Genomic DNA, 72,089 nt, shown 5'->3' with positions numbered 1-72,089 from the left:
ATTCTTTGGCAAGAGGTGTTGGAAAGTTTCAACTGGCTGCTCTAATTCACAATGCCTTACTACTGATGGCAGCATGTCAAGGTCTCCTTCCCTCCTGGGCCCAGGGTGTGAACAATGACTATTTCAAATTCAGTCCAGTAAGATATAAACATTAAATCCTTAGCTATGTTGTTTCTCAGCCATCAGTTTCACACCACTCTCTCTCCTTATTCACCACCAGCCTCCTCCCACTCCACCAACAGTGATGAAAAAATATCTCCCCAGAGACTACAAAATCACAGCCGAATGGCTGGCCTCTCTGCATCAAACAGAATGTCTGCAGCATCAAAGCAAGTGTCGCCCCATGCAAGCCGTTTCTGTTACAGCACTGGGAGTGGAAGAGAGTCTTCACACCAATAAGCCACACCAATTCATCAATCAAAATGAATGCATGCACTAATTAAACTAGCAAAAATTTAAAAAGGCATTTGTGTTGCAGACAGGAAGAATAGCATAGGGAGGGAGACAGGGAGTTAAAATTCAGAGGAAGTGAAAACTTGGCAGGCAGAGCACCGAATAGAGAAGGCAGTAAATATATGGCCAGAATTTATAGTATTTTCTTACCTCAAAAATAAACCAACCAACAAACAAGTGACTCGTACACACACACACACACACACACACACACAGAGTGCCCTCTGGATTGTGAACATTCACTGAGGAGGCCTAAGAGCAAAGACAAGCCTCTCTCTTCTTCATATCTACTTCTACCTTATTATTGAACATTTCCCCTACTCCTTTCAATGGCTTTTCAGGGCCAGTATGTACAGTTGTATGGTTAGTGCACTGCACAAAGGCTCCAAGCTGAGGAAAGAATGGAGGATAAAATTTAGTCCATGTTCCAATGGCCAAGTCACATGCCTTTGGCATGAAGTTGCTGTAATCAGGAAGCGGTGCTTTCTTCTTCATACAAAGCTGTCCTCTGCTTGTGCACCCAGAGGACAGTGTCACCATAAAAGCTAGCAGTGTCCTCATTCTTGCTTTTATTTACTTCTATGTCCTTCTGTTTCCTCCCTGTGAACTTTGAAGACTTCAACTGTTTCTGTATATGATAAATATTTTAACAAAAAGGAAAAATCTCAATTATCTTCTGAAGTGTTTCATCTATATGACACCAAGAATCCACATAAGTGAAATATCTTAATGCTTGGTATTGTGTAGACAAAACATTTGATCAATTTAGTTCATGTTTCTTTCAGATGCTTAAGTACCATAGAAACACTATCTTACCCACTCACAGGCTGGGTTATCATATATATATATACATATATGAGATATATATATCATATATATGAGATATATATATATATGAGATATCTCATATATATATATCTCATATATGTATATATATATCTCATATATATGATATATATCTCATATATATGATATATAGATATATAGATATATAGATCTCATGTATGAGATATCACATATATGAGATATATATATATTATATCATATATGAGATATATATATGAGATATATATCATATATGAGATATCATATATATGAGATATATATATCATATATGAAATATCATATATATGAGATATATATATCATATATATGAGATATATATCATATATGAGATATCATATATGAGATATATCTCATATATATGAGATATATATCATATATGAGATATCATATATATGAGATATATATATCATATATGAGATATCATATATATGAGATATATATATCATATATGAGATATCATACATATGAGATATATATATCATATATGAGATATCATATATATGAGATATATATCATATATGAGATATCATACATATGAGATATATATATCATATATGAGATATCATATATATGAGATATATATATCATATATGAGATATCATATATATGAGATATATATATCATATATGAGATATCATATATATGAGATATATATATCATATATATCTCATATATAATGCAAACTCATTTTTCTAGGCTCAAAGGATCAAATTCAATATATTAAGCACTGAGAAATAATGGACAAGGGGTCTGTTTTTCTATCACTAAATAAGTAGCATTTAGCCTATCTGCTAAATATTATGGGGAAAGCACTTTTTATCTTTAGTCCAGTAATTTGATGTTTCATTTGATGACAAGATATTTTTGTTGTCTTTTGTCTGTGTTGTATTTAGAGTAGAAAAACTTAATATTTGCCTCAATATTCCAATTTCATAGTCTTTCAGACACACTGTTTTCTTTTAAAGCCTGCCCTTGAATCAGCTTGAATGAGCTCCTTAAGGCTGTCAGGACAAACAATTTTCCCAAACTCAGTTATCTTTGTTTGAAGAAAATGATTATAATGCATCACAGATTTCATTCAGATCTACCTTCACTGCCAAAGCACTCTATACATCACCATGTGGTAGATGGCAAATGCCATTCTCTCCATTTCCCAAACAGAGAAGCAGTGGCTGGCCAAGTTAAATGGCAGGTCCATGGTCAGACAGTGAGTCAACAGCACAGCAGAGAATTTTCCAGATCTTTCCAAAACTGGCCCCAGACAACACACTTGGTGCACAAGGGGTGAAAACTAAAACTCCTTTTCCTTTCCCCAAGGCAGACCGTGAAACTGTAAAGATGAGCTGGCATTTTGTTTTATTTTTTGTAATAAACAGTTCTTTTCACAGCAGTTGGCCCTGGGGGAGTTTCAAATAGCACAGCTCGGCTGCAGCTGTGGGTGTGGCCCCACTCAATCCCAAGGCAACTTGAAGACCACAGCTGTGTCAGGCGAAGTGGATCTTAAAGCTGACATCTGGGCTGCACACTTTCAAGTTCACCCCCCAAACAAGTTGAGTCATTTTCACAAGCCAGAACTCATTTGAAGGCTCTTTTCTTCCTCCGCCTGTGGTTACTTGAGGCGCATCAAATATCACCAGAGACTGACACCCACATTTGGCTCAGGCCAATTTCTGAATCATCGTCCCTAAGCCCTCCCTTTGCTAGTCATGAGAAACACTCCGCATTGGAGATTATAAAAGTGGTCAGCAGTTTCGGGGATATTGGGCAGATTTTATTGGGGCGGTTGCTTTTGAGTTTTGGTTTTTTATTTATGATCTCTCGGGTTCTTTGTGTGTGTGTGTGGCTATCACGTTTGCTTGGACAAATGGGATATGTTCCCAAATCCAACAGATTCATACACAGTTCTAGAAAAAAACTTTAAGAGGTTATTTTGTTTTTGTACCCCTGCTTCCAGCTGGAACAAATAACTGACACAGTCATCCTCCCTCATTAGTGTCCAATCTCAGCGATAGAGGTGAGAACGTTGAACCCCTCCTGGCACTCCGAGTAGAGGGAAGGCAAGCATCACTTGTGTTTTTGTCTCGTTGAGGAAAGTATCTGGGCTTGTGAATGGCCTTTCTGACAATGACAAGCATATCAAAATGGGCGCCATCTGAGAGCTCAGGCCAGAGAGAACACCCGCCACCGGGCCTCCTGCCTCCGCTGCAGGCCACAGCGCTGCATTGTAGGGGGGCTGCCGAGGAACCTTGGGGGAGCCTTCGCCAGGCGGCTGCTGTGGACAGAAGCGCCGCTGTCGGGGGGCAGGCCGTGTCCCGGCCATCGGCGGAAGCTGCCCCAGGCAGTCTGCAGCTCAGGCCGTGCAGGCCTGGGGCAAGCCCCAGGAGGGGAGCAGCTGTGAGGCCAGGAGAGCCCGGATCCTCGTTCCCTTTGCAGCAAGAGTAGCCAGCCCCGTTGGCGATCTGAGTCTCCTTCAACCTTTCCAGCCGGTCCTCACACTGTTGGGGCTGCCCCCCTCGCTCTCAGCCCGCAGCTCCGGCCCCGCACAAGGCCCAGTCCCCAGGCAACGGCTGCGTTGGTGTCCCCTGCGCGCCGGCCACCGAGGGAATGGCGACAGAGACACGGGAAACAGCGACAGCTCACAGGGAGGAAAATCCAAAACAAAGGTTGCGGAGAGTGCCAGATTGAGGGCCAAAGAGGACGGAGAAGGACTCCACCCCACAGGCTCCTGAGCGCCCGGTTGGCCACAGACGTGCCCTGGAGGAGGCACAGGTCGTCCTTCGGGGGACCCTGCAGCTGGGTGCCTGTGGACCGCTGGAGAAGAGAGAGTAAACCACGAATTTCAATAAAAGACCGAATAGGTCCTATAGGTATAATTAACATGCAAAATACGTTCACAGTCTGCTCAGGGGGCCTCTTTCCGAGAGAAAGGAACCAAAACTTCCCTCAGAATCACCAACTTGTCTTTGGAATGCCAGGCTATCCCAGAAGAAAAGCTATGATCTTAGGCTCAAGGAAGAGTGACTGCACCCAGGCACTGTTCTTTTCCAGCTGACAATTCAGAGCAAGGTTCTGGGGCCACGGCACCTTTCTCCTCCCGTTGCTCCTTTTTCTGCTCCACCTCAGCCAATCCTGACTGCCTGGTGTTACCATACACTTATAAAGCCTGTCCCTGTCTGTAATCAGGGCCAGCAGTAACCCACTTGCTGATTATAACTGTTGATTGCCACAAAAAGGAAAAGCCTGAATGCAATCCTGTGAATGAAAGCTCTTAAGAACATTTTCTGACCAATTTCCCTTAGTCTGGAAGTGGAGGTTTGGGGAGGGCAGTAGAGGGGCCGCCACTCAGGTTTAAACTTCGAATTTTAACCTTCACTCAGTGTGCAATAGGAAACAAAGCAGGTGCTTGGTTGGTTCATTTTATTTCACTTTAGAAGTTGAGTTAGCCCCTAAATTAAACAATTTATTTCATATGAGCATGAGTAAGTCACTTGGTCTCCTGCTGGTCTTGTTTTTCACATTTGTAAACTTGAAGGGTAGATTAAGGTAACTTCCAATTTCAAAATTACAAATAAAGTTGTAGTGTCTATTCAGGAATTTACACAGGAGAATTCCTTATTTAAATGTATAATGCAGTGATGGGATGAAGGACATAAAATACTTCCAAAAGGAGAGAAGTAACATATCATTTTCTCCAGCTGAATCTCCATTTCCAAATTTTGCACTTCTACTGTTGATGATTTACTGCTACATGAGGGCACATCTAAAATAATGAATGCTCCTTAGTGAGAAAGCCATGTCATCTCTGAGACCCATGCAGAAATCAACCAGGGAAACCTATGTATGAGACGATTTGCTATTCAGAAACCATTATCCTGCATGCAGAAAAGGCTTCATCACCCGGACTTTAGGATCTGGGTTTTCAGTACCAAACCCTGATAAAGTACAGCTGATTTTCAGAGCATCTAATTCTTTTGTTCACACTTTGTCCTCTTCTCATTGTTCTTTAAGTTTTGGGGTTTGAGGACAACAGACAGACACAAATCCAACTCTGCAGCAAGAGTATTTCTCAGTATGCACATCAAATATTAACAGTCGTGAGAAAGCCCACATTTAAGGCTGTTTGACCTAACATTTTTCTAAGTAGAGAAGTTTCCAACAGTAAAATTTAAAGTCTGTGGCTAATGAGGAACACAGATTGTTTTTTAAAACTTCGTGTTTAGAGGGCAGCTCTTCAACCTCCCTGTTGGAACTATGACAATGGAGGTTTGATAAAATATGACTCAGTTTCAAACTATCAAATAGCATTATAAAAATGTTTGGACTAGATTTAGTTCTCCCAAAAGGTGGCAGATTGATAGAGCATGGAGAAAGCAAGTCAGCTTCCAGGAATGATTGCTTCGTGAGAAACAAGGCCCTTTCTCTCCAGAGGGACATGGACATTCCCAGACATCTTAACTTGAAGAGTTCTCAAAGCACAGATCCCAGCTTCCTTCCCTGATGAGCCCTCTGGTGAGAATGGGAATTTCTGTAGGAATTCTGCAGTGGAATGATACCTTCCTGAAACTAGAAGTTACCAAGTTATTACCTTCTGATCAGCCAGGAGGGCTATCACCATAGTTAAGCCTCCCAGAGCAATCTGTGAAATGTGTTCTCTGAGCCTCCAAATCCCCTAGGTCTGCCACCTCCCTGCTGTGGTTACCGTCCTCCTGCCCCCATCTTCTCATACCAACCACAGCCCCTATTAAATGGCCTGGGCCTCCTGGCCCCACTCTTTGGCTCTTCCCCCATTCTCATCCCCTTTCCTCACTACCCTTCAAGGTGCATTTGCTCTCAATTGTGTGACTGGCACTACAGAGGAGGAATGACTTTGTAGGTGTCATTCTATAAGAGTGATAAAGATGGACAAAGTTTTATTTCCATGCTCACAGATAGGAAGAATCAATATTGTGAAAATGGCCATACTGCCTAAAGTAATTTATAGATTCAATGCTATCCCCATCAAGCTACCATTGACTTTCTTCACAGAATTGGAAAAACTACTTAAAATTTCATATGGAACCAAAAAAAGAGCCTGCATAGCCAAGACAATCCTAAGCAAAAAGAACAAAGCTGGAGGCATCATGCTACCTGACTTCAAACTATACTACAAGGCTGCAGTAACCAAAACAGCATGGTATTTGTACCAAAACAGATATATAGGCCAATGGAACAGAACAGAGCCCTCAGAAATAACACCACACGTCTACAACCATCTGATCTTTGACAAACCTGACAAAAACAAGCAATGGGGAAAGGATTCCCTATTTAATAAATGGTATTGGGAAAACTGGCTAGCCATATACAGAAAACTGAAACTGGACCCCTTCCTTACACCTTATACAAAAATTAACTCAAGATGGATTAAAGACTTAAATATAAGACCTAAAACCATAAAAAGCCTAGAAGAAAACCTAGGCAATACCATTCAGGACATAGGCATGAGGAAAGACTTCATGACTAAAACACCAAAAGCAATGGGAACAAAAGCCAAAGTTGACAAATGGGATCTAATTAAACTAAAGAGCATAGCAAAAGAAACTATCATCAGAGTAAACAGGCAACCTACAGAATAGGAGAAAATTTTTGCAATCTATTCATCTGACAAAGGGCTAATATCCAGAATCTACAAACAACTTAAATTTACAAGAGAAAAACAAACAACCCCATCAAAAAGTGGGCAAAGGATATGAACAGACACTTATCAAAAGAAGACATTTTTGTGGCCAACAAACATATGATAAAAAGCTTATCATCACTGATCATTAGAGAAATACAAATAAAACCACAATGAGATACCATCTCACACCAGTTAGAATGGCAATCATTAAAAAGTCAGGAAACAACAGGTGGTGGAGAGCATGTGGAGAAATAGGAACACTTTTACACGGTTGGTGGGAGTGTAAATTAGTTTGACCATTGTGGAAGATAGTGTGGCAATTCCTCAAGGATCTAGAACCAGAAATACCATTTGACCCAGCCATCCCATTACTGGGTATATACACAAAGGATTATAAATCATTCTACTATAAAGACACATGCACACGTATGTTTATTGTGGCACTGTTCACAATAGCAAAGACTTGGAACCAACCCAAATGCCCATCAGTGATAGAATGGATTAAGAAAATGTGGCACATATACATCACGGAATACTATGCAGCCATAAAAAAGGATGTGTTCATGTCCTTTGCAGGGACATGGATGAAGCTAGAAACCATCATTCTCAGCAAACTAACACAAGCACAGAAAACCAAACACCACATGTTCTCACTCATAAGTGGGAGGTGAATAATGAGAACACATGGACACAGGGAGGGGTACATCACACACCAGGGCCTGTCAGTGGGTGAGGGGCTAAGGGAGGGATAGCATTAGGAGAAATACCTAATGTAGATGACAGGTTGATAGGTGCAGCAAATGACCATGGCACATGTATACCCATATAACAAACCTGCACATTCCGCACATGTACCCCAGAACTTAAAGTATAATAAAATAAATACAATTTTTAAAAAGATGGGCAAGTTTTTTGACTGTAAATGTTGTCTGTTGACCCTAGATAATTTAGGTATCACTTCTTCAACATACCAGAAGTTGTTTTGATTCAAGAATTCTAAGGACATCAAAAAGAATAAGGATTATTTGAGACAAGTAATCCTATACTATAGCATAAAAATACACAGCTTGCTAAATAGATCATTTACACTTACATGTAAATGCCTGTAAAGCTCCAAACATACTCAGCTAGATTTTCCCAATGGTGTATTAACTCCCTCCAAATAAGTTTGGAACCCTTAACAAAGACTGGTCAAAGAGAATGTGTCTTGTTTACCTTCTTCCATTAATAAGGGACCATTGCCTTCTGTGTGTCATTGCTGATCCACTAATTACAAAATGTTCTGTGTCTGCATGTTCAGAGCTCATACTTTACAGAGCCATCTCCGTAAGAGAATTCCTTTCCTTCTCCCTTTCGCCCTCCCTATCTTCCTCTCTCCATCCTGCACTGATGGGAGGGATTTTACCTGCCATCTTGGCTCTTTACTAAAGTAATGTATGAACTGAACATCTTGCCCACCCCTCAAAAGTCACTGAGTTATTTCTTGAGTTGACTATCAAATGTTCCTTCTCTTTCCCACTCTGGTGGGTGCTGCTGTGGTTTCACCTGCCCAGCATCTGTCTCACTGGGGTAGTGTTGGTTAATCACATCTTGCTGGTTTCAGAAAAGCTCCACGAGCATCTTCACAGAACATACCCAAAGTTAGAGCTAAATTATCAGCCAGGCCACCTGACTGCCCCCTTAATCACCTTTCTTTTTATAAGGAAGTAAAACCCATTTGCCTCACCCTCTCACTGGCCATCAAGTGTCCCACACCCATATAAAAATCAAATCACCAGCCTGGGCAACATGGCAAGACCCCCATCTCTACAAAAAATAGAAAAAAAAATAGCCAAGTGTGATGGTGCATGCCTGTAGCTGCAGCTACTCAGGAGGCTAAGGTGGGAGGATCACTTGAGCCTGGGAGGTTGAGGCTGCAGTGAGCCATGATCACGCCTCTGCACTCAAGCCTGGGTGACAGAGTAAGGCCTTCTCTTAAACAAAAAAAAAATCCAATCAGCCTACCTATATAGATTACAAGCATTCTTAGCAAGGTACTCTGCTAGGCACTAAGTAACCAGATACAGAGTCCAGCCAGGTTGCCAAGAACACTGCAGGATTTCTGAAAACAGCAAAGGGAGCTACAAAGAGCTCCCAGAGGCCAAGCCACAGAAAATCCTGGAAAGCAGTGCATGACACTGGAGGTCCACATGGCCAAACTGCTTCAGCAGAACAACGCATTTTTATGGAGTTCATTTAAACCATTACGTTGTGTACACTCTCTTTTGTTTTAAATGATACATCACTGCTGACAGTTGGCATGTACTGTTTTCATAGCTTAGCCTTTATAAATATTATGAGCACATATCACAGCAGTATTGTTATAACGAGTTACAATGATGTGTTCTTTGAGAGAGTGCCAGTGACTGGTTTATATCCTTGGTGATGTTGTCGCCATCATAATAAATGTGGTATAAATCTTTTTCAAGGTTCAGCAGTTCCTTTAAGCCAAAAATGCTACATATGGGTTGTGGAGTTTCCCATGTTACCCCCATTCCAACCTTTGAAACCCGTTTCCTAGGTGTCTTGATATATAGTCCCCAACTTTGAGGATTTTAACATGGTCAGTGATCTAACTGCTCTCCTTTAATGGAGTGCAGCCCTTATTATAATCTGGAAATCATTTTAATCTAAATATCACCAACAGCCAAACATAATAAAATATGTATAAGTCAAGTAACATTACAGAGACCCCAGCAGCTCCACAGTAGAGCCAGCCACAGCCACTGTGCAACCGTAAGCCTCAGGAGAGGGAGGGAGGGAGAGCAGGCATCTCAATTTGCTTTCACAGGGATGCATCATTGCTGGGGAGGTACAGGAGAAAGCAGTCACCCTCTACGAAGGAGAGGCTTTGTTCACTTCAGAGGAGGGCCTTCTTTGAATATCAGGAGTCAAAAGCAGAGGATGGGTCGTGAAATAATAACCAGCAAGCTGAACACGGAGGGTTGAGAGAGTTAATCTCTTCCTGATGTGAACTTACTTTCTTGGTTTGGGCAGGTTGGTATGGTCTTTGTTCCTTCATTCTACCATAAGGGACCAGGATGAGGGCTGAGAAATACAGACCTTTCATAACGGTGCTGAGTCCATGTTCGCTGTTCTGGGGACAGGTAGCAATAACTCCCACACACTCACTCTCATCGGACTCTGAGTCACTTCCTGTAGAATGGTACCATCTTTGGTGCTCAAGCCCCTGATTGTGTCTACGAAAATGAGTCCCAGATGTACTGCTCCCTTTAAGGTAGGGTGTGTCAGAATGATTAGTTGGAAGATGTAGATATACTGAAAACTAAACAGCTGAATCCTGGGTCATTAAATCTTCATTTAACCCTGCTAATCGTATACACGAGCCAAGAGCTGCCTTCAGATAATCATGCCCACCAGAAATTGGCTGTGGAAGCAGAATTGATCTATAGTCAGCTGTCCCAAGCTCGAGGTGGTAATTCTTTTGCCAAACATTAATCTGTTCTGTATCATCAATGAAACCACACTTGAGTCAGAACAAACCCAGGAGAGCGTGTTAGGAGATGCATAACACGGCTATGGAGAAAACTCCCTGGTAAGTTACGTCCTTCATTAAAGCTCTAAATCATTTCCATTCCGGACCAGACTAGGGTTACTTCATTACCTTTTCCTGTGAATTATTAATACCAGAAACACTAAGCCTTGAGGCAAGGGTTGGAGAAAACTTCGTGCACTGAGGAAATGAACCCCACCTATTTTTAAGTGCTTCTCCTCTTCTTTCAGTTGTTCCCTGGAATTTCCTCTGTTTCCCCCAGCTTAAGTGTTTGGGCATTTTTAAATAGTGTTTGGGTCATTAGTGGATCTAGTAGTTTTGCTTGAGTTTGTTTATTCTTTTAGGAATATCTTTTTTAAGAAAAAACTAGTTCCTGTCAGTTTTTCACAGTGTCTGTGCCAAGTGCCAACTGACCCATGAGGATGTGAGTTCTGAGAAAATTTCTCTACTGGCTTTTTCCTTCAGTATGAAAACAAACTGGTATGTGAAAAATGATTTCCATCAGCAAACCCTTCCTGTTGCAACCATAATCTGTTGTAAGATGCGTCACGAGACACAGACACGTGGATTCAGGGGACAAGGACACCTGCTCTCATCCTACATGAGCGCTGGATGCTCTTCCAGGCTTCATCTCAGACCATTCCTTCGCAACCCTTGGTGCCTCCTTACTTTCCCTGCAGCCTTCTCTTTCCCTTTTGATTCTGACTCCTCTGGGAGCACATTTGGTCTCATGACTTCTAAACTGCCCACCTGTTCTCCTACCTTCTTTCTAGCCCTGTATTCCTAACAGGCCACAGACACTCTCACCTTACTGGCCCAAGAGAAAGGCATTTTGTTCATAATTACTTTTATATTCTACAACCCCCAAGGACCTATCTCCAGCACTGGCTGGACCTACTGGAGATGCTAAGTACATCTTTGCGGGTTGATTGAAACCAGAAAGATTAAGTCAAAAGAAAATCTCCAGGTATGTACATTTCTAATGCCCTAAATACATAGACTTAGGAAGATCTAGGAAATTGAAGACTGGAAGATAACTGTGGAGACACTCTTTGGACCTAATTCCTGAAGTCTACATAGTTCAGAAGAAAACTTTGATGATGAAGTTACTGATCGGGGGTCTTCTAAGCTTGAGAAAGATGGGTTTTGCTGAGGGAGAAAAAATGTTCATGAGGCTTCTGGAACTTCCACCATGTCTCAGAAAATAACCTCTTGAGGAATTGAGGATAAATAAAATCAGAACCATGTGGGATATATTTCCCTTTATATACATATTGAGGCTATAAAGAATAAGGGGAAAGTATTCAGCTAAAGTTATTTAGGGTTTGGGTTTACTCACAACATCTGAAAAATAGTTCAAGATGTTAGTTGAACCCAAAGTGCAGCAATGTTCACCTTCTCCTATTGAAAATAGAGTCTGTGTAGCAGCTGAGGGAAGACATATTTAATGTCAAGTTAATGAAAGGAGAAAAAAGTATGTTGGAGCTGAAAGGAGAAGGGAGTGTTCAAATATGCACAGAGAAAAATATGTTTAAAGCTAGAGGAACCTTGGCTAGAGAAAAGCAGCAAAGGAACCTGAAGTTGGCCCTGGTTTCTGAGACATGTACCTCCCTGGGGCATCGAGTTCCCTAAGCAAACCCCACTTTTTCTTAAGACTGTCTGGTCACCAGGTTTTTCCCTCAAAAATTTAAGCCTATTGCATCTTGGTTATAACAAGGGGTTCTTATAGGCTCCAAAGATAGGTTTGAAATGTGACTGACTTTTAGCTGGATGTTTTAAAAGAACTGACGGGTTTTATGTCCAGGTAATTGAACCCCTGGATGCCCAAACACTCTTGATAAGTTAGGATGACACCCAGATGCCCCGCAAGAGTGAGAGCCTGAAGACCAGCTGCCTAAGGCAACAGAACAAACTCTTAATCTACAGGTCTACTGTTGTTCCTGCTGGAACCCAACGGATGATAGCACTGTCCCTCCATGTGCTAGGCACACGCACACACACACACACACACACACACACAAACACACAACAGTTTTCTGCAGAACCATAGGCCGTACCTTTGCCATCATTTCTGCAGTACCTACTCTGTCTGGGTTGATGGGGACCATGGGTGGCCTTGAACTCTCTTTTGAGCTGAAAATAGTCCCTTTTCTTTCTTCATTAGACCTCAAGAGGCAAGAGACAGCAATAAACTTGACTTGTTTATTAGCCCTTTAATACTTATGGAATCTGGGATGCTCTTTAAAGAGGAAAAACCCTGCTTCTTGATCCACTTGTAGAAAACTAGAAAGCAAGTCTCAAATCAGACTAAAACAATCAGTAAGACTTTGAGATGGAAGAACAAGATCACGTTACCATATCCCATAGGATGTCCTTGGATCAGGGGATACAAACTTGGCAAAGTCTCTGAACGTCTTTTTGTTTCAATTTTCACCTATGAAATGTAGGATAACAATATCTCCTCTGCTGAGTTCATAAAGAGATCGTTATGTGACTAAATGAGATTAAATTAATATAAGTGCTTTGAAAGACATAAAACGTCCTAAAACATAAGTCTCCAGCCCTCTCTCTATACTTCGCTTCTGAGCTCCAAGTGGTCTCCCTGGCATTTCCACCTGAATATTTTACTGATGTCTCACACTTAGCATGTCCAACATGGACTTCTTGATCGTCTCCTACCAATTTCCACCTATTCCAATTTCCCCCATTTTTGTGAATGGCTTTACCCAACCAGATGTTTAAGCCAGGAACCTGGGAGCTTTCCTTGAGACCTCTCTCTCTCTTGCACTCATACTGCCAATTAATCACCATCTCCTGTTGATTCAACTCCACTTTTTCTGGAATCTTGGCACTTCTCTAGATCAGGCTGTATCATCCCCTCATCTGAACCACCGCAAGAGCCAGCTATGAATCTCCATGCTTCCCCTCTTGCCTCAGTAGCTATCCACCCCCACGCACCCCCAACCTTCCTCTGCACAGCCCTTAAAAAGTTCACTCTCCTCACTGCAGCAAGAACAGTCTTTTCAACTTGGTCTTGTCACTTCCCTGCTCAACATGCCCCAGAAGGTCTCCTTCAAGAATATAGGCATTCAGGCCTGGCGCAATGGCTCGCACCTGTAATCCCAGCACTTCAGGAGGCCGAGGTGGGTGGATGGCTTGAGCTTTGAGTTCAAGACCAGCCTAGGCAATGTGGCAAAACCTTGTCTCTACCAAAAAAAAAAAAAAAAAAAAAAAACAAAAATTAGCTGGGTGTGGTGGTATGTGCCTGTAGTCCTAGCTACTTGGAGGCTGAGGTGGGAGGATCCCCTGGACCTGGAAGGCCGAGGCTACATTGAGCCATGATCACGCCACTGCACTCCAGCCTGGGTGACAGAGTGAGACCGTGTCTCAAAACAAAAACAAAAAAAACACAACAACAACAACACAGAACATTCAGAGAAGGCTCCACTATGTTAGAACTTTGAACATGTGACTTACCCACTGGTCTTGTGGGACACACATACAGAGCTAATGTATCCCCAGACCCTCCCCTTTCCACATTAGCTCTGACAGAAGACTGCCAATTGGGTCTTTCTCAGCCAGTAGTCTTCACTGGACACCCTAAGAAGTGGGGGCCCCATTAAGAGGATGCATGTGTGCATGTGACTGCTTCTTTGTGCAATCTTAGTGTCTGCCATCTGTTAACCAGCTGTAATTTCAAGAGGGGGACAGGGGAGGGAATCAAGTATAATGCAATGAGTAATAAGGTGAGTTTTTTTTCATTTGTATTTCTTATTGATACTAAGTACTTTTAATGATCCAAAAACATCTCTCTCAATTTTGAGTATTTTCTTAATGCCCTAAAAAATTGAAATACAAGCAACTCTGTAACATCTAAATGCATATTCTTGGCTCAGTGGATTATCTAAGACAAATTTTTAATTCAAAACTGACTTCTTCTACCACCCACTACTAGTGATTTGTGCTCAGAGGAAAGACAAACTAATTTTACACATTTTTCAAGATATATTTAGAAAAGATAAATTCACTACCAGAATATTCTATAAAGTTTTACAAAGCTTAATATAAATACTTTCTGAATTATCTGCTGTTTTTAGATTATTAGGTCAGAATTTTAATACTTTTGGCCAAAAACCATTTTAAAACCTTCAGAGTAAAAATATAATGTAATTTTGAGAATGTCATACATTATAAAATAGAACAGAGCTAAAATATTTTTAAGCATTCAAGTTTTTTTCAATTATCTGTACTTCCATTCTAATCCAGAGACCCAAGTAATCAAGAATTATGTAACTATATTTAAATTTTGAATGGCACCTTTTCTCAATCATCTCCAAAAACTTTATAGATATGACCATGTATCAAGTATAATTCTTGAGCTCTCAGATGCAAAGAATTTTGGTGATTTGGGCAAAATTGCATAAGCATAGTGTAGGGATAACTGTTGGGAATCACAAGACTTAGAATCTTATCTTTTCCCCCACCTGCCGTATCCCTGACAGTCAGCTGTATCATCCAATCTCTAAAATGTTCAACCGCAAAGTGAGCATACAAAAGGCAGATGGCTTCCTGAAAATGTTTTCCAAGTTCTAAAATGCCTTGATTCATGATTCTGTGATTTCATATATAGGACAATTTATAATGGGCAAGAGCTTCTTCGAGTGAATTCATTTACAGCAAGAACTAAAAATTCAGCATAAATAGTTTGAGCCTGAGAGTAACATTTGAATGGAACGTCACTTTGAAAAAAAAAAAAAAAACCCTAAAAATTACCAAAAGAGGTTTACATTATCATATATTTTAAAGTGTGGGCTATAATTGCAACTATAAATTACTCTTTAGAACCAAAAATGAAACAAGTAGATTTCTTCACATAACTTTTCTACCAAATTTTACGATAGCATAATACCACATCATGATATCCCTATCATAAAATAGTAATATTTTAGGACTTTAGTATTTTCTCAAGGGCCCTCTTAATCATTTGATTTTTAAACATTTATGAAGAACTTCTAGTTCATCATTTTTTTTCTCTTTTACTTATTATTTTACTGATTCTTTAATTTCTTTTTTAATTTAAATTTTTAGTTCTGGGTTACATGTGCAGGATATACAGGTTACATAGGTAAAAGTGTGCCATGGTGGTTGGCTGCACCTATCTTTCTATAGCTTTGCATATGATTCAAACAATTGTCAACATCACTTTTATCAACTTTACAAATCCCACATCTTTTGTAAGATTTACAGCTTCACTTTGCAGACTTATACTATTTTGTTAAAGTAAATGGCAAATTTTGTGTTAACTAGGGGAGAGATTTTTAAGTGAATAAATGAATTTTAAGTGAATAAATGAATAAATAACATTAGTAAAGATTTTCATGTTATGATTACTTTTGCTCCTCTGCACAATGTGTAATGGAAGGACTCCGACAATAAGGCAGCTTTGTACTTGTGAGAGATGGACTCCATTTCACTTTTTGTCTACCCAAACCCATCTTAGACAAAACTGAAAGATGTTTGCCTGATTCCTGATCCCTATGAGAAAATATTACGTTTTAGAAACAAGACTGAAATTAATGGAATTCTCATTTTAATAATAAATAAAAGACTTCACAAAATAATGTTGTATCAACTAGAAAACAACTGTTTGCTACGACAGTTCACAGCAAAACTGTGATAACTGTCTTCACAGGATTTTTCATAATGAGAAATATTCCTTTTTTAGAATATTCTTTGTGGTAATCCATGACATCTTTATGGTAAAGGCCATTTATCAGGGAATAATGCAGCAGATTGCCTCACAAGGATTCTCAGTTCAGGGTCATTTGTTCCTGAAAAAAGTGGTCCCTGCGTCCACAGAGGAAAGAAACGGATTGACCTATTGAAGCTGGAAGGTAACATTTAGAATATCTAACGAAAACAAATCTTTTCACAGAAGGTGTTCAACCAGCCATGTTGATGATTTTGCTTCTCTCAAACTGCTCCTTGTGTATATTTTGTTTGCAAACGTGTCATTTGGTTCCAAGATGTAGTCCTGGTGTTCTGATGACTTCAGGGTACTAAGCATGGGGTTCTGAGCCTGGCTCCCTTCTACCCTTCACCTGTGCTGCCACTTCCAAGCAGTCTAAGACAGTGGGTTACATCTGGTTGAGAGGCAAACCCAGGAAATGGAAATGAGACACTGTGGACAATAAAAGAGGAAAGAGGGGAAAGCCCAGAGAAGAGTGTGTTGTCCAGTCAGTGCTGTGAGTGATGGAGCTCAAGCCTCCAGGAGCTTCTGAGACACTGTATAGAATGTGCCTCAGAGGCCAGGCACAGTGGCACAGTGGTTCACGTCTGTAATCCCAGCACGTTGGGAGGCCAAGGTGGGTGGATCAGCTGAGATCAGGAGTTTGAGACAACCTGGCCAACATGGTGAAACCCTGTCTCTACTAAAGATACAAAAATTAGCTGGGTGTGATGGTGCATGCCTGTAATCCCAGCTATTCAGGAGGCTGAGGCAGGAGAATCACTTGAACCCAGGAGGCAGAGGTTGCAGTGAGCAGAGATTACGCCACTGCATTCCAGCCTAGGCATCATAGTGAGACCATCTCAAAAAAAAAAAAAAAAAGAATGTGCCTCAGAATTACCTGCCTAGGGAACAGATGAGGAAGCATTTCTCCGCCAGCTCTTATTTCCCCTGATCAAGGGCTGCCTGTGAAACTTTACCTTCCTGTACTTCCGGGTTGCATATGTGAATGGGTTCCACAGGCATCTCTCTCACCCTTGATGTCAGAGGGGCCTTGGGACAGGAAGCAAGAGGTCCATGGTGTAGCTGAGGTGAGGTGCTGTCAAATTTGGCCACATAAAGCTAATTACAGTAGCAGCAGGTAGAGTAAGAGGTGGGCCGAGGGTGGGAGACAATACAGGTGAAATGCTAAACACAGAGATGAAACCACTTAGGTGAAGACTAACAAGTGAATTGTGACAAAGTACCCAGCAGTCATACCAATTCTAAATGCTGCTGGGGATGCCAAGAAGAATAAGTATTTTTATGGTACTTGCAATATGGTGACACATGGGGACACAGGAAAGAGACCATTTCCATACTCTTTCTCAAATGCCGGTTTCATTGCGTTTGTATCCTTCTGCCTGTTCAGAGGATGGGTGAACTCTTGGAAGCTTATTCTCTTAGTCTGTTTGGGTTTCTATAACAAAATACACTAAACTGGGTGACTTATAAACAACAGAAATTTATTTCTCACAGTCCTGGAGGCTGGGAAGTCCAAGATCACAGTGCCAGCATGGCCAGATGCTGGTGAGGGCCCACTTTCTTATAGATGAATGTCTTCTTACTGTAACCTCACATGGCGGAAGGGGCAAACCAGCTCCCTTTGGCCTCTTGTAAGAGCACTAACCTCATCCATGAGGGTTCTTCCCTCATGAGCTAATCACCTCCCAAAAACCCTGCTTCCTAATACCATCACCTTGGGGTTAATATTTCAACGTATGAATTTTGGGAGGATGCAAACATTCAGACCATAACGCTTTTTAAAAAACACACTCAGCCAAGTTTCACAGGGCCCCAGAAGCCTCCAGTTCAATCTCTGACTCCATAGTTCAGATGCTAGTAGAGAGTATGACTGACAGTAGGCACTCTACAAACAGTAAGTCTTTGTATTTTTACTCCATAACTGCTAACCCTTCACTCCTTTTGCCTATACTGTTAGTTTTTTTCTTTTTGTTTGTTTAAACCCCACGATACTCTAAAAAGTTCCTAAGGTTGCAATGCTTATATTCCAAAGTTAAATCCCACTGCTGTCTTTGTTTATATATGTCCCTAGGCTGGGAATGCTTCTCTAGGGCTATTCCTTCAAGAACCAGAAGTTCAAGGCCAGGCCAGGCATGGTGATTCATGCCTGTAATCTCAGTATTTTGGGAGACCAAGGGAGGAGGATTGTTTGAGCCCAGGAGTTGGAGACCAATCTGGAAAACAGAGAGACACCACATCTCTACAAAAATAATTTAAAAATTAGCCAAGCTTGGTGGTGCATGCCTGTGGTCCCAGCTACTAGGGAGGCTGAAGTGGGAGGATACTTAAGCCCAGGAGTTTGAGGCTGTAGTGAGTTGTGATCATGCCATGGCACTTCAGCCTGAGTGACAAAGTGAGACCCTATCTCAAAAAAAAAAAGGAAGTTCAAGTCCAGGCCTCATTAGTGTATATATTTCACCATGAAACAAATATTTATTGAACATCTCTTTATGTGCCAAGCACTGGTGATACGGTTTGGCTGTGTCCCCACTCAAATCTCACCATGAATTGTGATAATCTCCAAGTGTCAAGGGTGGGGCCAGGTGGAGATAATTGAATCAGGCCTGCTGTTTCCCCAATACTGTTCTCATGGTAGTGAATAAGTCTCACAAGATCTGATGGTTCTAAAAATGGAAGTTCCCCTGCACAAACCCTCTTGCCGGCCACCATGTAAGACATCCCTTTGCCCTTCCTTCTCTCCCGCCATGATTGTGAGGCCTCCCAGCCATATGGAACTGTGAGTCCATTAAACCTCTTTCCTTTATAAATTACCCAGTCTAAGGTAATTTCTTCCTTCAAAGAGCTCACAGCCCAGTGTGGAGAAGGAAAACAAGTAAAGACACAATTATATCACAAAGGGATGGAGATAAGTGCAAAGAGCTGAAAACATAGTTCAGCCAGGTTAGGAGGAAGAAGAGAAGTAAGAGAGGGCTTACTGAGTTGTACATTCAAGTAAGTAGCTAGGGGCTCCGGGAACACTGAGGAGTGTGTGCAAAGCCCTAGGGACAGCTAAGAAATATGAAGGATACAGATATGAAGGACCTTGTGTGATATGCTGAGCACTTGGCATTTTATCTTGAGGGACACAGAACCATGCAACAGACATCCAGAATCTGCCCACTTCTCGCCATCTGCTCTAAGCCATCATCATCTCTTGCCTGTATCATGGCAGCGGTCTCCTGATGTTCTCCCTGCTTCTACTCTTGCCCCTCTACAATCCCTTCCCAACACATTGCCAGGAGTGATTTTGTTAACTACAACTCAGATCACATCACTACTCTGCTCAAAACCTCACAATGCTGCAACGCACTCAGAGTAAAAACCAAACCTCTCAATAGCAAGAGGGCTCCCACGACATACACCCAATGCCATGCTGTCAGCCCATGCCCCTGAGCTCCCACCAAGCTACCAAGATTCCACCCTCCTTGCTGCTCCTCCAGCACGGCAGTCATGCTCCTTCCTATGGTTTCCTCTTCTAGAATGTTCTTCTGCGTGTCCCCATGGCTTGTCGCCCTTGCTTCATTCAAGTCTCTGCTCAGACAAATATCTGCTTTATCAGTGAAGCCTCCCCCAGCCAGTCTATACATAAAATAAGAAATTCCCTTCCCTTGCTGCTCATTTGCTTTAGGTCCCCTACCCTGCTTCATTTTCCTGCCTAACATTTATCACTCTCTGACATGCATATTTTTGTCCAGATTTTAGAAATATCTATATTCTTAACTTATTAACATTGTTTGTAGTGGGTCTCCCCATACTAGAATGTGAGCTCCATGAAGGTAGGAACTTTATCTTGTTCTCCACTGTGTCCCCATTGCCCAGGTCAAATTAGCATCTCAGTAAGGATTTGTTAGATGATAAATGAATGACTTAAACAATTCTAAACAGAAGGGTAATAGAATCAGATGGCAGCATTGTTGAGAACAGATTAAAGAAGAGCTAAACCAAGGGGGCCAAGTAGCAGGTCACTTAGTTAAACCAATCCCAATCTGGGCCTGAGCTAATGATGGGGCAGAGGGGAGGGTCGGCGGGATGGAGGGAGGGCAAGAGGTATTGGCGAGCTGAACTCTACAAATCTTGGAACTGACTGAATGAGAGGTGAGTGAGTGAGTGAGGTGGGGAGGACTCCTGGTTTGCAGGAGGGAAACAGAGGGGCATCCTTCACTGAGTTCCAGTAGGACAGGCTAGGAGAAGGATGGTGAGTGGGGGGGGCGGGGGTGCAGAGGAAGAGGAGGGGTTGAGATTTCCACCTGGTGACCTCTGCTCACAGTGTGAAATAGATCTTTTAAAGTTTGCTGAAAATGAGGGAGGTGTAATGAAACAAGTAAAAAACTACTGTGAAGGCTAAATGAGAAAGCTCCTAAGTGCTACATTAAAGGACAGACATCAAGGGCAGCCTTGAAAAGAGAAAAGGCTCACTGCCAAGCCTTGGGCTTGGGTGTGAATCCAGCGTGTGGTGAATACAGGCTGACCTGGGGAAGGATCCAGGCCTGAGCTTACATCTCACCTCGGGAAACTGACTCCACCTTGTTGAGCCTCACTTTTTGTAGGAAAAGGGATGAGCAGGTTCTAGCTTGCCCAGCCAAGGTGCAGCTGAAATAAGATTAACATGCCTGAAACTGGCACAGAGCCAGGGCCTGGTGGCTCCAGACTGTGTGGGGCTCAGATTGCTTACAATTTGGAGAGTACTCTTTAAAGACTAGAAGAGAAAGTGAAAGTGAATACGTACTTAGAAAAGGAATCACCATAAATTACATATTTTTAAGCTGCCAAATACCATATGCATCACAAAATACAGAAAAATAACCCAATATTTTTATTAATTGCCTGATGAACCTCCATAATATTTTTCCCATATTTGGCTGCACAGTCTTTATCACTTCTTTATATGACAGTGATTTTGTAATATGATTTTTATAGAGAGAATAAAAAGATAATTTAGCCTTTGCTCTAGTTCAATTGAACAAAACTTGTTTTATATTATTGATGGCTGGATGCATTAAGCATTAAACACAGACCTATTTCTGTTTATAATATGGCTATGGGTTTGTACCCTAAAAATACAAGAATTGTGATCCATTCTATTTGTCACATTTTTCTCACGTTTTTCTCACACCAAGAAAGATGTATGGTGGGTTTATACACGGCAATTTGTGTTTCATTATTAAGTATATTCCTGACAGAAAAGAGCTTCTGTTTTCACCAGTCATTGATGACACCAGCTTCTGCCTCTGTACATTTCAAATCTTGTGTCTCCCTCATCGGTCACCCATTTCTGATGCCGATGCCAGGCCCTGTAGAGCGTGTTGCTGTTGTGATACAACTCCTGGGCTCTGAGTTTTGTCCCCCATGCTGGGTGTCAGCCAGTGGACAGTGCATGTATTCTGGGAAGCTGTTTCTACACTGGTATGGTTAGCAAGAACATAACTGGGCATGAAGTGACTGCGGACCAGGAAACCAAAACAAAATGTTGTCCCAACCCAATATCCCTTAACGAGGTCCCCAAAATACTAGTGGCCATCTTTAAACACACCCACTACTCAATACTAAAGGAAGTACCTAACAAAAGGGGAAGTAGGAGCAAACAAAAACAGTGATCATAACTAATTGCACTTAAATATCTTATTTTTCCAAACTTTACAAAACACGTGGCCATGTGAACATATTACTTAGGTGCTACAGGGTCTTGGAAAGGATCTGTGCAAATGTGGGCCCTAAAGCTCAAGGTTCATTAGCCTCATGGTAAACCTGCATCTAGTTGTAACCATAACAGGCATTCAACAAATCAGTGTCCTCTCTTCCTCTCCCATAAGCTGTTCTGTCACAGTGCCTTCCAGGACTCCTGTGCCCAGCACCCAGCACACAGCTGTGCCTGCAGGTGTGCTCAGCCAGTATTGATAGCCACTGGATTTTATTTACCATGCTCAACTGACTTAACTACACTTTGGATGGGTGTTTATTTGGAGCAGGTTGATTTTCTTAAAACAAAAATAGGTTTGATATTTGTAATACTTTATCTGGAATTATTTCTTAAAACGTAGTCTAAAATAACCATAGTCATTGAATAAAAGAGTTGGGGGCTGGATTTTGAAATCTAAATATACCTGATGAGAATAATGCTCTCATAATACATTCAACTAACATTTCATTTACATCAATGGCATATAGACACAAAGAAACTTATTGTGAATCTTGGCCAAAATCCGCTGTTTTCACTTAAGTGTGTTGGGTTTAGATTATAATTTTCCCCCACAAGATAAAACATAGAAAGAGAGAGGGACAGAGGGAGAAAGAGAAGGAAGGAAGGAAGGAAGGAAGGAAGGAAGGAAGGAAGGAAGGAGGGAGGGAAGGAAAAGGAAGAGCTTCTCCACAACCATTTATTATACTTTTTAAACAATTAATTTTTTCCTCAAAAAATAAAATGTGTTTCTGTAACCTCTTCTATCTAGAGTGAGGAAGTAAACGGCAATCTTTTCCAGGGGCTTGAATACTCTTTGTTCTGAGCAAGATTCTAATAAATGCACACAATTTATAAGTGAGACTTTAAGGACTATCTCCCAGATTTTAAAGCAATCCAGGATTTAATAGCAATCAACAGAATCAAGGCAAAGTGAAACTATTACAGCTGAACACACTGGAAAAGTGGAGTTTGAATTGATGCTGCATATTATTCATTTTGACAAGTGCAAACTCACATTGAAGATAGCAGAAGAGACAGGGATTGCAAGGAAGCATAATACAAATGTATTATTAACACAGAAACAAATCTGACTTTAAACCTGGTGTGCCTCTTGTTTAGTAAGAATAATAATAAGGTCTTGAATTCTCATTGTACTTTGCATCAAAAATAATCAAAAAACTCCCAAATTTTCGTGAGAAATATGGTATCTACATTAGTTATATCTCCCAGAGGAAGCCAATTACCAAATTAAATGTGGGCACGTTGTGGGTAGATGCAGATAGGAAATGTCAAAAACGCACTCAGACACTGAGAAATATGGAAAGTAAAGGTGAAGTGTTCCCCCCAATCAAAGGTCAGCCAGGCAGCTAATCAGCAATTGGCCCAATTCACAGACTGAAGAGGCACTGAAGACACCCTCAGTGCAGTAGACCCCAGCAAGTCTCTGGGCCTTTACTACAGACTAGTTGGGGGATGCCCCAACATGACATCTCAGAATATTGCCTGTGGTTGATGAGGTCTTGTGGACTTTCACAAATTCTCCAACACAATCCAGAGTTCAGAGATATTATCAGGATCCCAGTTGTCCATGGCAAATGTCACACCCAGTAACCTGTAGTGAGCCTGCCTGCCACATGCATATACAGGCACAACCTATATGCATTTGTCTCACTTATTCTCACTCTGATGGATGGAGGACTCTTTTGATATGAGTTCTATTATTATTCTCATTTTTCTATGAGAAAATTGAAGTACAAAGAGGTTGAGGAACTTGAAAGAGTCACATCTTGGTGATGCTAACACAATGACAGAAAAGGAAGAAACTTAGTTAAGCAGACAAAAATTTGTCCTTTAGCAAATGTTTATATTTTATTTGTTTGCCTGCTGGATCCATGGACTATTCAAGACTTACAGAGTCAAACTTTCTGGGTTCCAATTTCCAACAGGACTCATCCTCTGACTCCTCGCTCTATTCCAAGTGCCTCCTTAGTAAGAAATTTATAAATGCAATTGCTAACCGAGTGTCAAAAACAAAACCAAGCAAAAGATAAAGAATGTGATCTGAATTTACCTACCAGAGAAGCTGCTTCTGCCAGGGAAATTTACTGTGTCTGTTTTCTACAGGAACATCCATAGCCTAATAAAGAGTTAAAGTGCTTGTTGAATAACACTGTGGCTGTCACAGGTAGCCATTATTCTAATACCACAGCTTCTCCTGAATTAGTGTCAAGTATGTAAGCCCAAATTTATATTAGCATAAATATTGAGAAATGCTTAACACTGTGGTGTATTTTTGATTTATAGGAGGACAGAACAAAACAGATAAATCATTTTCCTTAAGTGCCATGGCAATACATCTTTAAATAACCAGCCCAACTCCAAAGGCACTAGTTTCTCCTTTACCCACATTTGTAACTTTCATTAGTATCCAGTGAAAGTTGTGCCCACCGGGGAAGAATAAAACTGAATGGATACCTTGTGCTTCAGGTTTTCAGAGCAACATGATCAAAGCAAATCTTTTGACATAATCATGGAAAAGAAGTGCTGCTAAGGCAAGGAATAGCAATCAACAGAATCAAGACAAAGCATCAGAAGCCCAGAATCAGATGTTCATTAACATCAGAATATATGAAATTCAGCAAAAGTAGAGATCTTGAATGGATTAGTTCCCTATAGAAATGTTTTCATGTGTAAGGAAAGGGAGAATATTTAAATGAAACCACATCTTTTCTTACGGGTCCTGGAAAGACATCAGATTCATTAGGAGTTCCTTGTTCTTTAAGAATTAAAAGGAAGTACCCTGGGTATGGTGGTTCACGTCTGTAATCCTAGCACTTTGGGAGGCCAAGGCAGGTTGGTCACTTGAGGTCAGGAGTTCAAGACCAGCCTGGCCAACATGGCGAAACCCTGTCTCTACTAAAAATACAAAAATTAGCCAGGTGTGGTGACCTGCACCCATAATCCCAGCTACTGGGGAGGCTGAGGCATAGGAATCACCTGAGCCTGGCAGGTGGAGGTTGCAATGAGCCAAGATTGCACCACTGTCAGTCCACCTGGGTGGCAGAGTGAGACTGTCTCAAACAAAAAAAAAAAAAAAAAAGAATTAAAAAGAAGTAATAATCAATAATGTAGTCAGCATGTATATATCAAACAGATAAAGTCAAACCACTTTCTAAGAAATCAATGAGATACATAATATGAATTTGTATTCTAATGGAGAGGCACAGACAAAGAAGAGGGGGAGGCATAACCCTGGAAACAAACTCAAGATTTTCAAGTTGGGTCTAAAATTTTATCTCAAGATGCTTCTTAGCATCAAAACTAACAGTAGAAGAGTGAAGAAACTACTGCTAGCAGTGATATTCAGGAATTTCCTGAGCTGGACCTTAAACTAGGTTGGTAGCTTAGAAGCAGCTTGGATGGGAGTATCCAACACTATGGAAATTAGTAAATGCTGCAGAGCAGGTTCCTCACTTCTCTAGAGCCATTTAAGCAGTGCACCACTGGCCAAGTCCTAGAATATGTCCAAATGTCTCCTTAGCCTGAATCCAAAGTCATAGATTTCTCCTCTCACACTTTTAATATTGAGCCAAATTTGTATACTTGCTGTCAACTGAGTGAATAGGAAACTTGTCGCTGTTTTAAAATGCATTAGGTCATGTAAATGCTGCCCAATAAAATGTGACTCTATAAAGAATTATCGTCTAGTAAGAACACTAGCCTGGGAATCAGCGGGTGTGAGCTTGACTCCCAGCTGGGTGGCCTTGGGCAAATCACTTCATCCTCTGAGTCTCCTAATAATAGTACTTCCCCTGCCTCCTTCACAAGATTGCTGTAAGGATGCACATAAATCTGTATTCTAAACTGTGAGACACTGAGAAAACGTCAAGAAATCCACCAAAGGAGCAATGTATTCTATTTAGCCTTATTTCCTTATTTCCTATTCCTTCCTCATAATTGACTTTCTATCATCACAGATGATTCTGTCTCCTATGTTCTGGGCCTGTTTTGACTCCCTGACTGCCCTGTTGGCTCTTATGGGCAGAAATTACAACCATGCATTTCTTTTGAATGTACCACAATGCTTAGCACAGCCCTACACACTGCAGTGCCCAAAAAACTGACTTCTTTGAGGGCTTCCTACCAGAAGGAATGAATCACCAAGAGCTCTACAGAACTACAAAAAATTAAAATTCTACGGAGGAGATATTTTTTCTCACTTCTGTCTAAGCACATTTTTTTTTTTTTTTTTTTTTGAGACAAGAGTCTCGCTTTGTCACCCAGGCTGCAGTGCCGTGGCACGATCTCGGCTCACTGCAACCTCCGCCTCCAAGTGGTTCAAGTGGTTCTCGCGCCTCAGCTTCCAGAGTAGCTGGGATTACAGGCCTGCGCCACCACACCTGGCTAAATTTTGTATTTTTAGTAGAGACGGGGTTTCGCCATGCTGGCCAGGCTGGGCTTGAACTCCTGACCTCAAGTGATCTGCCCGCCTTGGCCTCACAAAGTGCTGGGATTACAGGCATGAGCCACCACACCCAGCCCTAAGCACTTTTTTGATCCCTCTGATTACGTGTTTCCTCAGATTTGATCTTTGAATCATCTACAGCCTCTGCTTCAAATTGCTTTCTAAGCTCACGGATTCTTAAAGTTCCTATCGCCCAAATGCAGAGATTCTTCTCAGTCTACATTGAATTATACGGGTTTTGTTCCAATAAGCAGCAGAATAAAAGATGCCACAGGTCATGAAGTAATCAGGTAATATATTGCTGTCAATGTCCACTAATTCCTGTTCACTTTAGTTTCCTGCTGTTCTCCTTTGTGTTTTCTTATTTTTTATTTAGATTTTTACAACCCACAAGAAAAGCCCCTCCATTTTGTCACTGTAGAATAGCGTGGAAGAGTGGAAAACATACATAGTATTTCGGACTCATATCCAAACTTTACCCATTAATATTTGCATACCTTTAAGGGAAATTATTTTACCTCTCTGTGCTTCAGTTTTCTCATCCATAAAATGGGAATGATAAATTGAAACACTGTATGTGAAAGTACCTAGCACAATGCCAAGCACAAATGCTCCTTCTATACTTACATCTCCCGCCTCCATAGATGTTTACAATCCTCTTGTAATCACTCAGAAGATCTTTAGAGAGGCTTAAACACATTTGCCTTCAAGCCTTTGGTTGGCAAGTAAAAACTAAGCTTTTAACTGGCTGAATTAATTGAGGTAAATCATTGTCTTTTGCTGCTTGGGAATAATTTAGGAATGCTGCCTCTGACTGATCAAGATTGAATTTGATCCTCCCGGTTGCCACTGGTTTGGGTGAGGGAGGGGTTAGGGTTTTGTTCCTTCTTTTTCTTGTTACTCATTAGATCCACGAATATTTATTGCATGCCTATGGGAGGCAAACATAGGTTTTGTGGGGCTTGAAGTTTATACTATTTGGGAGACCCTCTTATAAAACTTATAAAACTGCAAATACAAAATTAGGCATAAAAGTGACTATTTCTTAGAATGCAAATAGAAGGGACCCTGCAGCTTAAGGACTATTTGCTTTATAATAAATCTGCATCTGGAGCCTACTGCATGTCAGGCGCCGTGTGAGGCCCTGTGGATAAGGTCATGAATGCAATAGTCACACTCACGTGGATCCTGCAGTCTAGTCATTTTCAGAAAATGGTGAACCTTTTCTTGCCTCCCCGGAGGGCTACATGGTACACGGCCCTTCTCGTGGCTGAAGGTCCTTGAACACCAGCCCTCTTTCCTGTTTATTCGCTACTCTGGACTAGAAAGAACCCAGACCTGACCTATGCAGTGGCAATCTGCTCTCTCAAATTTCCTCCAGCGTGAAAGAGAAGATCACACCTACCTTGTGAGTATCGGTGGAGAGATTGGTGGAATTTTCTTCTCAGAATTTGAAACCTCATTTACAGATGAAGATATGGAGTCCAAAAAAAATGGAGCAATGTTCTTAAGGTGGACAGTTATCTCCCCAGCCAAGCTCAAAGCCAGTGTCCGCTTTGGGCTTGAATGGCATTTCTCTGTTAATGCTGCACTGTCTCCCCAAGCAGTCCAAGTGAGCAGTAAGAAAAGGCAAATAGATTCTAGCCCTCCCGGTAGAGAAATTTTAGCAAGCCAGTCCTCAATGAGCATCATGGATAGCTAGTTGTCTTTATTACCTCCCTAACCCCATAACCAATCAGCCTTAAACATCTGCAGTTGTCATTTTTTAGTTGTGATGATTGTTTTTGTCAGCTTTATCTAAAAAAATACACTGCAGTCTAGGAAAGAGTTGCATCTTTATAAGTATGAAATATAAATAACAATTAGAACATAACTCCTGCTTTCTTTTTCTTTTAACCTTTATTCTCTTTCTGAAGAACATGGTGGTAGGCAATCTACACAGCAGAATTAAATCTTACCAAATTATCACCTTTTTCAGGTTTGAGTATAGGAGTTTGGGTGTGTAACAACTAAATCTTTTATCTTAAAGTGACAAAAGATTAGTCATGAGGTGCTCCTTGAAATATTCATCAACATCTAATGCATGCAGAATGTTGCTTAACATTCAGCACAATATCATCTTGCCTTTTCTTGAATTTTGCCTTTTGATTAAATGGCAGTGGTATTCAAGAAATAGAAACAATGATCCCTGAAAAACCATATATATAAAATAGATATTGATTCCATTTTAGAGTAACAGCAAGCCACAGCACTGCTGTGAAATTATCAAATTTAGGTTAGAAAGCTTTAAAGAATGAAGGCTTGGGAATTTATTGTACAATCAACATATTGTATCTTCGCAATAGCAGAGAAAAAGCATGTAGCAATTGCAGCTGAAAACATCAATGTAAATGTTATTATGCCTTCCCAGTTCTCAGTCATATTGGCTGCTGACATCTCTCAGTGTCGGTTGATTGTCAGTGGCAAAGCAGGTCTGCTGTCTATTGGCTCACCAGTGTCATATGACCCCACTGCCTGCACCCATGTAAATCACCAAGTGAACTGTTGTGTGAAATCATTCCTACACCCTTTGGTGAATTCGCAGTGTGGCAGCACACACCAGAAATATATTAGATGTCTTTAGACCACATTTGCACTCCCCACCATCCATCCAGGAACCTGAAGTTCCTGAACAGCTCAGGATTCACATCCTTATTGTCTCTAATTCACATCTCGGGTTTCGTGGGCTTGGCTCTCGCACAGGCACATCACCTTAATCTTTATTTGCTTAGCCTCTCTTTGCATTTATGCGATGTCTGTTTTCAAGACTCCATAATGAGCATTATGCAGCAGCTCACACTGTCTTTCCAGTTGTTGCTGTTTTCCCAAATCTGATAAGGAGCTTAGCAACGCATTTCAGTCTTTGTGTTTGGATAATTTATGTGGTGAAGATGTGACAAAATCAGAATTGGAAAGACACTGAGACATCTTCTTACCTAAAAGAGAAAAATACTACAAACTGCATCCCAAACGCTCAATGTGAACAATATTTTGCTTCACAGATTTCTTATTTTCTCAATACATTTGCTGATAGTGAGGGTAAAAATACAGTGAAAAAGATCTTTCTGGGGGACAATTTGGGACTATCCTAGTTGAATAATTGAAGATGTGTGCAAAAATGTACTCACAAGGATATTGAAGCTGAGCTATTTATAATTAAAAAACAGCTACTTACAATTATGTGCATTTACAATTGTCATATATACTTATACATATTTATCATAATTATAATAGCAAATTAAAAAATAGGTAAAGGATGGATAGATAGATTTGAAAATAACCCAGATGTTTGTCTAAACAAAAAATACTCTGCCATAATTATTATTTTTGAGATTATATGTGTAATTTTAAAGTAACTTTTTAAGCATAATACAAAACCCAGAAAATATACATGATTTTTACTACATACTAATTTAAAATATTTTTGGTGTAGTAAACAAACACAAAAACAAAACAGGATAAACAAAGTCAAGAGACAAACTGAGGAAAATGCTTGCAACACATATATTTCAAAAGATACACAAAGAACTCCTACAGATTGATTGAAGAAGGAGAAAGAGGAGAAGAAGAAAAGAGGCTGCTAATAGGAAAATATACAAGGAGAATAAACAGATAATTCATAGAAATCCAGTGGCCAATAATCAAATGAAAAGATGCCTTGATTTCCTAATAATCAATGAAAACCAAATGAATGCCATAATTAGATATTTTGCAGCAATTAGACTAAGAAAAAGACCAATAATAGTCACTTATGGCAAGGGAGTAAGGAAACTAGTAGTGAGAATATAAATTGGTACTTTTGGAGAATATTTGGAAACTCCTAAGATAATATATACATCTACAATAAAGTAACATAATGATTGCTTGCACTGATTGAGTGCTTAGTGTGTGCTCAGGCTAAGTGCTTATATAGTTACATGTATTAAACATTTCATCCTCACAGCCACCCTCTGTGCAGCACTGCACACTCCACAATTCCAGAAGGCACATTTCGCGTAGACTGCCAGGTGAATGATGCCTCCCGTAACTGCAATGCAGCCTCCCTGACTATGAGGTCAGACTTTAATTGTCCCCATTTTATACATAAGAAAACTAAGCTCTGGAGAGGTGACGTAACTTTCCTAGGGTCTTAGCAATGGTAAAGTAGTAAACTAGCTCTCTCAGGTAAAAAAAAGAAAGAAAGAAAAATGGAAATAAAAAGCCCCGCCAATTTCTGTGGTATAAATACTTCCACCACAGTTGACTTCAGGCTACCAACATGAGGTCACTGAATTCAGAGTTGGGAAGAGATGTGCATAATTGGCTTTCATGTGCCAGCCTCGGCACACTACGGTTTGTAAGTAGTAGAACCAGGATACAAATTCAAGCAATATGGCTTCCGACACACATGCTCATGGCTCGATATTCTATTTCTAGAACTATACACAATCTACAAAATACACGTGCCCAAAGTTATATGTTAGAGTGTTTATAACGGAGAAAAAATGAAAATAATCTAAAAGTTTATTTATTCATGTATTAGTTATTTATTGAGAGCTTGTTATATACCGGCCACTATGCAGGTGCTGGGGATGCAATGGCCATAAAAACTGGCATGCTTCCACAGAGCTTGCAGCCCAGTGGAAAGAGAAAAGAGAGGTGAGTACTCACATAAATTATAATTCATCTAACCAAAAAAAAATAAATAAAAAAGTGTGTATATATATGAAAAGTACAGTTAGAAACTTTAAGCATAAATCACCTCTGATGTTTTCTTTTTGTAAAACTGTACATATGTATTGCCTTTATAATTAACATTTAAAATGAGATAAACATTGCTGTGCAATTCTGTTTGACACTATGGTTTAATAAACAGTAGGTACAAAGCAGTATGTATGGTGTGATTCCTTTTTAAAAGAAAAATAGTTTACATGATAAAAATACCTACAAAGATATACGCTGAAATATTAGCAGCTGTTGATAAGCAATGTTTTTGTCTTCCTCTTTTTGCTTATTTTTAACAATTTTCCTACTATGAACATATAGCTTTTGCTCTGAGAAAAATAAACCGTATAAACTCTTGTTACTTACTAAAAGAAATAAGAGAAAAAGGCAACCAAAGAGACCTCTTAATTTTGCCATAGGAACAAGCTCAGAGCCACTTTTCTGCAGTAAATTCACTAGAAAGAGTGTCTGCTGTCCCTAAAGAATACATGTGAGATCTCTAAGTTTGGCAGTACCATGCTGATTGGCAGAATGTGTTCCCTTTCATCTGGGCTCTTGCCTTCATGTAGTAATAGCAACTCCATGAGCAGATCCAACCCATGGGCTAAAAGAAGAGATAGCTGCCCAATGAACTGTGTACATAAAACTCTCTCTCCTACTGAAAATCACTGTCAGGTTCAAATGAATTCACACATTTTACATATATTCCTCTACTCTCCTTATCCTGCCAAAGGTTAACCTCTGGTTTACATTCACATCAATATGACGCGTCTAAACCATTGTAATTCTTAGAAAAATACAATGCACAACTGCACACTAGAAAAAAACCACCCAGCAAGGGGAAAAAAAATTCAATAGCATTAGGATTGCTCAACAAACTAACAAAAGCCAGGAAATTCAAAGTTAAGTTTTACACTCCCTCCTTAACTCCACTCTATTGTGAAAGAGAAATAAAAGGCACAATGGTGTGTGTTTGGGTGCAATGTCAGCAGTAACAGCACTTCCAGGCTTTTATTGACTTGTGTCATAACCTTAACATTCTATAAACAGGGGATTTGGCTTAACACCTGGGTTCTTTAAAAGAGAAATATCTTTTGGAAGTCTGGATTAGGGAAACCCAAAGAGGTTTCCCAGTCTCTTAGGTATACATAGTAAATCGTTACAGAGAGAGGAAACAGATAAAACTGTTGTTAAGATTACTGCCTTTCTGGCCTCTTGGGAAAATAAATAATTACAACACAAGAAATACTATTTACTTAGGAGACCAGAAGAGACTCGCGAGTAATCTGGTCTACCAGCTAATATTAGACACATTCTCATGCAAAGCTTTACATTTAGGGAATAAAAGTATTGCTCAATGGTACTTAAAAGTGCTAATAGTTTAATGTCCTTGTTCTTACCATTTGCCAAATACAGCAAGCTTCTTGTTGAATAATCCATGCCTGAATAAATTGAAATTCCAGCCAACTCAAGGATGACGGAAACATTTTTAGAAGTTTAAAAATAAGCATAATTTCATTACCAGGCATAAAACCTGGTTGGAAACATTTATAAAGGAAGTCAAATAAGTAAACTAAAAAAAAAAAAAAAAAAAAAAATTTGTTTTCATTAATCAGCTTGCGTGAGATTGTGAGAGACAAGAGGCTCTTCCAAGACCCTGGCCCAAGTTCCTGCCCATGGAGAAGGCCCCAAACATCAGGAAGGAGATGAAGAAAAGACTTAAGTCTTCACCAACACTGAAGGAGCATCACCCCTGCCCAGCAGTCATGGTGAAAGCTTGGAACTCTTTGGGGACTCTCAGGGTTTTCAGCTGCTACATCCAAAGTCAACCAAAGAATGATTCTGGAATCAAGGTTCTTCTGGCAACGGAGAATAAATTCCAATGGAGTGAAATAATTTCCTGTCTTCTTCTCTTTGGAACCTGCATCTTAGTAAACTTCACTGGTCAGAATTGCTCTTAAATGAGTAAATAACATGCTATTCTAAGGCAAGTTCTTGCCAAGACCTTTGGCTACCAAAACATATGGAATGACCAAAATAACAGTTACCAGTTATTAAGATCCCTTTAACATATTATAGGAGTTTTCTATTTTGAGGTTGCTTTTTAAAAATTGAATAATGGTTATAAAAATGGGTAATGGAAAAGCATTGCTCCATTCACATGTAGTTGGCCAAAACTTAGTCCCATGAGCATATATAATTGAAAAGTAGGCTAGGAAATGTACATTCTTTACATGTCCAAAAACAAAGAGGAATGGGTTTGGTGAATAGCTACCTCTACACCAGCCACACCATCTCTCAGAATACTGAGTGCCCAAGGAGAGGTTCCTGAAGGAAAGGATAAATCAGCCTTTTTCTTCTTCATTCTATCCCCAACTCAGAATAATCAAGAAATAGGGATAATCTGGAGTTAGTGAGGCTTAAACTTTCTCACCTCATAAGACTAAGATAATTGTTAGACTCACACTTCAAGACCCTGTAATCATATCAAGAATGCAAAAGCTTTATACTTTTCACTCCTCTATGAACTGAGTAGGTATATGCCACTACTTATATGTACTATTACTGTTAGTTTTCTAATTGTAAAATGATATACATGTTCACATATTTTTATGTTGTCTAATAAATCAAGTATATAACCTAATTGATTTATGCATTTTACCTTTCAAATTAGAAACCAAAGGTAAAGCAATAAAGCATTCAGCTGAAAAAGTGATAATCTATGTTTTAGACATTTTAAAAATTGCTATTAAAAGCTCAGTGGATATTGTATCCAGAGGTATGTTCCATTGAAATGTGAATATGATGGGTAGAATCTTGTTCCTCTGCTCTACCCAGGAAGCATGTGTGTCTTTGGCTTCTTCGGACAACAAAGGGCACTCAGTAAAGGGCGCACTCTATCAACAAAGAATGGCAACTTGCCTTGCCTCTCATGTGTCCTTCTTAATTGGATTGATCAACTAGATCTTACAGAGATTTGACAGTGTCTGAGTGACATTGTACAAGGTTAGACTGAAGCTATTGATGGTTACAGTTCCTAAATCCATTGACACACACCTCCAGCCAATTTATTTAAATCAAGTCATGTGACTGTCATATGACCCAGAAAGGCAAAAAAAAAAAAAAAAGTAATTTTAGATTTTCACATCTAAAATGTTTGCATTTTCTAGGAGGTCAAAGAAAAAAAAGCACTTGAGAGTAGAAATATATGAATGGCAGTTGGATCTCAAAGGTGACTCTAAATCAAACATTTTAGAGCTCTTATTTTCCACTGACTTCCTCTCAAACTTGATCTTTCTCTTCTCAGGCTCTGAGAAAATCACTGTAATGTTTGAATCCTCCCAAACATTAGGTTGGTGCAAAAGTATTTGCAGTTTTTTGCCATTAAAAGTAATATTTCTCCCACAGCAACTCTGGAAGAGTCAGGAATTGTTTCCCTTTTTCAGATAAGAATTGGGGCAGAGAGGTCTTAAATGGGGTGCCCAAAGTCACCCATACTCATTAGTGCAGGAACCAGGTCTCAAGCGCAAGCTCTCTGGCAGACCCCATGGCCAGGCTCAACACCGCAGTCCCTCCCTATGCTATCAAGCATTTGATCCAGATACAGATCCCATCACAAAGGAGCTCTCAGGCTCACCACTCTTCTTACTGCATTTTCTCAGTATAAAATCTGAGGTTCATGCATTACTTTGTTTTCCAGGGACAACAATGGAATCCTTGTCTTTCCAGTCTTATAAAGACTATGGAAATCCCTCACGTCTTACATGGGAGCTCTTCAGATTCCAAGATTCCATCACTCCTCACCACTTCTCCTACCTCTCTCACCTGGATGATTGCAGTACCCTCCTAACTAGCTCCTCCAACCCCCCACCTGACCCCACTGCTTCTTCCCTCTACAGTTCATTCTTAGCCAAACAGATCCTTTTAAAACTAAGCGTAGTTGTGTTACCACAGTGCTCAAAACTCTCCAGGTTATCCAGAAAATCAAAACCACAAGGAGATACAACTTCACACTCACTGGGATGGCTATAATCGAAAAGACAGATAATAGCACATGTTGGTCAGGATGCGATGAAATTGGAACCCTCATACACTGCTGGTGGGAATGCAAAAGGGTGCAGCTGTTTTGAAAAATAATCTGGCAGTTTCTCCAAAGGTTAAACATTTCTATTCCTCACCTAAGAGAGGAATTTCTGGCTAGTTGACTTGATATCCCCCAGGTAGCTTTCCTACAATAACCCTGTGGGGGTTTGACTCAACAATTCTACTCCTAAGTAAGAAACAGAAATGAAAACATATTTCTGAACCAAAACTTGTACCTGAATGTTCATAGGAGTATTATTCATAATTGCTACAAAGTGGAAACAACCCAAATACCTATAAACCGATGAATAAATAAACAATGGTATATACAATGGGATATTAGCCAGTAATGAAAAGAAATGCAGTATTAATACATGCCACAATGCTGATGAATCTGAAAACATGTGCCAAAAGAAGCCATTCACCAAAAATCACATTTTATGTGAGTCCATTTATATGAAATGTCCAGAATAGGCAAATCCATAGAGAAAGAAGGCAGATTAATAGATGTCTAGCACAGAGGGACTTGAGGGTAAAAGGGGAATGGCTGTGGAATTTCTCGTTGGGGTGATGAACATATTCTAAAATTGATTGTTGTGATGGGCTCACAATTGTGTGAATATATTAAAAGCCATCGAATTGTACACTTTATATGGGTGAATTGTATGGTATATTAATTGTATCTCAATAAACCTGTTATTCAATAACAACAAAATCCTCTAGGGCCAAGCACAGAAGCTAGCACGAAGTAGGTGTTCAATAAATATTTGTTGGATAATGAGTGAATGGGGGGATTCAGTTGCAGATTAAATTAATAACATGGAGTAAGAAAGCAGAATTCAGACATGTATCTCAGGTGTGAACTCACTCATATCGTTCCTTGGGAAGCCTTTATGGAAATCTCAGAATCTGGTTGTGTAGTGCAGTCTCCTCCAGGGCCTGCCCTTCCCCCTTTGCCCCATTCATGTCGCCCAAATTACCTGTTCTCCGGGAAGACAGAGGACACAGCTGCATCCCCACAACCCCCCAGCACAGTTTTTCGTGTTCAATGAACACTTGGGAACTCAGCGCCTATGTGAGAAACCAATTCAATATTTAATTATATCCATTGTATTTACTAAAAAGCTACTTTATGCCAGGGCAACATATTGGGTGCTATGGGGAATATAAAAAGGCTAACAGGCTTCTGAAATTGTTTGACATGTTATTATAAACATGTACCACTTTTGTAATACAAAAATAAGTAATAGTTTTTAAAAGTTCTAAGTCCTCATCTCCTGAATATTTAAAAGAAAAAAAGTGGTTACTAACTCAGAAAGTCTGCCATCAATTGCTGATAACCACAGATTTCAACATAAATAATTTGGATGCAAGCCATGATGAGCTAAGTGGCAGAATGGAGTGTATTAAAAGTGAATGTGCTTCCAAGTCTGGACCTTGGCTCAGCCTCATATGAACTATAATTTCAGACAGGCTGCTGGGCTAGTTGGAACCTCAGTTTCCTCATCTGTAACATAGGAACCTTGATACCACTGTCTACTTTATAGGACTGTTGTGAATATAAAATGAGATCATCAATGTAAAATTCTGCATATTATCAGTGGCAATATTAGGAGCGGTATACAGAGGAAGAGGTGGTTTCTACAGAGATCTGGAAAGGAGGTGGCCTTTCGTCTAGGGCTTCAAGGAGGTTGTGGTTAACTCCACGGTCTCTGGAGTCAGACCACTCAGGGTTCTAATCCTGGAGTGGCCCCTTATTTGCTTTGGGAATTTGGGCAAGTTACTTCTCATCTGGCTCATTTTCTTTCACTGCTCAATAGGGGAAATTAAAAGCACCTACTTTATAAGGATGTGGTGAGAACTGAGTGAGAAGTTGGATTGTTGTGCTGGTTTAGTACATAGTAAGCCCTACATCAAGGGCAGCTGTTACTCAAGTCCTCTTTTTTAAGAGTGACCTGGGCCAAGCACTTTTCGAATGGCTAAAAAGATAAGGATCAAAACAACCTTCTAAACACCACAGTGCCCTGTGAAAAAATTGTTAGCCTCTTAATAATAGTTCATTGTGCTCACTCATCCTACAACTATCTTCTGAAGCCTATCACAGTTACTGAAGCCAAAGTTTTCCTTTCTGTAGCTGGTTTGAGATACCTTGTGAAGGGCTTTAGAAAGCTCTCGAGCAATTTGGCAGTCTCTGTGTTTCCCTGCAATGGGCTATTGGAAACTCCACTAGAAAGCTGATCATAATTGAATACATTGTTGTCTTCCATAAGAATGATGTCAAAGATGGGGACAGTACTCCTATCTGTCCAGACTCAACAGGACACTAAAGATGGGCTAGGTTCCAGAAGAAGAGGGAACCAATAGGTTCTGTGCATGAAGAACCTACGTGTGGCCTCATCTGAGTTAGAGAGGGTTTGGGTCACCATTTCACCCACCTCTACTCGTTTCCATTATATATTCCTGTATTCACAAAATTATATACTTATTACCCATTTCCTTGGTACTCAAACTTTAGTGTGTATCAGAATAACCCAGAGAGCTTGTGCAAACACAGATTCCTGGGCCCTATACTAAAGTTTCTTCCTCAGTATGTCTGGGATGGGGCACATTTCCATCAGTTTCCCAGGTGACATGATGCTGCTGGTCTAGGGAACACAGAGAATCAGTTACCTATCCCAACAGCTGCTTAGGGGAAAATTTTTGTTTAAGGTTGCCTTTCTCTTTAAAACAACTGTGACAGTAGTAGAGCCTTTCAGATAATGTGCGACGCACGCAGCTTGGGAAGTTTCTAAGGGTGGACCTTCTGAGAGGCACTGATTCAGGAGCTGATCAATTGCAGCTGCTCTGATGAAATATCCTATAATCAGTGACTGCTTGTCTTCACAGACCTCCCTTAGCACAAAAGGTTCCCAGCCCAACTGCAAGCTCCCAGCTTCCTGGAGCAGAGCTGCAGCTGGACCTACTTCCCTCTATGCAGGGGACTCATGGGTGTGTTAAGGGCCTAAGCAGCCTGGCCTCAAAGGTGGACTTCCTCCCCACTTCCTCCCACCTCCTGACGTCAGCCCTCCTCCCAGAACCAGCCTACACTGTCTGGAGGGCAACTGCTGAAGGTTTGGTTGCCATGGCAACTGATCCTCTATCCACTGAGGGGTAGAGGAACCCTGGTGTGTGATTTGATGGGTGGGCTCCACCATTTCCATTTCTCCAGATGAAAGTATTTCATCACTAGAAACTCCTTTTGCAGTAAGCACTTTTCCATCCAGGAATCCCATCTTACAATCCAAACAGTCCTTAGGAGGAATGTGAATTCTTTCATCAAATGGAGCCTGGTACCAGCCTCAGAGGAGAAATTGCCAGACCTCATCCACGAAGAGAGGCTGACAGCAGCAATGCTACCTCCTTAACAATTGCACCAAAGTCCTGCTGTGAGGTACTTGCTGAGGGTGGAGAGGAGAGTGACTGCCACCACAACAAACTGAGGTTGAGACCAATAGCTCTCTCTACAGATGGTGACATTTTTAAAAATCTCATGATCAAAAAGCTGAAGACTAGGGATGATCGCCAAACACCTCACCAGTCTGCCCATCGTGATGAATAAATGTCCTTTGAGATTGGAATCCTACTGAACAGCACACTTTGTTGATGTTTCAGGACAAATGCACCTTTGTGTTTTATTTTATATTTTATTTTGCTGTCAGCTATTTTAAGATCTTGAATCAGGTTACACACAAAAGAACTAGAGCCAGGATGTTTGGGAAATTAACAGATGATATTTAGCAAACATTTTGACGGGTCATAAAGAAACATCTGGGAGAGATGTTTGGGACCATGAGTTGTGTGCTGGGGGAAGGAGGTCTCTCTCCAGCAGCTGCATTAGGTTTCTGGGCTGAGCTGAGCTAAATCTTCAGAATGGATGACAGTGCAGTTCAAAGAGTCCCCAGCAGGGGACACCCTTTTGCAGTAAACGCTTTCGGTTTTATAGCTTTGCTCTGCAGCAGCCGACCTCACAGATAATTGATATTTTGATTTCTCCAACCCTCTGCTTCCTCCTTCAAAGCAGACACTCCCCTCTAGGAAGCCTTCCTCCCACCTCTTATGAAAATGGACATTTTGATGGGTAGTGATTCTTATAGCAAGGATTAAAAGCAAAATCTGAGGAAAGATGACCGTCAAGGAAATTAAATATAGATTATGAAGAAGGTTGAATACATGCCCACAAAAGTTTCAAGATAGGCTTGCCTGATTTTCATGATCAACTCAAAGGGCACAAGACATTCCTAGACTGTCTCATAAAAGCCTGCATCAATAATGCATATGTATATCAGTATAAAACTGGCCTCCAGTTATTTAATTTCTCAAGGGTCAACTGTGTTCCTTGGCAACTTGAGCCTGTGTGCAAAGCACCTCATGTTCCCCTGGCAGTGCATAAATAATTATAATAAACAATCCACTCATTAGCTGAAATAATTAACCCTGTTTTAGACAATCCTAAAACATCTTGGAAGCAAATAATTCAGAAGTGGACAACAGTGTTCTCCTCTCAAAACCAAGATCCAGTATCACCAGCCATTGTTATTTAAACATTTTAAGAGACCTATTACTTTTGTTTTTTGAATAAACTTAGACAGTTTAGCTCATTACACTCACACTTCACAGCTCCATAGACACATGTGGGTAATATTCTCATTTTAAACTTGTGATGGATTTTGTAATTTGATAGTTTTTTTTTCATTTTCTTTTAAATATCTTTCTTGCAGCGGTTATTCTCTAGCAAGAGTTCACTATTCACCCTATTCTCTTTGCAGCCTCAGCCATGTTTTAAAAGCCAGTTCACTTATTAATCAAAGTCCTATAGAACTTAGGTGGTGTCTGTCACTGTTCTAGGCATTCTTGAAATTTTAAGTCTTTTAAACTTCATAAGGTGGATACTACTCTTACGTGTTGTCACAGAGAGGCAATTGAGGCACAGAGAAATTAAGTAACTTGCCAGAATATGCAATGAACAGCACATAGACAAGTCAAGATTTGAACCCAGCCTGTCTGAAACCAAAGTCCAAGTATTAAACCAACATGTTACGTTATCTCTTAGTAGAGAAGGGGCAATAGTTGTATACAAACTCAGCTAGTGAGTGGCTATTTTAATGAAATGTGAAAACCTTTGGAAGGTATCTAGTCTAGTCCTTGGCACATAGTACATGTTCAATAAAAATTGGAATTGTTTGAGGAGGACTGATATATATACACATATATATTGACCTATATTCATTTAGGGAAGTGGTTGGGAGCACTGGGTTACGCAGAAATAGGATATTTCCAGCTCTTTCCATCACTATCTGTGTGGCCTTACTAAACCAACTCAATCACACTAATATCCATTTCCCCATCAGGAGATAATACCAGTAGATGCTACCTCACAGAGTTGAAGTGAGGATAAATGGAATAAGGCATACAAAAACTTAGCACAGTGCCTGGCATAGGGTAAAAGGTTATGATTCTTCCCTTTGGTTTCATTTAAACCCAGTTTTATTTAAGGACTTAGTGTATAGTATCATATAAGAGCAAATATTTATTCAAACATTCCCCCAAAAAGCAAGTTCAACTATTTTTGGAGAGACACAGAAGCCTTTGGTAATCAACATTGATTGAGGGTTTTGAAAGGAAAAAAGATTAACAGCAGTATTAGAAAATCAGTTATGGACTGAAATTTGCAAGGTTTACGGAGCTTCAAGTTCAATACTCCTCTGTCCCCAGTCCTTTATAATGTGTGCCAGAGAAAACTAGAAACTCTACCCTTGACAGCCCAGACGATAAAGAAATCACAGAGGAGAAACTCGGATTGGCCACGCTCAGGGCAACAGAAGGGGAAAGCAGGCCTGACCCCCTTCTTCCCTCTCCTCGCTCCATCTCTCACCCCCATGCCATCACCTCTTCTCATTTCCTTCTCACTTCCTCTGGCCTGACTCCTCCTTACCACAGCTTCTCCTGGAGCAGCTGTTGAATGGTGAAAGAGCACAATGAGCTGCCTTTGCTGCCAGTGGCTGTGACAAGGCCCAGGTGGCCTCAGTGAATGATCAGGGCGGTCATGGCCTAACGTGGATGGAGAGTGATTTTCCTCAGTCCACTATAGATGTGTAAGGGCCATTTTGGACCACTGCATGACACCTGATTAATGACTCCATATCAGTCCAGGGTAGAATTTTTCCAGTGGTCACATGCATGGCTGGGAAGTAGTACTTATGTGCCATCTTCCTGGGATTCTCGTGGACTCCATAGGCAATTTGAAGATAAGATTTTTTTTTTTTTTAAAGAGTCTTGCTCTGTCACCCAGGCTGGAGTGCATTGGCATGATCTCGGCTCACTGCAGCCACCATCTCCCGGGTTCAAGTGATTCTCCTGCCTCAGCGTCCCGAGTAGCTGGGATTACAGGCACCTGCCACTACACCCAGCTAATTTTTGTATTTTCAGTAGAGATGGGGTTTCACCATGTTAGCCAGGCTGGTCTTGAACTCCTGACCTCATATGATCCGCCTGCCTCGGCCTCCCAAAGTGCTGAGATTACAAGCGTGAGTCACCATGCCTGGGCAAGATTTTAATATTGCTTTTTTTTTTTTTTCCATTTTTTGATGGTTTCTTTTACACCCAAACAGAACTTTTCACTGATAAGGATTATGTGATGGCATAATTCTAAAATACAGAAAGAAAAAGAAAGAATCCAGAGACCTTGGTGCTGGGACAAGGGGCCAGGTAGAGCCTTGGAAGTGGTGAGAAATACCAGGATCTCTCATGACCCACGAACAAGCCTGGAGACTGCTCCATGATGTGTCTCCATAATTGTACATCCTGGGGAGCCCAAAGGACAGTTGGGGTCTTTTTATCAAAAACAGTAAGAAATAAATCGCAAAGAGATTTTACTATATAATTCATATGTTTGCTGACCTATTTCAAGCTCCCTTTATGCGTCCAACACTGGGCTAGGAGCAACAGAGAGAAATAAGGCATAGTTCTCGCCTTTAAAGGAACTTGCAGTGTGGTGGAGGGGAGGTCAAGGAGACGAGCCTTCACACACAGGATGATGTAGACACCAGAGGGGAACGCAGGGAGGGGAGCCTAACTTAGCTGAGGCTGTCTTGCAGAAAGCTTTGCGAGCCACCTGATCCTTAACAAACCTAGAGAGGAAGTTCTAGGCATCAGGAACTGCGCCAAAGCATACAAGCACATGGGACAACCAGATACTGCAAGAAGCAAAGCTTACTCGTGGGGAAATCATGAGAGATGATTCAAAGGTGGACAAGAGCCAGACTGTGAGTGGCCATGCTAAAGAATGAGAATTATAGGTCACAGTGGCTCACACCTGTAATCCCAGCACTTTGGGAGGCCAAGGTGGGCAGATCACCTTAGGTCAGCCTGGCCAACATGGTGAAACCACCTCTACTAAAAAAACAAAAAAAATAGCCTGGCATGGTGGTGGGCGCCTGTAATTCCAGCTACTTGGGAGGCTGAGACAGGAGAACCACTTGAAACCAGGAGGTAGAGGTTGCAGTGAGCCGAGATCATGCCACTGCACTCCAGCCTGGGCAACAAGAGTGAAACTTCCTCTCAAAAAAAGAAGGAGAATTGTAGACTCCAGGAGAAAGGAAACCACTAAGGTATAAGCTTGAGAGTGATACAATCAGAGTTGAATCTTAGAAAAATCATCTGGCAAGAGTGCAGGAGCTTATTGCCAAGGGTTGATCTGACAGTAGAAAGACCATAACCTGGGCTCACTTTACAACTCCTTTCCCAAAGTGAATTTTCACCTGACATTAAAGAAACATCCCAGCAGCCCACGTTTATAGGGGTCAATGGCTCTAACACTGACTCCTCCTACCTGCGTAGATGAAGCAGGGCCATGAATTATTTGCAGCTCTTTTCTTTAAGAGATGGAATCCATTTTCCTACTCCTTGAATCAGGGCCGGGCTTGTGACTTACTTTGACCAACAGAAGTGTTGCTGTGAGGCCTCCAAGCACAGGCCTTAAGAGATCCTGCAGCTTCCACTGTCACTCTTTTAAAACACCACTATCCATATAGGAAAGCCCAAGCTAGCTTCCTTGAGGGTGAGACCAAGTAGAGAGGTCCAGACAGCAAGCCGTTCCAGCAATTCACTCACATATGAATGAGACGGTCCCCACCAGCCAGCCTCCAAGCAACCACCAACCAATTGCCACATAGGCGACTCCAGGAGGCAAGATAAGCAGAAGAACCATGGAGTTGAACCCAGCACAAATTACAAAATCAAGAAATTAATGGTTGTTGTTTCACACCACTATCTCTTGAGTGGTTAGTTACCCAACAATAAATAACTGCTCCTCCTTTATACTGCAATTTGTGAAAGCTGGCACTGGAACAACAAGCCGTCCAGATCTTTGCAAGAATTAATACTGTCTGGAGAGTAAATAGATGCCATATCCCTAGTGCAGAAGGGGTTTCTGTAGGGATTGTCTGAGTCTCCTTCCCTCCAGAGTGCCAATTAGGATGGCTGACTTGCTCTAACTTATATCTAACTATAAATGCACTGCCTGATTGATAGGACATCAATATTAATTAATAATTCATAGTATGGTCAGAATTTTTCACATGTAATCACAACTTTACATCTCAAGAAATGCCCCTGTAGCTAGTTGGAAAGCAGCTTTTCCTTCAGATTCTGACTTTTAAAAAAAGTTATCACAGTCTCTCAGAGTAGAATTTGGGGAAAGTGTGTGAAAAAGTCAAAGTTGATAAGAAATGCCATTTTTCTCCTCGGTGCATGATGTCTTTCCTGCAGAATGTAGCTTTCATGTGAACAAACCCCACTGCAGGGACAGACAAGGAGAAGACAAAATGATTCGGTATTCACAGCCTCTCCCATTAACCACTCAGATTCCAGATGGTGGAAAGTCAGGGAGGAGCCCTGAAACAGGCGCTTGAAACCAAAGCTGATGTTATTGAAATTCATGGCGTCCAAATTCCTGAATCTACATCAAAAGGAAGACAGCCTTGTTGCCACACACTTGAACTCATTTTGAACCTGCAGGAATCATCTGTAGCATACTAACACGCTTTATCTTTGTTCCATACATCTAAAGTTAAGTTTCTATCTTTTTTTGTCACCACATCATACCAAAACAGCTAGACAGATTTTTATCATATTTAGAGGATGTGTTTAGGATGTCCCAACTTGAAGAAACAAGCCATGGGGCTTGCAAACATGCAAGTCACTACAGGAGGCCCCGGGGAGCAGGTAAAAGTGAGACAGGAGAGATGCTGATAACTACTAATCTGAGACATGGCAAGGAAGACAACAAAATGGAGTTTCAGATGCGAGCCCAAACTGAAACTCATAAAGGCCTCTCGACTGCGAGCATCAGTTCAAGATAGAACTGCTTCTCGAGAAGCTGCATTTATGGTGTCCTCCCTATGACCAGCAGCAGGGATTTAGTCATTTAATGAGGGTTAAAGAGTCTTCCCAGTAACACAGGGGAGACCAGTGAGTGTAAGAAATACACATGGGCAGTGTAGCTTGAGAGACACACTTTTTGGAAACAAAGATATATTCAAAGCTGAGTTCAAATATGTTCCCCTCGTGGCTCATGGTGAGCATTTAATAAACAATAGTTGAGTGAATGAAGGAATGATTGGATGGGTGACTGAGTGAATGAATGAAGGGATGAATGTTGTCTGGGGAGCTGTGAAAGGTAGAGAAGCAAAAGGGAACGTCTGGCCATACCCTTCACAGAAAGCCAAGCCTTGTTAGCGGGGCTTTACATTGAATGGCATTTTTAGTTTCATTATCTAACAGTGTTGAACACTCTCAAACTATATTTAAAAGATCTAAAATATAAAACAGTGGCTTTAAAAGGCAAACATTATACTCCTTCTGTAGTACTTTTTATAAGATCTATCTATCTCGTGCTTAATATTGGCAATGCCACTGTTCCTGCAATGAATTGACAAAACAGTTCAATACACCTCATTTAGAACCATTATGGGGCATTTCATCAAAGATCTGGTTATGAACGTCCCCAAAGAAAGGATCAATGAGGTTTTTATTATGCTTGGGAAAGATTTATTTAAGAGAAAAAAATCCCTATAAAATGGAGGGGACAAATAAAGTGTGACCAGGGCAAAGGACACATTCCATTTTATGCCACTGAAGGTAAATATAATTTTTATTTTTACAATAGTCTATTCCCACATATATTATCCATGTAATTGTTTATGTTTCAAAACCCACTTCATAGCAGTTTTACAAGTGGCAGAGATAGACTATTCTCAAGAGGTTGTGCTCAAGAACTGCCTTAAAGAGAAAACGGCACTATAATTAGCGCATTTGGTACATTAGCGATAAAGCACTCCTTGGAGGGCAAGACAGGCCCGTAGCCCACCAAACTCCTCCCTCTTGGAAGAGTGCTAGAGTGAGGCTCTGGTGGCTCACACATTGCTACAATTGGGTCAAGGTTCTCCTCTACTGTGGTCTTAGTTAAAGATACCATGAAACATTTAATCATGTATTTATGTTATCTATACAAAATGCATTAATTTAGCCTTTATTTGATTTTGTTTAGTCTCATATAGTTTTATAACTTGATTAGAAAAACATTTCTAATTGGCTTTAATATTTTTCATTATACCTGCCAAATCAATAATTTGAAGAAAGCTGGATAAAATTTTCAAAAATTTTTAGATTTATATTGTTTCCCCAGTTTTGTTCGGCCTTATCAATAAGCTCTTATTCTTATTGTCCTCTATACAAATCTTAGAGGCGTGTAATCTCAAGGCAAGCACTTGAGAAGAGCAAACACTGTTTTCCTATAGGTATCAGTCAAGATTCTTTGGGTACAAGCCAGAGAAACAGACTCTGGCTAATGCAAGAAGCAGGTTATGGGAAGGATACAGCTCATGGAGAGGAGGGCGAGAAGAGCAGAAACTCAGACAGTACCAGTGACCTCCCTCTCAGGGCCCCAGACACGGTTCCATCCATCTTCAGTCTCTCAAGATAGGGAACCTGATTGGCCCAGCTTGGGTCTACAATCTCTATCCTTGAACCAATCAGATGTGGTCAGGAGCTAGGGATGAAACCGCAGACAGGGTCACTAAGGGTACTATGAGCTGCACAGCCATCCTCTCTCATGTCCACTACACTCTAGACTTGTATCTTGTAAATATTGCCTAAGTTACTTTTATTGCATCATATCTGACAATAATAAGTGCTTATATTTTTGCAGAATAAGCTCAACAACAGGCATTTGTGCAGAGTTTTACAGTTTAAAAATATTTGATATACATTATTATTATTAATAGCAAAGTATTATAAACAGCAAAAGCTATCATTTCTAACAGTAAATCACCACTTACATGCTTACAAGGTGCAGGGCTGGTGCTAAACACTGAATAAATTGTTACAACAAACTAACAGGTTTGTGTCATTATTAAGTTTGTTAGATATTTCAAGAATAAATAAAGTAAAATAATACATATAAAATTTAAGTTCTATCTCATATATTGATTTATTTGACCTTCCCAAGACCCTGTTGAAATAATAATTACTCACAATACACACAGTCAAGGATAAAAAGACCCAGAGAGCCAGAGTGCCTGCTCTGTTCCTGTAAATGACAGAATCTTCATCCCCTACCTGCTCGTCCAGTGCTCTTTACAATGTAAGGACAACAGAACTTGAGAGGATCTATCAATAAGGACACTTCTAGAGCTTTGCCTATCTTAAACAAACTCATTTTTAGTTCATAAGCTCAGGAGTAATTACAGAGATAAATTCTTACTGGGTTGGATTTCAGTTTTGTTTATTTCCTTTGACAGGAAGAAGGAAGAGGTGAATTCATTAGGGTACAGTCTAAACTGCTATAACTAATAGACTCAAAAGTTAAGTGATTTAATTTCTTTCACACCTGTGTCTGGAGTGAGCAGGCCAGGACAGGGAGAGCAGTCTTACCCTCCTGCACCTGTGGCTTCAAGCTATCACCATTTTCCAGCCAGTGGGAAGGAGGAAGAGGGATGTTTAGGACACATAGCTTAGGCTTTAAGGCCCAGAATTTGTGCATTCTCACATTAGCTCACATCCTATTGGCTCAAATATAGTCACATAACCACGCCTAACTGCAAGGGAAGCTGGGAAATACACTCTCTAGCTGAGCCAAACTGCCCATCTAAAAGTTACGGGATGCTGTTTCTAAAAGAGAGGAGGGGAACATGGAAATCGGGGGAAATGAACCATTTTTGGCCCAAGGAGTATTTTTATGTGTTCTTTCTTTAAGCAATCAGAATTTGAAAAAAATACCCCATAACCAGGGTCAGATCTAGATTTTTCTGGAGCCTGAAGCTCATATAATCAGGGTGGAGGCAGGAGCAAAGATCTTTCTCAAGGAAAATAATACAAAAATATCTAACTTTTGGAAATGTTGCAAAGCATATGATATTGTGACCACATTGCTAAGACCCTTCCAAGGCCTTGTATGGGTGGGGTCTGTACACAAGTGAGAAGCCCAGAAGCTTAAGCCTCATTAACTTTGGGGAAAACCGGTTTATGCCTGCAACAGTTGCATTCTTCTAACTTCTTGTTCCTGCAAACTTATGATCACATAAAAGCTGTTATCCTGTATCTGGAATAAATGTTGGGTCAGTGACAGAAACAGTCTGATTTTTACTGTAGCCAGTTCAGTTAGTCTCTCCGCCTGGTGGCCCAGCTGGTGGTTAAGAGGCCTTTAGTGAGCAATACTGACCAGTTGGTCTCTGCTCGGCCACAAATAAACACAGCCAGAATAATGACTCATAGAAAGCAAATGGTAATGTTTGTTTGATGGTTTGTTTCGTTTTGTTTAAGCTGAATTGGAAGAGCTGGTTCCTATTCATCACCATTCCAACCAGCATTGTGGGCTAGGCAAGAGGGAGCCAGTGGCCGGTGCCCTCTGGGCCTCAGGTCCAGAATCAGTAAAATGAGGAGCAGAGCTGTACCCTGCTCATGGCTCCTACAATGAAGCGAAGATTCTGGTGGAATCTTAGTGAAATGTGCTCTAACCTGCTCCTCTTCATGGGCCTGAGCCTAAAGAAAAACAATCTATCATTGCAATGGCCTCTTAACCATTTGCCCACAGCAAATAACAAAACATGGCAGGCACAATTTACTAAATTTACCTTAAACAGAGGAGAGAAAGCTGGTTGCAAGTCACTCTTCCTAGAACGCTCTTCTCCATTAGATATTTCCAAAAGTGACAGTTCTTAGTACAGCTCACTCATTCCATTCATTCATTCTATGACCATTTATTTTTACCTGCTCTATGAAGGTAGACCGGAGAACATAGGAATGTACAAGGGAAGGGCATTGAAACCAAGGATGTGTACACACACACACACACACACACACAAAATGCAGGGTAAGAAGGGCTGGGCCAGAGTTATGCATAGAGCCACGGGGACTCATGCATAATCTGGAACTAGAAGTAGGGTACAGGTGTCCCATCAAGTGAGGACGGTTGAGATTAGTCCCCATTCAGTTTTATTTTTCTTCCTAAGTCACCAGGCTGGTGTGACCCTTTACAGAGTACTGGGTCTCTCTCTCACATGATACCAATCACATGCCCCTGCATGGTACTCTACAATGCCCTTCTCTCTCCCATTGTAATATAAGCTGTGGAGGATGACGGGAGGAATGTGAGCAGTGTGCATGTGGAAAGAACACTAATATTTATTAAGTGTCTATTTTAAGTCAGTTTACATACTTTGTTTCATTTAAATCATTAAAAAAAAACTCAATGAGGAAGATAATATCCACATTTCACAGATAGGAAAACTGAGGCTTAAAAAAAGCTTGGGAATTTGTCCAGGCTTATGTAACTAGCAATGGTAGAGTGAGGATTTGAGACTAGTCCTTTCTGACCACAAAGCCAATATACTTTCTAGATACCAGACCTACTCCTTTCTCTTTTACCCCATAGTACATAGTACACTTAATTACTATTTGTTAATAAGGGAATCTTTCTACTGAAACATTTGTCTCACTGGGCCTTTCTTCTTGGGCCTTGTTTAAATTAGTAACAAGGAAACCTACCACAGCCGTTTTCTCCTGATAGCGACATCCATCAGTTCAGGACGACAATGTAAACTACTTTGGCAGAAGTCATTAAATAATGATCACTTGGCAACAACTCTGACCTATCCACATGAAAAAAGGATATTACCCTCCGGAATATTATTTCATGATGGGTGCTGGGAAACCTATGCTCTGTACCTTTGGTTCTTAAGAAAAAAAAAAAAAAATGAAAAGAAGAAAAAAACAGCTCGATTACTGGAAGTATTTTTTTTTACCACACAAACTGATTTCTGCATTGATTGGCAGAAATGTGATTTCATTTGGCCGGTTGCAGTCATACCAAAAACAAATTTTCTTTTTTTACCAAATTCTATTATATTTCCTGTTACTGAGGCATGGGAAAATATTACCTAGTATTTCCCATTTCGTGTTCTTAGAAGAGAATCATCTGTCTTCTGTTCTAAGAAAAAGTAACTAGGTATGTTTTTTAGTTAGTATTAATATTCTAACCACTAAGTTCCATGTGGCTATTACATAAATAATACAAAATAGGTTATTGAAAATTTGATAAAAACACTTGGCCATATGATATATATATATATATATTGTTCACATCACAGAGGTTAGACTAGCACGATGAATTTAAGCTGATTTAGGGTTTTGTGTCTGTGCACAAAAATTCAGCAGTTCTGTGTTCTGATGCTCTTTCCAAACTCTTAGCCCCACAAGTATGCAAGTTTGCATGAAATATTTGAAATAACTTATGTTAATAGTCACACTTTTATTGAAATCCAACTCATTTTTTAAAAACTGAAATCCTTAACACACTCTAAGAGAAGACTCAAGACTCCTCTTCAAGTGATTCAAGAGAAAGCTAACATAGGCTGATAAAGATTGTTCTAACAAAATGGTAATCTATATACGTGGAGCTGTTGGCTATGGCTAGCAGAGCAGCAACAGCAGCCAACTGGGAAGGTGAATTGAAGCAGTCAGTTGGAAGGAGAGGATGCTACCCCAGTAATAATTTGGGGAGAAAAAGAGATAGCTATTTCCTATTAGTTCATGTAAAGGTAATCAGAACTTTTAAAACTCCAGCTCTAGTATACTTTAATACTTGCCCAGATTTGGTGAAAAGCAGGATTACCCCCATTTTTGGTTTTGGTTTTGGTTTTTCAAGTGTGGGCATTTTTAGTTACCTTCTTTTTTTTTTTTTTTTTTTTGTGAGAGGGAGTCTCACTCTTGTTGCCCAGGCTGGAGTGCAATGGTGTGAACTTGTGACCTTGGTTCACTGCAACCTCTGCCTCCTGGGTTCAAGTAATTCTCCTGCCTTAGCCTCCCAAGTAGCTGGGATTACAGGTGCCTGCCACTATGCCCAGTTATTTGTATTTTTAGTAGAGACGGGGTTTTGCCATATTGGCCAGGTTGGTCTTGAACTCCTGACCTCAGGTGATCCACCCACCTCAGCCTCCCAAGGTGCTGGGATTACAGGTGTGAGCCACCGTGCCTGGCCTAGTTACCTTCTTTAATGAACCCCAGAATCATAGAGTTCATGTATCTCTACAAACATACTTCATAATTTGTTAGTCCTTTTGTATCACTGTAAAGGAATACCTAAGTCTGAGTAATTTATAAAGAAAAAAGATTTAATTGGCTCACAGTTCTGCAGGCTGCACAAGCATGGCACCAGCATCTGCTCCTGGTGAAGGCTTCAGGGTGCTTCCAATCACGGTGGAAGATGAAAAGGGAGCAGACATGTCCCATAGCAAGAGCAGGAGAAAAGAGGGAGGAGGAGGAGCCAGCTCCCTTAAACAACCAGCTCTCATGAGAACTAACACAGTGAGAACTCACTTATTACCATGGGCAGGGCACCAAGCCATTCATGAGAGATCCACCCCCATGACCCAAACATCTGCCACCAGACCCCACCTCCATTACGGATCCCATTTCAACATGAGATTTGGAGGGAACAAACATCCAATCCACATCAGAGTTGAAGACAGTGAGGTAGAGAGAAGCAAAGTGACACATTCAGGTTCACAACCCTTTGGAAAAGCCAAGATGAGACGCCAGTCCTCTAGACCAGGGTTTCCCAACCTCAACACTATTAACATTTTAGATAACTCTTTGTTGTGGGAGGCTTTGTTGTATTATATTGTGTATTGGACAATAATCTTCTCATTCTGAGCCTATTTATAAAGGAACTGATTCCAAACTCCAACCCATCTCTGGTCTGCTTCTGTTTACATTAGCAGTGTGTGCATTGTAGGATCTTTATCAGCATCCCTGGTCTCTACCCACTGTCTGTCAGTAGCACCCATCTCGCAGTTGTAACAACCAAATACATCTCCAGGTTTTGCCACATGTTCCCTGGGAACAAAAACCAACCCAACTGAGATCCATTGCTCTTGACTTACTTTGATTTGCCTAGTGATTCTCAGCTCCAAACCAGTCCCAGTTATGACCCAGATTGCTTTAGGTCATTTGCCCATTTCAGAGAAGTCCCTCTTTCTCTTTAGAGGAATTGTGGTGCACTAGAAAGGGCACAGAGGCTTACGCCCCTGGAAAATTCAGGCTTTAATCCTGGTTTTGTCACTCACTCACTGGGAGCCCTTGGACAATATTTTAAATTTCTCATAGGCCCATTTTCTCAATTGTTAGTGGGAATTAAAATGCCTGCTTCCAAGATGAAGTGTTAAGTAAGTTGTGTCTGAAAACCATGACACAATGCCTGGAACACCAGAAAAGCACAATAATATTAACTCCCTCTCACTAATCATGGTACCAAAACAACCAGAGAAGAGGAAGGGTTTACCAATGGAAATATGGTGGAGCTGTAGTGTAGATCTTGAAGATTCCAAGTTGGAAAAGCTGGCTCACACAGGACTTCTTTATAACCAAGCTTTGCTGGGAATTCCCAGAGGACCAAGAGTCTAACTGAACTCTAGCTATTCATGAGGCTAAACCAAGAGAAGCACAACCAAGTAGCTGGGATGCAATTGGAAACACCAAGACAGAAACACACATGCAATAAGACTCAGGCCTTGAGCCTGAATGAGATCTGGGTGCATTTCTCAGGAATAGATAGGGGGTTGGGACTGAGGAACTGCTTTGTCCCAAATTATAAAGATCTTACTCTTCATCAAACAGAAGTTTCTTTCTTTTGGAAGTCTTTGGCAATGTCTGAACTTCAAAACATATTGAAAACACTACCAATTATCTTCCATGGAAAAATACCTGGAAAAACTTTACCACACATGGCAAGGCAACATGATCCCCAAAACAACTCTTTAGAAAAAGGTTTAACTTTTAGTCAAAACTTCCCAGTTCTTAAAATTTTATTTTGCCCATGATGCTTTATTATCTGTAAGACAATGTCTATTTCATTCTGAGCCTACTATCTACTAACAACTTGATTCCAAGCCCTGAATCATCTCTATTCTACTTCTCTTTATGGTATCAATTGAAAATGTGTGAATAATAAAAAGTAGAAATAAATCATTTAAGTTAAAAATAGTTAACTACAATCTTCTTTCATTGCTTTTAAATTTTAGCATTCTTTTAAAACAGAAGTAAAATGCTATATACCTGAAGATATCCATAGCAGTTTTATCTATGATAATACAACCTCCATTACCATCACCAACAACACAAACCTAGAAACAACTTCAATATCTGTTATGAATGAAATCACTTGTCCCAAAAAAAGACGCGTTGATGTCCTCACTCCCAGTACCTCAGAATATGAACTCATTTAGAAAAGGGTCTTTGCCGATTTAGTCAAGATGAAAGGTCCTTAGGGTGAGTCTAAATCCACTATGACTGCTTTCTTTATAAAAAGAGGAAATTTGGGCCAGGCTCACAACTGTCATACCAGCACTCTGGGAAGCCAAGGCAGGAGGATCACTTGGGGCCAAGAGTTCAAGACCAGACTGGGCAACAAAATGAGACTTTCTTCTCTACTAAACATAAAAATAATTGGCCAGGCATGGTGGAATGCTGCTGTAGTCCCAGCTACTTGGAAGGCTGAGGTGGGAAGATCATTTGAGCCAGAGAGGTTGAGGCTACAGTGAGCAGTGATCGTACTACCGCATTCCAGCCTAGGCAACAGAGAGAGACTCTGTCTCTAAAAACACTAAATTTCTTTTTTAAACTGTGGGGGATGGAGGACGGGATCTGGACACGACACAGACATGCACAAAGAGAAGATTATGTGAAGAGACAGGGAGAATATGAGGCAAAAACTGAGGATTGAAGTGATGTGTCTTTGGCCAAGGAAAGCCAGAGATTGCTGGAAAACCACCAAAAGCTATGAAGAGGCACACTCCCCATATAGGTTTCAGGGGAAGCATGGCTCTGCTGCTACCTTGACTTTGTATTTCTAGTGTCTAGAACTGTGAGACAATATATTTCTGTATGTTTAAGTCACCCAGTTTGTGGTACCTCGTTACAGCAACTCTAGCAAAGACACACTATGTCCAACAAGAGAGACACGTAATTAAATTATGAAAGGTCAAACTAATGAAACATTTTATAACCACTAAAAATTATAATTTTAAATGATTTTGTGGAAACTGGGAAATTTATTAGAGTATAAGGGTACATATTATAGTAATGAAAAACATATTACCGAATCATATGTACTCTGAATATAATAATATAAATGTTTCTGTTACTGGGATAATATATTGCAAATGTTAAACCCATGAATTTCTATTTCCCACTTTGGATCATGGCTGCTTCTGCCTTTGACTTCCAGGCTAAACCAATAGGGTGATTGCCCCAGGGAAGGTATGCAGGTAAATAGTGCAGTGGAATATGTAGTCAGAACAAAGAGGCAATTAATTAGCTTTGAGTCTCAGAACCAATTTTCTTTTTTCTTTCATAAAACATTGGTCTTGAAAGCAAGACTTGGTTGAGGGAGAGAGGAGTGTCTAAATAACAAAGTGTCCTTGTTAAAATATGTAAGATGAGGCTCGCCAGCTAGATCATAGTTTTAATTGAGGAAGGCTCCTACCCAATAAGAAGATGAAGAGATGCTTGTTGGCTGGTGGGAAGGCAGGCTTTGGCCCCCTCATCTTTAGATTCTGGAAGAAAGATGGCCTACACCCAACTGGAGGCTGCCGATCCCAGTAAACACTGCAGGGCAGAATGGGCTGTGAACGCAAAGGCTTTTATGGGTCACCCTGGATTCTGCATGGCTTGGATAGGACCCAGAGGTGCTTTCATGTCTCCAGGGCAGACACAGGTGGCTACTGAGCTGAGAGACAGCCTGGGGACACCCCAGGTGATGAATGAAGTGGAAGGACCCAGCCAGGGCAAATGGAGCATGTGGCACAGGCTCGAAGGGCCTAATAGGAGATGAGGTGAGGGATGCCAAGTCCCTGGGAGAAACCTCCAGCCTTTCCCAAGCAAGACTACAGATGACACCAGCAGCAGGCCTCAGCCTCAGCTGTCAGCTGACACCCATCATGGGACTGGTCCCACCCCAGCAGTCACCCTCCCAGGAAGCCACCAGACCAACAGTTCAGAACAGGGACCAATACGGATCCCACGGAAATCTCTAAAGATTCAAGGACCCCCAGGTCCTTCTACCTCATATTCCCAAGTCCTTTTAAGAGAGGAGCAGGGCAGGGTGGAGGTGAGTCACAGCCCATTTTATCTAAAGCAGCTGAACTTCTATAAAGACTGACTAAATGACTACAATAGACTAAATTTGCCAGTTAGCAAAAATCTAGTGGTTAACATTTCTCCTCTGACTACCAAGATACAGATGGGGATTTATGAGGAAGATCAAGTTGGTTTTATATGAACAAAAAGCTATATTTTTTGCACAGCTAAGTATATTATGAGAAAATTTGTGACCTTACAACATGAGTATGTAGACAAAGATTAAAAGGAAATATCCAAAATGAAAATAATTTATATTGTCAATATTTTACATTGTTTAAAAATAATCTTGCCTAGTCCCTGTCTCTAAAGAAGGTTCTATGGTTGCTTATAACAGCATATTTACAGTAAGACTATCCAAATTACTAAAAGTAAACACCTTCCCAGCCAAGGCCTGATTCCCATATAGAAGAGTCAATAAAGTTAAAGATGAAAAAATCTGTCCCTTTTTAGCCCTCAATTTATCTAGTTTTCTGGAATGAGTGAAAGTAAACAAAGGAATAGAGAAATATAAATGGTTCAGATCTTCACCATTCATTCCCATTTATCTGCTGATAATCTGCAGAAGTCATTTGTGAATATCAGTCTTTCTCAGCTACCCAGAGCTAAACATGCTCGAGGGGGCCTGCAGAGCCACCACCCAGGTCCTGCCCCACATCTGTGACCACTTTTCCTTTCACACTTTCCAGAGCCCCACGTGGTGTCTCCCCAAAGTAATTCAAAACTTAATGTGAAAGAACTGTCTGCATTGTTTGGTTTTCTTACTTCTCTCATATTTAGAAGACCAGCTGTCCCATACAGGTTGCCTGAGAACAGGGTCAGTCTCACAATGCGGAGTGCCCGAGGCATGTGGTTTGAAAGGTGCAATGACACAGAGGTCTTCCTCCCAAGAATGTCTGCTCCCTCTGCAGGGAAGGTGCCAGGAGCCCCAGCATCAGGGACTCACTCCATTGGCCTTCAAAATGCCTTGGCTTTCAAGAATTGCCTCTTAAAATGCACTCACCAGTTGGCAGAAGTAACACTTTCGACTTTTGACAGCTATCACTCACCCAGGATTCATCAACCAGCTACCTGCGAGGCCCAAGATGACCAGAGCCACGGTAAATACTGGAAGGAAAGCAGAGTCACCAAGTAGGCATGAGAGAGTAGGAAAAAGAAATCTGGGAATGATTACTTCACTCTCAACTGCTAATTATAAGAACAATAGTTACCATTTTAAATGGCCACTCTGTGCTTGGCACTTTAATACGGTCTCATCTAATTCTCATAGCAATCCTTTAAAGTAAGTATTACTATTTCCAGTTTACAAGTGATTAAAATGAGGTCCAGAGAGCTTAAATAATTTGTTCAAGGTCATGCAAATTGTGGAGCTGAGTTGGAAGTGAAGCCTGCAAGCCTGCTGACTCTAAAACCCACAGTCTCCCATATTCCAGATGTCTGTGTGCATGTGTGTGCACATACAGGTACACAGACACTATTGGACACTACTGGTATAAGATAATTTGAGACTATTTGTAAAAAGTGCTAAAAATAATTACTCCAGCCCTTCTACTTTCTGAATTTAGGAAGTTATCTTAAGAAATAAATAATAAGCATGCACCAAGATTTCACTATAAGGTTATTCATTGAAATATTTAGCTACGAGGCAAAGTAATATTCAACACTGGGGAATTAGTTTTAAAATGGTATGTTTTTCCATACAATAAAATACAATGAACCATTAAAATGGTGTGGAAGGAAATGGAATGACATGAAAGAAGAGTTCATAATATGCTGCTAAGTTGGTGGTTGGTTGGCTTTCAGCATGTGTGCTGATTACCATTGCTGCATAACAAATTACCCCAATTACTCTATTTTGTTTTTCTAAAAAATGTGTCAGAAGTTTAAAAAGGTCTCAGCTGGACATTTCTTGCACAGGATTCCTCAAGTGATTACAGTAAGATGAAACCTGTGGTTACAGTCATCGAAGGCCCTCCTGGGCTGAATACCCCAGATGGCTGTCAGATGGGAGTTAGTTTGGAGCTGCTGACTGCAGTGCCTACACATGGCCTCTTCATAAAGCTTGGGCTTCCTTATAGCATGGTTGCTTCAGGAAATTGAACTTGAATGGTGGCTCCAGGCTCCTCCACAAGTGTTAGGAAGAACAAGGCAGAAGCTGAATCACATTTTTTGACCTACCCTGGGAAGTCCCATAGAATCACTTTGGTCACATTCTATTGATTACAAGCAAGCCACAAACCTGCCAATACAAGGCAAGAGAACAATGAAAGGAGCGTCAACAAGTTTGCAATCATTTTTTAAGCTGCCACAGCATGTTACTAAAGAATTTATCTAATATAGCTGCGTTTTCTTAAGTAGACATGTAGCTAGGAACAAAAATAACCATAAGGACATAAGTAAAATACTGAATGATTTTCCCTGAAATTTGGATGAGTTTTATTTTCATCTTTTTTACTTGAAATTTCTACACTGAATCTTTATTAATTTTGTAATCAGAAACAAATCAAATAAAAATATTAAACTTTTAAAATTTGGAAAAGACACAAACAATATTTTGCCTCCATATTCTATGCTAGCTAGGCACTTTTCCCCATATATCTTGCAAAATAACCATGGAGTAATCTACCACACCCTCAAGTAAAAATTACACATAAATTCATACTTGTTTTCCATCATATTTGTGTCAATAAATCTCCTCAATGTCTTAGACCACTGGTTACCTGCCATGCCTAGTAATCCATAGTGAGCCTGGTAACTCAGTGTGGGGAGTGACCACCACTGAGGAAGAGATCAAGCCATGGCCTTCTCATGCAACCTGCTCAGGAAAACCCACAAGCCCACGAGGCCCCTGTCACACTAGCCTGAGTATGGCAGCTGGTGGTATCTTTTTTTTCACATGGGAAGTAAAAAGAGATATCAGATCAATCAGTAATATTGGCTTCTGGGAAGAAAAAAAGAAAAAGTCAGCTCAGCTGACTAAGTCCACCAAAAGTGATAAATACTGCTTCTCAATCAAACGGGTAGCCCATGACTGGGATGATCCATTCATTTAGGCTGCCTTCAATGCCAATACCAACTACTGCAGACAGAATGAACAAATGTCTTTCACTTAGTGGGTGGGAGTATATACTAGACCAAAATATTCACAAAGGTCTCAAAGCCTAGACCATATTAATGACCCTCTCTTTTTCTTTCCTCCTCTGCTGAAAACACTATTAAAAACTAAGGTCACCAGCTGTTGCATGCCGTCAAGAACTAAAGAATTTATGGCAAGAGTCCTATTTAATTACAGCTCATGAAAGTGATCCTATAGTATTGCAGACCTTATATATAAATATTATTTATATCCCCAACTTTCAGGAAAGCAAGGACTATTTCACAGCCTTGCCAGAGGTCAGGGATCTGCCCCGATGTTAAACATAAAAGGTGTTGTATAACACAGCTAAACAGATTATGGGCTGGTTTGCAGACATGGTTTTCTTCTCCACACAACCCTAACTCTCCTTCCCTGACAATGGAGAAAGAACTCCATTCAATACACATCTCCTTAAGGCCAAAAGTACCTGTCTCAAGAGTGTGTACTTAATTCAGAGGACCACGGGGAGCCATTGAGAGCTTACCAAGAAGGAATGATATGATCTAAACTATACCTTGGGGGGATTAAAGCTGAAATTAGTAAAATGGAAAACAAAACTACATAAATTTAGAAACTGGATTCTTGAAAAGACTAATAGAATGGATAAACCCCTATCAATCTTGATTAAGGAAAAAAGAGAAAAACAATAAAATTGAAAATATGAAAAGGACATAATCACAAGTTCTAGAAAAGATTAAAGGACTATAATGGAATATTATGTACAATTTATGCCACTACATTTGGAAACAAAAGGAAATGATTTCCTAGAAAAAGACAATTAATTGTTCACAGTTGATCCAAGAAGCAGCAGTAAATATGAATAGACCATGAACACAGAGAGGTAGTGATGGACCACCTATTGGATGCATCCAGAACACATTTTTTGATTGGGGATTGCTTATAAGGGGTAAGAAAGAGATAGTTGAAGGTAATTCTCACCAGTCTTGTCTGATTGGGTGAAAAGACTAATTTCATGCACAGATTATCAGGAGGACAAGTTGAATTTAGGGGAAAGATAATGAATCATTCTGGAGATATCATAAGGTATATCCAAATGGAGATGTACATCCAGGGGCATAATATAATGGCCACCAAGTGTGTATACCCAGGGACTAATGAGGATGATGCAGTAGGAGGCAAGAAAAAAATAAATTATATTTATTTTTATCTCATTTTTTCAAAAGATGTTTGTGTCATTTTATAATGTATAAAATATATTAGTACTGTAGTACTAATACACTAAATATATGTGTAGAGGGGTGAATGCTCAAAAAAGTTTAATAATATAGAAGAGTAAACAAAAACATTTGGAGGTACATCCATATGGTAGAAGAACACTCAGCAATAAAAAGCCAAGAATCACTAATACACACAACAACATGGGTGAATCGCAAAATCATTATGTTGAATAAAAGAAGTATGATACAAAAAGGTACATACTCTATGATTCCATTTATGTGAAAAATGGAATCTCATCTACAGTAATAAAAGTAGATCATTGGTGATCTAGGGCCACGGACAGAGAAAGAATGGATTGCAAGAGACATGAGGAATGTTTTGGGTAATAGGAACGTTCTGTATCTGGATTATGAAAGTGGTTTCCCATGTGCACACATCCATTAAAACTGGAGTGGTACAATTTAAATGAGTGCAACTTATTATATATATCAGTTATACTTCAATAAAGGTGATTTTTAAAAATATTTGGAGGCCACTCTTAGAAAAGGGTCTTGAACCCTTGTGTTCCTCAGCTGTGTTTTGCTGTCATTAGAAAGAACGCCCAAATCTCAGTGACTTACAACAATAAAGGTTTATTTCTCCCTAATGTTGTGTTAACCAGCTCTGACCCATATAACTCATTTGTTTCTGCATCTAGCCCACAGGCCCTCCACACATGCACAGAGGTTTTTACTGGCCCTAATCTTTTTTTTGGTGCGACGGAGTCTCACTCTGTCACCCAGGCTGGAGTGGATGGCATGATCTCCGCTCACTGCAAACTCTGACTCCAGGGCTCAAGTGATTCTCCTACTTCGGCCTCCCATGTAGCTGAGATTACAGGCGCCCACCACCATGCCTGGCTAATTTTTGTGTTTTTAGTAGAGACAGGGATTCACCATGTTGGCTAGGCTGGTCTTGAACTCCTGACCTCAAGTGATCTGCCTGCCTCAGCCTCCCAAAGTGGGGGATTACAGGCATAAGCCACCACACCCAGCCTTACTGGCCTTAATTTTAAAATGAGCAAATAGCCAAGGGTCACCAGGCATGACAGCCCATAATATGAAAAAAGGAGGCTGAAACAAACAAGCAGAAAAAAAAAGAAAGTTGAAGAAAATAAAGATTTTTGCAAGAAGGAAAAAATCTTTAAAAAACACATATAACATTTTTAAATAAGCCTTTCATTTCTAAGTAAATTTAAAATGTGATAACAGAAATGGAAAAAAACAATAAAACATTTGAAAATCAGAAATTAGAGCAGAAATAAAATGTGAAGTAAAATAAGAGAGATGTAAGAAAATCAGAGGACCAGGCTAAGAAGTCTAAAATCCAAATAATAGGAATTACAAAAAGAAACAAAAAGGAAACTGAGAAGAAAAAAATCAAAATAATAATTCAAGAACAATTTGAACAAGTGAAGTACATAAATTTTCAGAATGAAAAGTCCTACTAGTTACTCAGAAGAGAACAGATTCATATCAAGGTATATTATCATGAAATTTCAGAACACTGAGGACAAAGAAAAGATCCTAGACTATTCCAGAGAAATGAAAGCAAAATGGTTGAGAAGCTTCAAGAAGAACAGCATCTGAATTCTTGAGAGCAACACCAAGTTCTGGAAGGCAATGAAGTAATCCCTTTAAAATTCTGAAGGAAAAGTATTTCCAACTTTTTGTACCCAGCCAAACTCTCATTTAAGTATGAGAGTAGAATAAAGACATTTTTTTCAGATCAACAAGGTCTCAAATCTTACTTCTCATAAATCCTTTCTCAAGAAGCTTCTGGAAGGTATGTTCTACCAAAAAAAAAGGGCGGGGAGAGAGGAGGGAATAAACCAGGAAACGGGACCCCAAAAACAAGGGAACCGATACAAAAAAGAGTTGAGGAATAGTGAGGGAAGATAACAGCTATTTGGCAGGCCTAGAAAACAGTCCCATTTAGAGCATATCAGAAAGCGTGTTTTCTTCAAGAAGATGTAATTTATGCTTAATGTGTTTAAACATTTTAAAAGGATATTTGTACAATTTGGATAAAGTTAGGATTGAATTCAGTGATAACTACATAGATACTTAACAATAATTTGTTAAAACCAAGCATAACTATAAACTCCAGGGAAAACAAAATACTGGACAGGATGGGAAATTTTATTATATTACACTACAGCACATGAGCAAGCATTAGTCATAATTGCTTGCGCAATACATAAACAAGGATTTACACAGTCATAACTATTTAAACACAACACAATGTTGACATAAATAAAATTACTGTATAACTATATTGAGTGGGTGAAGACATAGGATGGGTGTGTGTATTATGGGAAGAAGGTGAAACAGAGTTAGAACTTCATTTTCTAAGGGAGATGTCAACGTGCTAGATAATGTCTGACACTGAAAAATGAATGTAGTATCCATATAAGTATGAAATAAGAAGGTAAATCCCAAGAGGAAGGAAGCACTATGCTTGTCCTCAAGCAGAGCAGACTCAAGACAGAAAGGGATGTGCAAAAATTATTTACCATAAATATGGGACCCAGCAGAGAGAGAAACTACTTCTGCCTAAGGATGACAGGAAAAACTTCGCAGAGAAAGTGTTGCAGATAATGGGAAAAACTCCCTTCTCCATTCTGTCCTGCTTTTCATGGTAGAATACACTCTCTGTACTCCATCTCAACATGGGTTTTAACTGAGCACATAGTCACTAGAGATTCTCCTTCCCAGCCTACATTCCTGCTAATGAAGACCATGTTACTAAATTCCAAAAGGAGCAAATGAGATGTTAGCAACTGCTGGATTATATTCTTAAAAGGGAGTCTTTTGTTCTCTATTGCCTCTTTAGCCCTTCCTTAAAGAAGGGCTAAAAGAATATAATAAGAGCACAATAATCAATCTATCTTTTGACATACTAACCCACTTTGAGTAGCATATGCCCAGGAAAATATTTCAAAGAAAACAAAGCTACTTGTACAGAGATGTTTCTAGCAATCCCACTTATACAAGGTTTTTTTTTTGTTTTTTGTTTTTTTTTAAAAAAAAAAGAAGAAGAATTAGAAGCAGCCCCAAATTGGGAAATGAATAAGTAAATTTTGGTGTACTGCTGTTGTTATCATACACGTAGCTATTAAAAAACATTTATATATATATAATTATATGCAAAATGCTTAAATGAGACTCAAAATGTTTAATAGAACATAAATGATTGTGTTCACTAATGGTATTTATATAAAAATATAGGTCTTTATACTGAAAATAATCAGAAAACATATGTGTAATTAACTGTAGTTTACCAACTTTTTTCTGTAAAATGTTGAGTATGGAATAAAAAATAAAAGATTAATTGGTAAAGTAAAAGGAAACACTCCTGCCAGCTTGTAATCACCTGTTACCCCAGAGTAATAAGAAGCACTATTTATTGGCTGTCTAACATAGGCCAGCAATTCTGCAAGCCTCCTTAAATACAGTGTCTTATTTAAGCATCACAGCTACCCTGCATGTTGGATGCTATTGTCCCCATTTTACAGGTATAAATTGAGGCTCAGAGAGATTAAATAATTTACCAAATATCACACAATTCGTATATGGTAAAGCCTAAATCAGGATCTACTTCTGCTTCCACATCATTTCCCAGAAGGATCAAAACAACCCATGATGAATGAAAAAGATATGGAAAGACACAAATACTATTCAGGAAAAAATCTATAATTCCACCCTGTAGAGACACTCACTCACTATGTTCCCAAATTTCCTTCCCATATTTTTTCAGCATATTTTCTTTCTAATAGTTGAATTCACAGTCCATATATAATTTCACATCCTGCTTTTTTATTTAACGTTACATCATACTTATAAGTTTTAACAGTACTAGAATATACTATTATATGGATATTCCATCATTTACTTAACCGTTCTAATATATATTTGGATGCTACCAGTTTTTCACTATTACAAAAAGCACTGCAATAAACCTCTTCATATACAAATCATGCTCGGCAAGAAATTCAATTAAAAGATGAATAATTGGAATAAAGGGTATGGAAATTTTTAAGACTCTTGTTACTTGTTATTGAGTTTTCCAGGAAGGTTATATCAATTCACACCAGCAGTAATTGAGAGTGTTTGTCTTACAACACCCTTACTATGACTATTACTGTATTACTTTTTAATCTTTGCTAATGGATAGATGAAAAATAGGCATACCATTCTTGTTTGAACTAACAGATGAAAGCTTCTTGTTCATATGTTTTTAAAAATGCAATATTGTTCTTCAGAGGTTATCCTAATTCCCCCGAATTATTCCAGTTTTAGACATGTCTCAAAGCAACTATGAGTCCTTGAATTTTCTATCCCAACATGCTGCCTTCCCAAATAAAGTAAATCTGCCATCTTTATTTTATTTATTCATCCACCCATCCATGCAATCCTTAAATAACCTTTATGGAAAGTGTTTGACAAAAATCATTAGGTTTTTAAAACATTAATATCCTTTAACCCCCATAGACTCTCTCCTAGTAGAATGCCTGCTACAGACCAGTTACATTTGATTTAGTTTCTAAAGAGCTCAAGGAAAATAAACTCAAGAAAATAGCCCCCATCTTTTTCTTTTCTTTTCTGTTTCTTTCACCTCATTTCAGAAGAGTAAAACATATTACCAAGACAGCTGTTTTGAAAACAATGGAAACGAAGCAGGTGCTACCACCTGTAGCTGTGCAATTACAGCTTCTGTAAGTGGCAACTTGGTTGTGCTGATATCCAGTTATTCCAGATTTTGTTGGGAAAAACTCCAAACCTTGGCAAGATTCTAGTTCAGATTTTTTCAGATAGATAGATAGATAGCCCCTGAAATAGCAATGAACAATTATCAGCCTAATTTAACCTGCAATGGAGCAGGTGCTTTATTAAGCAGCTGTCATGTCGGTCACTTGCAGTACATCCCAGGGTCGATCTGTCTGTAAACACACTACCTCCCTCAGATTTGCGTAGCAATTGGTGTTTTGGCAAGAAAGAGCAGGGTGGTGCAGATTAATTATCCGGTAATTTCCCCAGCAACATCACAAAAGTTTTATCTGTGTGTGTGTGTGTGTGTGTGCGTGTGCACGTGCACATGCACGCACATGTGTGGTGGTGGTGGTGTGGTAGTTGGTGAGTACTCTGTAAGCCTTAAGTTACTACAAAGCAACAGGCCTCCAAATACTCATACACACAAGCATGCATTTGTTCACTTAATGTATTAGTCCATTTTCACACTGCTATAAAGAAATACCCAAGATTGGATAATTTATAAAGGAAAGAGGTTTAATTGACTCACAGTTCCTCATGGCTGGGGAGGCCTCAGGAAACTTACAATCATGGCAGAAGGGGAAGTAGGCATCTTCCTCACAAGGTGACAGGACAGAGAAGAGAAAGTGAAAGAGGAAGAGCCCCTTATAAAACCATCAAATCTCATGAGAACTCTCACTATCACGAGAACAGCATGGGGGAAACCACCGCCATAATCCATTCACCTCCTTCCCTCCACACGTGGGGATTACAATTCGAGATGAGATTTGAGTGGGGACACAGAGCCAAACCATATCAGTTAACAAATGTATTGGGTGCTTACTGTGTGCTAAATTTTAGAGATAAAGTAAGGCATAAAATGGATAAGGTCATTTTCCATGTGTAAGGCTCTTTCAGGGCCCTTACATTCCAAAGAAAGCAGACAGACAACATAAGGAAACAAATATATAAACCAGAAAATGGCAGATTATAGTAAAAAAATGCTCTAAGGAAAATCAATAGGGTGATACAGTAGAGTAACTGGTGTCCAATTTTGACAGGGACTTAGGAAGTCTTCTCTGAGGAGATGACATTTTAGCTAAGACCTGAAGGGTGAGAAGGAGCCAAGGAGCCAGCCGTGATAAACCTCCAGGGAAGATGGTCCCAAGTAACAAAGAGAGTGAAGCCCCTAAGGAACAGAAGGTTGACCAGGTGGCTGCAGCAGTGTAAGGGCTGGGGGAAGAGATGAACAACATATGATTTGAGAGGAAGAAAAAATTACCTTATAGGTCCTGTTAAAGTGTTAGACTTCCCTGTATGTGCTAAGGGAAGACTTTGAAAGGCTTTAAGTGTGAGTGGGGTAATCAGGGAGAGATGTAATCTGATTTATGCTTCTCTTATCTGCACAGCTAACTCCCTCACCTCCCATTTTTTTCATAAATACCACCTGTTCTATGAGACCTGCTCTGACTGCCTTATTTATGATTGTAAACACTAACCCTCCTCTTCTCTTCTGTCCCTCTCTTCATACTTCCAATCCCCTTTAACCTGCTCTAACTTTTCTTTTCCCATGACATTTATCACCTTCTAACACACCATGTAATTTACTGATTTGTTATATTTACTGTTTCTTATCCAACTCCTGTGTAAATATAAGTTCCATAAGGGCAGGGATCTTTGTTTGATTCACTGATCTATCTCCAAAACCCTGAAATTGTAGAAGGCACATAGTAGGTGCTCAGTAAACACTTATTGATTAGATGAATGAGTTTCCATAAAGATAATAATTTGGAGTAATAAATAAATGGCATATTCATGTTTTAATCCACTTTTTTCTGTAGAATGATGTGAGAGAACCATGCTTTATCCACAGCCATGGAAAAACTAGAATGGGCCACTTCACTACCAGGTGTCACTACTCCATTCCAACAATCTCAGTGGCAATTTTTCTTCTGGGATTAACAACCTACTTCCTCAAGGGGTGAAGAGGTGCTCTGTGGTAGTTTGTGGATATTTACCCATGCCTGGCATGTCATTTCACCTGGACTATTGCAAGGACATGAGGCAATTTTTATTGCTTTTGGCTTCTTGTGTTTACCATATATTCCTGCTGCCAGTAATAATAGGACCTTACAGCCCAGTTGCTTACTGGAATGTACTGCTCTGCATTATGAGGCTGTAACTATCAATATGGTTATATAAATTCACAAAAGTACATAAGACTATTAGCTATAATATTTATTGAAGCATCAAGCATGGATAATATAGAAAACTTGCAAAGTTATTATAAAACATAAAAAAATATGCTGACAAGTTATGCTTTTTTACCTTAAGATTTTACATACATTTATACCCAAAGCAACATTGTTACAGGACTAAGATGTCAAACAGCTGCAATGAGGCTCAGGTGCAAACCAAAGATGGATACCTAAGGGCTGTAGTTCAGACCCTCCTTCTGTGAGTGGCATTTGGTTTCACAGTGTCTTCTTCCTTCATCTACGCAATACTGAAAACAATCTTGCTGTGCCTTAAGATTTCTGGAACGGTCACTCTAAATAAAATTATTATCCACTTCATAGTCCCAAAGAATTTCATGCATAGAAACTAGGATGTGTCACAAGAGTGCCCTGAAGGTTCCTGCTCCCGCCTTCCTGTGAATGCACAGGAAATGGTTGGTTGCCTGCCTGTGGGTCCTTCCTTTGAGAGTACCCCAGTTTACTCTGGTGTCCACTCCCTCCTCAGCCATATGCTTCAGAGGGTGAACAATGGTGTGCTACCTCCTCACCAGTGAAACACAAGAATCTTCTTGTGGGGCTGTGGAAAAGATCTTCATCACTAGTAAGGAGTCACAGGAGACAAAACAACCCTCCCTTTACCCTTTGCTTATCTGAGCTGGCTGTGGCTGTGACTGCACACAGTGGCTGAGAAAGCGGCAGCCATCTTGCACCCAACCCAAAAGACAAACTTGCTCGCTGAAGATGGCTCGGCAGAAAGGCCTGAGAACTTGGGCCCATAATGATGTCATCAGCTGTAAAATTACCCTCCCGGAGTCATCTCGTGTCTAGACTTCTTGATATGTGTAATATAATAATAAAGGCCTTTATGAGTATAGTGATGTGGCAGGCTGGATAAAGACCCCCCAAAGATGACCGTGGCCTAATTGCTGGCTCCTGTGAATATGTTTTGTTACAGGACAAAGAGGAATTAAGTTGCAGATAGAATCAAGGTTTCAACTCAACTGATAACTTTTAAAAAGGAAGATGATCCTGGATTGTTCTGGATGGGCGTGCTGTAATTACAAGGGCATTTAAACGTGGGAAAGGGAACCTGGAGAGAGGACCAGAGATACGGTAGTATGAGGAGCATGTGGCCGGACACTGTTGAAGGAAGGGGCCATGACTGAAGGAATGCAGGCAACCTCTCCTAACCGGGAAAAGCAAGGATACTGGGGGAGGCTATGCATGTGTGAGGACAGGGTCATATGGGAAATTTCTGTGCCTTTTGCCCAATTTTGCTATGAATCTAAAACTGCTTTAAAAAATAAAGTCTATTTAAAAATAAATGTTTTAGAAAACAGAAAATGTATTCTTCTCTAGGGCATCAAGAAGGACCCCAGCTTTGGTGCCACTTTGATTTTAGCCCAGTGAAACCTGTGTTGGACTTCTAGCCTACAGAATCACAAGAAAGGAAATATGTGTTGTTTTAAACCACTAACTTTATGGTCATTTATTACGGCAACCACTGAGCACTGATACGGATGACCAAATATTTTATCATCCAAATCCAGGCACTTTTGAGAGTGAAAGGAGCACTAGTAATAATTTTGGCAGAAAACGTAAGGTAAATTACAGGGAAAAAGTACAGGGAACACTCCATTTGTTGTTTACATCACTTTGAATTGAGTTTTCTGACACTTGTAGACAAAAATATCCTAAATAATTATAGTGAACATGCCATCACATTCCATATGTTGGCATAAATTCATTTTTAAAATGTTTTAATTTTAAAACAATGATTTTAACAAACAGAGCCAACCCCACAGGAATTAGTAGCTACCTCAACCTGGGCACCAGCTACACATATAGAGGCCCTTCCCACAATTTGGAGAACCCAATCCTGAAGTTGGCTCAGAATATGCAAAACAAACAAAAAAGGAAAAGAAATAAACAATCAGTTCCCACAATCAAAAAAAGTTTACAGTTAAGTTGGGAAGATACATGTCACAGAAATTAAAGGCCTAATAAACTGATTTATAGAAGTAGCTGTTTGTTGGCAGCACCTGACAGTGTGCCTGTGTGAAGATGTTTTATTCCCCAAGAGACAAGGGAAAAGGAAAACCTGGTATTTTCACTCCTAGTCTAAGCATCCTTTCCTCTAAATGCCGTGAAAGTTATTTCCCCCAAAGCAAGCTATAAGAAATAGAAAGCAAAGCTTGTTTTGAAAAGCAAGGTTAGAAAGGATTTGACATTGTAAGAGAATAACAGTCAACCATTGAACACAGAAAAAAATATATAATTGCATAAGAATCTCACTTAAAGAAACTCTACCTTTAATGCAGTTCTCCCTTTATACAAGAAAATAAGGATCAATGCTGGAATGAGCTTAGGGAATTCGCTTCGGGTATTTAAGTGGAGGACAGCAGCAGAAGAGGCAAGAGTTAAAAGAATAAGAATCCTGAAGGGATTAACTCGGATTCTCTATCTCTGAGAGAATGCAAGAAGAAAGAGGTAAATTCAGGGGCTCCAGCTTGGGGAAAGAATTCCATTTCATGGGATCACTGGAGCAATGCAGACCCCCTGCACACAGAACCATCAACCTGTGGCGCGATCAGAGTACTCTGTGGCTCTGGCCATCCCAGGCATTCATGGGGGAGGGACTCCATTTACCAGAACAATTTCCTGCATTGAGAGAAACAAGGAAAGATGAAGGGGAGACTCTTGATTTAGGATGTATATAGGAAGAGATTTCACTGCGTGTAAAGTCACAAATACCATTATAAACTACAAGTTGACTTTTTCTTTTAATTGGTTTGTTCAGGTGTTTTAGAAAATGTTTGGAGGAAACAGAAATGACCCTTTAAGAGAGAAGGCAGGTCTGCAAAACCCTATAAACAGGTTTGGGGAAAAAAAAACTACTGAAACCACTGAGCAGAGGTAAAGGATACTAAGGTATGTCAAGCAAGATAATTCTCACACCAAAGCAAATATGTCTACGGAGAGCAAAGTACCTGGAATTCAACTCCTGATGTGTCTTACTTCTGTGAGAAAGGAAGCCAGGGAGCATTAAGGATATAAATATTGATTGGTGCGGAAGTTGAAGACCTGGTGTAACCAGGCCATGTAAATGAGCCAAAGAGATCCATCCTTTCCAGCATAATTTCGACCTGCCCCACCGCAAAAGAAACCACAATTCCCATCCGGTTAATGACTTCTTCACTTCTGTAAAGAAAAATGGCCCTACTCCATTCTGAATCTTTTTGAACTCTTCGTAACTTCCAGCCATTGATCAATAGCTATTATCTTGCTCCTGCTTCTAAGGTAGCCTCCCAGTTGAGTCAGCCTTATTCATTCATTCATTCATTCATATGTTCATTTAGTAAACACATAACAATATCCCCAGAGTGCCAGACACTAAGGGAAGATGAATAAGACCCAGTCTGATTTACTTCCCAATGGTGTACACTTTCCTTGAGCAACTGAGCCAGAAAGGACAGTTGCCCAAATCCCTATTTGTTTAGATTCACCTTTTCCATGTTTTCCCAGCTGCCAATTCTAGGTAAAGCCTCCCAGTGTCATTCCAGGACATTAATAGCAACCTCATGATAGGCTGCCTTTCCCTGTCTGCTCTTCAGAAAGGCACAGTGGAAATCTGGCTCAAACCCCAGTTTCCAGCATCCCGTTCTCCAGAGACCCAGCTATGACTTTCTTTTGCTCAATAGAATAAAAGGCCACCTCAATTTGCTCCTACTAGAATAAAAGATATCTTTCCTGCCCACTTCTACTGATGAGGTTAATTCTCAGGATCTTAGCTTAAAACTCAAGAGATACAAAAAGTTGCGTTTGGCCAGCCCCACTTAACTCATGATCCCTCCTGTTACCCTTGGTGTACTCCAAACATATGCATACATGTGTTTTTATCTTCTCTTGTTCATGTCTTGCTATTTAATTGCTCCATGGTTCTGTATATTTTGGCTTCCTCAACAAAATTCTCTTTTATTTAATATTCTCAAAGCACCTGGTACAGAACTGTGCTCATAGTACAACATTTAAAATGTTAAATATTTGCCTTGCCATCAATTAAATGTGAAAAATGAGACCAGCCTGGCCAACATGATGAAACCCCGTCTCTACTAAAAATACAAAAATTAGCCAGGCATGGTGGCAGGCATCTGTAATCCCAGCTACTCAGGAGGCTGAGGCAGAAGAATCACTTGACCCCACGAGGCAGAGGTTGCAGTGAGCCGAGATCACTCCACTGCACTCCAGCCTGGGTGACAGAGCGAGACTCTGTCTCAAAAAAAAAAAAAAAAAAAAAAAAGGGGAAAGAAAGAGAAAATGTCCTCTGCCTTCCTCAACCTACTGCTTTCATACTCATTACCAGGCAACTGTCACATTTCAGACTCCTCCCAGACCAAAAACAAAAAAATCCAAGAGCCATGTTAAGTCCACGTTGTCTTCTGTGAGTCCTCTCATAGCAAAACATTACTACTTTGAATGCATCACATTTTCATATTTGTTTCCTTCCTCTCAATCTTTACAACCAAAGTGTTAGCCCAAATCTTATCCACCCTAATGACAGGAGCTCATCTCCAATAAGTGAATATAACATCTACCCATCATATTCACCCACCTCATCCACGACACCCAGCAAATGAGATGACACGTTGAGTACTTTGAAGATGGCACATCAAATTGTACAGCGCCTTGGACAATTTCACTGCCCAGGTCCTCCATCTTACACAGCACTCTCTGGAGCAGCACCGAGTGGCAGAAAGTCACTTGTGGCCTTTGGGGCCAGGTGGGCCCAGTTTGAAGGCCAAATCAGCCACTTATAAACTGTGAAATGAGTGACATTACTGAAACTTCCTGGGCCTCAGTTTCCTCATCTGTGAACTAGAGAGAATGTCACCTTCTTTACAAGATCACTGGGGGCATTAAATGATAAAATAAATGTTGAAGTTGTAGCTTTTCAATGTTAAGTCTCTTCCCCCTCACCCTCATCTGTCACAACACCCACCCCACCCCTCTGCTTCTTTGAAGGATCAACAGTGGCTTCTCGCTGCCACTGGTCAACATTTTTATTTTCTGATACAAGGACTCCTTTCTGAGGCAAATGTCAGAAAACTCAATCTAAACTACTTCAGCAAAAAGAGAATTCATCAGGTCACATAGCTGACAGGTCCAGGGGTAGAACCAGCTGCAGATCCAGCCAGACTGGGCCTTACAGTTGTTGCCAGGACCTAGCTCAATTCTGATTGGACTATTGTGGGTTGTGCATACACCCTGAAATGATCCCTAGAGTCAGAGGATGTGAGGCTAGATTGGCCAAGCTAACAAGTTAACACCCATGGGTGGTACCACAACAGTGCCCAACCTGAGCTGAGGAAATTAAGGTGGCAAATCTCTGCTTTGAGTTGGGATGGTGGTTAGAGTCCACCATATTAGTGTCTGAGGGCCAGGAGAGGGACACTACTACAGGGAAAGCAGAGAAGGGATCTTGGAGAACCCAGGACAACTTCAGAGGTCTTCACTATTTTTGCTCTGGCCCAGTCTTGCTGATCTGGGTCCCAGGTGAGGACACAGGCTCTCAGCTGTCTGGCTTCAGTTTCCTTGTCTGTGAGAAAGAAAGAATGATCGTCTTAAGCAAGTCAAGAGCCTAAGACAGTGCTTGGCTCCTGTAAGCACTCAGTAAGGGTTCTCCGTTAACAGAGATCATAGGGGAAGAGCACCCGTGCATGGCCATGGGTATTAACGTTGAGCTGAAAGT

The sequence above is a fragment of the Pongo abelii genome, chromosome 11 (assembly GCF_028885655.2).
Source record: "Pongo abelii isolate AG06213 chromosome 11, NHGRI_mPonAbe1-v2.0_pri, whole genome shotgun sequence".
In the NCBI taxonomy this organism is placed as follows: Eukaryota; Metazoa; Chordata; class Mammalia; order Primates; family Hominidae; genus Pongo; species Pongo abelii.
This window is presented reverse-complemented; position numbering follows the sequence as displayed.